This window comes from Cornus florida, unplaced genomic scaffold (assembly GCF_030987335.1).
Source record: "Cornus florida cultivar Cherokee Brave unplaced genomic scaffold, ASM3098733v1 CherokeeBrave_3.0.0_Hap2_Chr09, whole genome shotgun sequence".
Taxonomy (NCBI): Eukaryota; Viridiplantae; Streptophyta; class Magnoliopsida; order Cornales; family Cornaceae; genus Cornus; species Cornus florida.
In genome coordinates this window covers 29,420,721-29,492,809 of record NW_026775579.1, presented here as the reverse complement: position 1 = coordinate 29,492,809, position 72,089 = coordinate 29,420,721, and the positions used below count along the sequence as shown (strand labels likewise).

Genomic DNA, 72,089 nt, shown 5'->3' with positions numbered 1-72,089 from the left:
AAGTCCTGTGAACATGTAGGAGCCAAGAACCAGCCCTAACACGCACACACACGCTCCCACGCATGCCCACGTGCCACACACACCAATGCATGCACTTACACGCGCCAAAAGATAGTGGCAGCGCTGCCACGCGCCTGAAGAGTGCTGGCATGACCAATGCGTGGTCATCACGCACCTGGCAATTGGTGCGCATGGTGCGCACTGTATCTGCGTAGTACTGAATTCCTTCCAGCCTCTGATCACGATCTAAGGGATGCTAGATCCGGTTGCGCTGAGTTCTACTTCACTGCGTTGCACCGGATTGGCAGCCATCATTCCGACGCCATCCTCGCCGGCGGCGACGCTTCGGCCACCAGAAAACCGTAGGAAAAATCCAAAAAAAATTATAAAAATTCTCAGAAAATTAAATTAAGCCCAAAAAATTTCAGAAAAATTTCAAAAAAATTCTGGAAAAATTCCAGAAAATTCCGAAAGCCTAATTTAACCCTTTTGGACCTTCTTAAAGCTTTATAACATCATTTGATGAAGATTATATGGCTTTAATAAATATTTACAATTTGAAATATAATGGAAAAAATTAAATTACATCATTGAAATTTCAAACGGCTGAATCAAAGTTTTAATTACATTCGTCCAAAGATAAAATTACATTCAATTAATCTATAAGCTTTATCCATGGTCCAAACATACATCATCATTCATTTATAATTATACATACATCATCATATATGTATCGATATACATCAACATACATCAATAAATAAATAAATATATATATATATATATATATATATATATATATATATATATAACATTAAGGCCATAAAAAAGGATGCTAAGGGCCATACTTTATTAATTGAAAGTAGTTCTGCTGATGCTAATATTCAACTCAAGAAAACTATTGCTTGGAAAGATATTTCTTTACCAAATGAGTGGTTTCTTGAGAATGAAAATCATCCATTAAAATACAAAATGATATCTGCAGTCTTGATAGAGTCCAGGAATATATTGACGGAACAATTAGAATAAGTTTTGATGAACAACGCCTTCTGACCCGTTCTCGTCCTTCTACTTCCTCCAGACTAGATCATGACAAAGATAGTAACTCCGTCCCTCCTCTTGAAAGAAAAAATTCAAGACTTAATCCTCAGTTCAAAGATCTGAAGTTAAAAGGAATTCACATCGATGAACAAATTAGTCATTCCTATTATGAGCAGACTCCTCCAGCCAAGTCCCAATCTGCACCTAATTCATCTACCCCTTCAGATTTCATTGGTAATATCAACCCAGTTGATCATTCGTTAAACACCATTAGTAAACCTTTCCAATATAATCTTCCTAAGTTATATGATGAATATTCTTCTCAGCAAAACAAAGAAAAAAGAAAAACTTTTCGAAAAAATCACACTGAGAAGGAACAACAAAGAATCCTTCGTCATTGGCAGAAATTTGTGACAGAGCATTAACTAGAAATCAAAATTTTTGATTATCTAGAAAACTGTTATAATCAAGTCAATGTTCTCACTAAAGTCAAGTGGAAAAAACCAGATAAATCAGTAACTTCTTCCTCCCATCCTCCTCTAGATTCAGTAATTCTAGATCACATGGGAACAGAAATCCTTGCCTCTCCCTTAAAGGTCACCACCACCGTCACTGATAATGACACACGGAAAATAATTGAACAAAACAATTTTACCAATCAATATTTGCATACTATTGGGACTCAACTTGATAAGATTGAGCTTTCCCTCACTCAGTCTTCTATTCCTCCTGTTCCTTCTACCCCACTTGAGTCACCAATTATTTCTATGCTTACATAAAGAAAATGCCTTCCCAAAGCCCTTCCTGACCCTTCTGTCATTCTCCAAATTGAGACTCTTCTCAAAACCATGGAGAAAGGCAAAGCAGTTAAAGAAGATAAAAAACTCACTGTCATCAATAATACTGATGATTCTGATAGTCTTTCTTCTACCTCCAGTTACCCCTCTGATATTCAACAAATTAAACATGCTTTTTATAATCTAGAATTAAATCGATTAGTTAATAAACGTGTTAATCCAACTAGTCTTACCAAAAATTGGTACCCTAGACCGACACCTCCTGACCTTCAATATGAAGAAAGAAATATTCAAAATCAATTTTCTATTTCCTCTGATAAACTCTATGAATGGAATATTGATGGTTTATCAGAACAAGAAATTCTTAATAAACTCAGTCATATTTCCATGGTGGCTAATAATTATGTTACCACATATAATCTTAGTCAACCCGAAATAGTTGATCTTCTTGCTTCGAGATTCTCAGGGATGTTAAAATCTTGGTGGGAAAAACATCTAACTGAAGATTCTCGAACACAAATTAAAAATGCTATTCAAAAAGACAATGATGGTCTTCCCATTTTTGATGAAGCCCTAGGTCGTGCTATTCCTGATGGAGTCAATACCCTTGTTTACACTGTAGTACACCATTTTATAGGTACTCCTAGTAACATCACCTCTAGAATACATGACCAGCTTACCAATCTCTCTTGTCCAACCTTGAGTGATTTTAGATGGTATAAAGATGTATTCCTATCCAGATTTATGATGAGAGATAATAGTAACAAGCCATTTTGGAAAGAAAAATTCATTAATGGTCTACCCAACCTTTTTGCTCATAAGATTCGAGATACTCTTAGTAAAGCCACATGTAAAATTGATTATGATAACCTCACATATGGCAATATCATCAGCTTAATCCAGAAGGAAGGATTAAGTATGTGTATTGACATGAAAATTAGTAATCAGTTACAAGATGATAGGAAAAGAGCTAAATATGAGATGGGAACCTTTTGCGAATAATATGGTCTTCCACCTATAGCTCCCTCTAGACAAAACCACAAATCACCAAAGAAGAGTTACAAAGGTTACCGTAGGAATTACAAAAATAAGAAACCAGTCTTTCCAAAAAATGAATATTATTCGCAAAAGCCTAAAACTAAAAAGAAATTTAGGAAAAAGGATTTTAAGAAAAAGAATACCCTTGCCACAAATGATAAATGCCACAAATGTGGTTATCAAGGTCACTTTGCAAAAGATTGCTATGCAAAGACTAAGATCAATCAATTACAAATCCCTAGTGACATTACAGAATCCATTTACCAAATTCTCCAGTTAAAAGACACTAATGACAGCAGTAGTGATCCAGAAATTGGCTCCTCCTCACAGTCATCTAATGCTTCTCCTAGTTCACCCAATATTACACTAGGATGTAAAGATAGTTGTTGTAATCCTAATAAGTCACTTAATGTTCTCACAAAAAATGATGAACAAGAACATCTGCTTATTGATTTAATCAGTAAGGTAGATGACCCTGAGTTAAAAACCTTATACCTTAAAAAACTTAAAGTATTATTAGGTAACTCAGAACCAGAAGCCACGACAATTAGTAAACCTAATTTTAGTCTATATAAAACTCTAGAAAGATTTAATAACAAGCCAAAAGAAGTCAATATTCAAGACTTGCAAATAGAAATTAACATAGTAAAAACTGAGATTAAAAATCTCAAAACAGATCACCAAGTCATGAAAAATGATATACAAGAACTAAACAACATTCTACTTTTTCCTTTACAGGAAAAGACTCCTCTGAGTCCTCTGATGAAGAAACTTTTACTCATTCAGCAGAATCAAAACATTCAAATCCCTTTGGTTTTGAATCTTCTAACAAACTCCAAACTTTGAGTCACATTTCATTTCAAAAATGGTATACTAAAGTTACTCTTATCAACAACAAAGATTTCAAACTTGAAGTCGTTGCTTTGGTTGATACAGGAGCTGATCTTAATTGCATTCAAGAAGGTCTCATACTAACTACATACTATGAGAAAACCTCCGAAAGGCTAAGCTCATCTAATGGTAGTAAAATGGACATAAAATACAAGCTTTCTAAAGCTCATATTTGCCAGAACAATGTATGTTTTAAGACATCATTTGTCTTGGTCAAAAATATGATTGATAAGCTCATATTAGGTGTTCCATTCATTTACCTCCTCTACCCATTCACCACTGATAATGAAGGATTAGTCACTCGACCTTTCGGACACAAAGTTCAATTCAAATTCCTTAGTCCTCCTTCCAGGAACGAATTAAAATTAGTAATTGATTCTTCTGTGTCTAAATCAATCAACTTACTTCAAAGTAAAACTCAACAGTTGAGTTTTTTGAAGGAAGAAGTTAATTACAAGAGAATTGATGTTTAGTTAACTGAACCAGTTCTCCAAACAAAAATTGAAGATTTTGAACAACAAATTAAAAATACAGTTTGTTCTGATCTACATAAGAAGATTATTAAGAAAAGCAAGTCCCCTTGGTCATATCCAGCTTTTTATGTTCAGAAAAACTCTGAACTAGAAAGAGGTGTTCCTCGTCTAGTCATCAATTACAAACCTCTAAATAAGGTCTTAGAATGGATTAGGTATCCTATTCCCAAGAAAAAAGATCTTATTAGTCGCCTTAGTCAAGCAGTTATTTTTTCCAAATTTGATATGAAATCAGGATTTTGGCAGATTCGTCTCCGCAAAAAGGATAGATACAAAATTGCCTTCACTACTCCCTTTGGTTATTATGAATGGAAAGTAATGCCCTTTGGATTAAAAATGCTCCTAGTGAATTCCAAAATATCATGAATGATATTTTAAATCCTTATAGTCACTTTTCCATTGTTTATATTGATGATGTTCTTATCTATTCCAAGTCCATTGATGAACACTAGAAACATTTGAAATCGTTTCTAGCCACAATTCAAAAAAAATGGTCTTGTTGTTTCTGCTACAAAAATCAAGTTATTCCAAACCAACATCAGGTTTCTTGGTTACCATATCTATCAAGGCCAAATTCGTCCCATTGATAGGTCTCTTCAATTTGCTGATAGATTCCTAGATCAAATTGTAGAGAAGTCACAATTACAGCGGTTCTTAGGATCTCTAAATTACATTGCTGATTTTTACAAAGTTCTTCGCAAGCAATGTAAGCCCCTATTTGATCGACTTCAGAGTAACCCCCCTCCATGGACCTCTGTCCATACTGATATAGTCAAATCTATTAAGCATTATGTCAAGTCTTTGCCTTATCTTGGCATTCCAACTACTGATTCTTTTAAAATAATTGAAACCGATGCCTCTGACATTGGATATAGTGGCATCCTCAAGCAACAAGTCAGTCCAAATGCACCTGAACAATTAGTTCGATTCCATTCTGGTGTTTGGACAGAAGCACAAAGTAACTATCGTACTATTAAGAAAGAAATTTTATCTATTGTTTTATGTATTAGTAAATTTCAAGATGATATTTTGAATCAAAAGTTTTTACTCAGAGTTGATTGTCAAAGTGCAAAATATGTTTTAGAAAAAGATGTTAAAAATATTATTTCTAAACAGATTTTTGCCCGGTGGCAAGCTATATTAAGTATATTAGATTTTGATATAGAATATATCAAAGGAAGTAACAATTCTATTCCAGATTTTCTTACCAGAGAATTCTTGCAGAAAGCTGATGGCAGAAAGACAGCCTCCCTAGAGGCCCCGAGTTAAACTTTTTGATATTTGCTCCGGCAAATCCCCAGTAACCAGATTACAATCCCAGTCACAATCTTCTGCTCTAGCAGTCACTAATAGATTTCAACCGCTTACTTCTCAGTTACCAACTTTCAAATCTGCTCTAGTTGACCCTACACCGGATCCTTTCGAAGTAACTACTAGAAAACCTCCCCAGTCATATGAGCCAAAACCCCCTACCAAATCTCCAAGTAACTATATTGAAAAACCAGTTCAACCCTTATTCTACATTGAGCCATCTCTTAGTCACATACAGGACCCCATTGAATTGGCCCGGTCCTACTTTCCTCCTAATCTTCATTACCTCTCCAGTCAACCCTTCAAGTCACTCCAATTTTACAAAAATATTCTGTATTCCATAAAGTCCATCCGTATTAACAAAATTTTTAATAAACTTGATAAGACAAAGGTTCTCTACCATTCTCTCTATATCCAAAAAATCATGTCCTTAGAAGAATGGGATAGTCACCCTACTTTATGCAAACCATTACCTGATAATGATTATGTATTTAATTACCATGATTACATGAATGCCTAGTTCATTATCTTGCTTCACTAAAATGAGTCCTTCACTCATTTCTGGTTTCTCAATTTTGGTAACCAATTCAATTACAAAGCCCCCCTCCCTACCTGGTTCTTTAAATGGTGGTCTCAGTATGGCTCTATTCCAGAGATCCTGCCCCTAACTCTTGCCAACCAAATCAAGTACTTCCACACTGTTTACAAGGTTAATAAACATAACTCTCAGTTTCCTATTCTCTTCTTATTCTCCTGCAAGTACAAAGTTCCATGGATATTGAAATGGCAATTTGATATCCAAGGAAACCTAGTTATCCGTCATCACTAGGTTAAATGGTAGGACGCATTCCAAATTGACAGAGTCATTGGTTACATTGAGGGAGAATTTCCTCAGCAGTTACCAACACCAATCACAGCGGTTTCACAACCAATACCAGTCACAGCAGTTTCACAACCACAACCAGTAACTCAACATAAATAGTAAGTCCTAGATCCAAACAGTAAGTCCCAAGGGAGGGCCTGAGCGGTGCGGCATGAGCGGATGAGCGCAGGGCCAGGGTTAACGTTTGATCATTGTGCATACGAGTGCAGCAAATATGGAGTGCTATAACGACTTGGCAGTATCCTAGGAGAGAACCAGATAGCACCACGAGGTAGCCAGATAGATGAATGCTTCATCGATGTTGATGTCAGGTGTGACGGTTGCTCTTGTCAAAATCATCTTCATGATGACAGAGCAATAATGAAGGTGTCGATAAAAGTGAAAAGCATCTTTAGCTTTTGCTTTTTGCTGTCGGTGGAGAAAAAGGACAAACAGCTTTTACCCACATGGTGAAAGCTTTTTCTTGATGTGAGTTTTGTGTTTGTTCGTAAGACGCTTGCGCGTGGTAATATCTTGCCCCGCCCGTGAGTCTGGATCCAAACAGTAAGTCCTAGATCCAAACTGTAAGTCCCAAGGAAGGGCCTGAGCGGTACGGCATGAGCGGATGAGCGCAGGGCCAGGGTTAGCGTTTGATCATTGCGCATATGAGTGCAGCAACTACAGAGTGCTACAACGACTTGGCAGTATCCTAGGAGAGAACCAGATAGCACCACTAGGTAGCCAGATAGATGAATGCTTCATCGATGCTGATGTCAGGCGTGACGGTTGCTCTTGTCAAAATCATCTTCATGATGATAGAGCCAAGCAGCGATCAGTCAACGCCCATTTCGGCTGTGAAGATAATGAGTTTTATGGTTGCCGACAAAGGTGGAGTCATGCTATCCTCGAATTAGAGAATTCCTTGTCCAGTTTCGTGTTTGTTCGTAAGACGCTTGCGTGTGGTAATGTCTTGCCCCGCCCGTGAGTCCGGATCCAAACAGTAAGTCCTAGATCCAAACAGTAAGTCCCAAGGAAGGGCCTGAGCGGTGCGACATGAGCGGATGAGCGCAGGGCCAGGGTTAGCATTTGATCATTGCGCATACTAGTGCAGCAAATACGGAGTGCTACAACAACTTGGCAATATCCTAGGAGAGAACCAGATAGCACCACGAGGCAGCCAGATAGATGAATGCTTCATCGATGCTGATGTCAGGCGTGACGGTTGCTCTTGTCAAAAATTTCTGCCAATGACGAAGGATTCTTTGTTGTTCCTTCTCAGTATGATTATTTTGAAAAGTTTTTCTTTTTTCTTTGTTTTGCTGAGAAGAATATTCATCATGTAACTTAGGAAGATTATATTGGAAAGGTTTACTAATGGTGTTTAACGAAGGATCAACTGGGTTGATATTACCAATGAAATCTAAAGGGGTAGGTGAATTAGGTACAGATTGGGACTTGGCTAGAGGAGTCTGCTCATAACAAGGATGACTAATTTGTTCTTCGATGTGAATTCCTTTTAACTTAAGATCTTTGAACTGAGGATTAAGTCTTGAATTTTTTCTTTCAAGAGGAGGGATGGAGTTACTATCTTTATCATGATCTAGTCTGGAAGAAGTAAAAGGACGAGAACGGGTCAGAAGGCGTTGTTCATTAAAGCTTATTCTAACTGTTCCGTCAATATATTCCTGGACTCTATCAAGATTGCAGATATCATTTTTGTATTTTTAATGGATGATTTTCATTCTCAAGAAACCACTCATTTGGTAAAGAAATATCTTTCCAAGCAATAATTTTCTTGAGTTGAATATTAGCATCAACAGAACTACTTTCAATTAATAAAGTATGGTCCTTAGCATCCTTTTTTATGGCCTTAATGTTGAGATTTGTTCCTCTTATCTTATAATAAATTCGGTAGATAAGACCTAAAGGTTGTGAACCAGGGAGCATTTTGTAACCAGAAGTTTTAATATTAAGGGTTAAGGCTTTTAATAAATGAGGATCAATTAGACTGAGGGTCAGATCAGGGTAGCAATTAAAATGAACTGGACCATTACAGAGACTAGTTTTAACTATTCCTAGGAGACTATCATCATATTATAGGAATCTAGCATCACGAAGAGCTAAGAGTACTGAGGCATTGACACCAGTACCACCAAACGGATTGATGGCCACTTGGACTAATCCTATGTGAATGAAATTGGATCCACAATCTTTATGTTTTTTAATTGCTTTACTGGTTAGTAACTGGCATTTTTTATGTTCTTTAGACAAGGAGTAGATTTATTCTACTGTTTTTACTGTGTAGTCACTAAGAAAGGTTGACTTGAAGAAACTAGTTTTGTAGATTTCTCTGGTTGGAATACGAGGAATACTCCAATCACTAAAATCTAAACTAATATCTTCAACTTGGTATTCTTCTTCATTAACTATGTTTGGAATAGGGGGTAGACTAGTTCTGGATCTAAAACTCATTGAAGAGGAAGACCTGAATAACCTATTCATAGTTACTTATCTCAAACTATCTGTGGTTGGTTGACTGAATAAAACATACTATTGTCATGACTCTCTCAAAGTGGTATCTAATTCCTATCCACGCACTCATCCGCTCATGGCATCCCGCTCAGGCCTCTCTTGGGTCTTACTGTTTGGCTCGGGTTGTTTGGATCTGGACTTACAGGAAGGAGCAAGAGTACAACTATATGAGAATCAAGACAGGATGATTTAAACAGAACAAACAATCAAGTAAGTAGGAGAGAAGACACAGAATAGATTATACAAATATTCACCAATAAATGGCTCTGATAGCAAAAGGGGAAGCGCACAATAACTTAAAACAAGATAAACATTAAATTAGATAAGGCGGTGTATAACCGGCCAGGTATATATATATATCAGTGTAAATTAATTAAGGCGGTATATAACTGATCAAGATATATAACAAGGTGAGGCATCTGTGACTGTTCATGAATAGTAAGTTACTGTTCCTGTCGTTTGTGCCAACGGTTACTGTAGATGAATAGTTCTTTGTCAGGAGCACTGTTGAAATAGTGATTCTGCCGACAGTTACTGTAGAAATAGTGACTTTGAGCTGTTACTGTAGCAAGGTTGACTTTTCCTTAAAACCCTTAATAAGGATCATCATAGGGATTTTGACTACCTTGGAATACTGAGTCATCATATAAATGAACTGGGTGACTAGACTCAGCTTCAGAAGATGCATCATCAGATTCTTCCTCTTCTTGGGATAGCTTTTGGAGGCGATCAGTTAAGGAAGCAGCCATTTTCTTGAGCTTTTCAATCTCCGATTTTGGAGTTTTCTTGGATTTGGAGGTAGTTGCAGAAGAGGTCTGTTTGTGTTGAGTTACTGGTTGTGGTTGTGAAACCGCTGTGAATGGTGTTGGTTGTGAAACCGCTATGACTGGTGTTGGTAACTGCTGGGGAAATTCTCCCTCAATGTAACCATTGATTCTGTCAATTTGTAATGCGTCCCACCATTTAACATAGTGACGATGGATAACTAGGTTTCCTTGGATATCAAATTGCCATTTCAATATCCATGGAACTTTGTACTTGCAGGAGAATAGGAGGAGAATAGGAAACTGAGAGTTATGTTTATTAACCTTGTAAATAGTGTGGAAGTACTTGATTTGGTTGGCAAGAGTTAGGGGCAGGATCATTGGAACGGAGCCATACTGAGACCACTATTTAATGAACCAGGTAGGGAGGGGGGCTTTGTAATTGAATTGGTTATCAAAATTGAGAAACCAAGAATGAGTGAAGGACTCATTTTAGTGAAGCAGGATGATGAACCAGGCATTCATGTAATCATGGTAATTAAATACATAATCATTATCAGGTAATGGTTTACATAAAGCAGGGTGACTATCCCATTCTTCTAAGGACATGATTTTTTGGATATAGAGAGAATGGTAGAGAACCTTTGTTTTATCAAGTTTATCAAAAATTTTGTTAATACGGATGGACTTTGTGGAATACAGAATATATTTGTAAAATTGGAGTGACTTGAAGGGTTGACTGGAGAGGTAATGAAGATTAGGAGGAAAGTAGGAACGGGCCAATTCAATGGGGTCCTGTATGTGACTAAGAGAGGGCTCAATGTAGAATAAGGGTTGAACTGGTTTTTCAATGTAGTTACTTGGAGATTTGGTAGGGGGTTTTGGCTCATATGACTAGGGGGTTTTCTAGTAGTTACTTTGAAAGGATCAGGTGCAGGGTCAACTAGAGCAGATTTGAAAGTTGGTAACTGAGAAGTAAGCGGTTGAAATCTATTAGTGACTGCTAGAGCAGAAGATTGTGACTGGGATTGTAATCTGGTTACTGGGGATTTGCCGGAGCAAATATCAAAAGGTTTAACTTGGGGCCTCTGGGGAGGCTGTCTTTCTGCCATCAGCTTTCTGCAAGAATTCTCTGGTAAGAAAATCTGGAATAGAATTGTTACTTCCTTTGATATATTCTATATCAAAATCGAATATACTTAATATAGCTTGCCACCGGGCAAAAATCTGTTTAGAAACAATATTTTCAACATCTTTTTCTAAAACATATTTTGCACTTTGACAATCAACTCTGAGTAAAAACTTTTGATTCAAAATATCATCTTGAAATTTACTAATACATAAAACAATAGATAAAATTTCTTTCTTAATAGTATGATAGTTACTTTGTGCTTTTGTCCAAACACCAGAATGGAATCGAACTAATTGTTCAGGTGCATTTGGACTGGCTCGTTGCTTGAGGATGCCACCATATCTAATGTCAGAGGCATCGGTTTCAATTATTTTAAAAGAATCAGTAGTTGGAATGCCAAGACAAGGTAAAGACTTGACATAACGCTTAATAGATTTGACTATATCAGTATGGACAGAGGTCCATGGAGGGGGGTTACTCTGAAGTCGATCAAATAGGGGCTTACATTGCTTGCGAAGATCTTTGTAAAAATCAGCAATGTAATTTAGAGATCCTTAGAACCGCTGTAATTGTGACTTCTCTACAATTTGATCTGGGAATCTATCAGCAAATTGAAGAGACCTATCAATGGGACGAATTTGGCCTTGATAGATATAGTAACCAAGAAACCTGATGTTGGTTTGGAATAACTTGATTTTTGTAGCAGAAACAACAAGACCATTTTTTTGAATTGTGGCTAGAAACGATTTCAAATGTTTCTAGTGTTCATCAATGGACTTGGAATAGATAAGAACATCATCAATATAAATAATGGAAAAGTGACTATAAGGATTGAAAATATCATTCATGATATTTTGGAATTCACTAGGAGCATTTTTAATCTAAAGGGCATTACTTTCCATTCATAATGACCAAAGGGAGTAGTGAAGGCAGTTTTGTATCTATCCTTTTTGTGGAGACGAATCTGCTAAAATCCTGATTTCATATCAAATTTGGAAAAAATAACTGCTTGACTAGGGCGACTAATAAGATTTTTTTTATTGGGAATATGATACCTAATCCATCCTAAGACCTTATTTAGAGGTTTGTAATTGATGACTAGACGAGGAACACCTCTTTCTAGTTCAGAGTTTTTTTGAACATAAAAAGCTGGACATGACCAAGGGGACTTGCTTTTCTTAATAATCTTCTTATGTAGAAGATCATATTTTGAAGTAAGTTGATTGATTTAGACATAGAGGAATCAATTACTGATTTCAATTCATTCCTGGAAGGAGGACTAAGGAATTTGAATTGAACTTTGTGTCCGAAAAGTCGAGTGACTAATCCTTCATTATCAGTGATGAATGGGTAGAGGAGGTAAATGAATGGAACACCTAATATGAGCTTATCAGTCATATTTTTGACCAAGACAAATGATGTCTTAAAACATACATTGTTCTGGAAAATATGAGCTTTAGAAAGCTTGTATTTTATGTCCATTTTACTACCATTAGCTGAGCTTAGCCTTTCAGAGATTTTCTCATAGTATTTAGTTAGTATGAGACCTTCCTGAATGCAATTAAGATTAGCTCCTGTATCAACCAAAGCAACGACTTCAAGTTTGAAATCTTTGTTGATGATAAGAGTAACTTTAGTATACCATTTTTGAAATGAAATGTGACTCAAAGTTTGGAGTTTGTTAGAAGATTCAGAACCAAAGGGATTTGAATGTTTTGATTCTGCTGAATGAGTAGAAGTTTCTTCATCAGAGGACTCAAAAGAGTCTTTTCCTATAAAGGAAAAAGTAGAATGTTGTTTTAGTTCTTGTATATCATTTTTCATGACTTGGTGATCTGTTTTGAGATTTTTAATCTCAGTTTTTACTATGTTAATTTCTGTTTGCAAGTCTTGAATAGTGACTTCTTTTGGCTTGTTATTAAATCTTTCTAGAGTTTTATATAGACTAAAATTAGGTTTACTAATTGTCGGGGCTTCTGGTTCTGAGTTAGCTAATGATACTTTAAGTTTTTTAAGGTATAAGGTTTTTAACTCAGGGTCATCTACCTTACTGATTAAATCAATAAGCAGATGTTCTTGTTCATAATTTTTTGTGAGAACATTAAGTGACTTATTGGGATTACAACAACTATCTTTACATCCTAGTGTAATATTGGGTGAACTAGGAGAAGCATCAGATGACTGTGAGGAGGAGCCAATTTCTGGATCGCTACTGCTGTCATCAGTGTCTTTTAACTGGAGAATTTGGTAAATGGATTCTTTAATGTCACTAGGGATTTGTAACTGATTGATCTTAGTCTTTGCATAGCAATCTTTTGCAAAGTGACCTTGACGACCACACACATATATATATATATATATGCATATATAATTTGGATTCATGAATGATGATTTTGATAAAAACATGAACTTTAGTAATGAATCAAATCACGCGCTCTGATACCACTGTAGGGAAACGTGCAAGTTTTAAAAACTTTCTGAGAAATTTTTAAACATAGATTTTGATTCATCACATAAAGACAAGTTTTATGCAAAAATAAAATATGATGTATCATTCAATTAATAGATTAAATACTTACATCAAGGTTTGAGTAAATCTTAGATCTCTCATCTAAAGTGAATGTTCTCACTTATTGTAGAACCCTTTCCTAAATGCCTCCTACTTGGATCTCCATCTTCCTGGTAATGATTATGCCTTCAGGAATCACCAATATACCTCGATGAATGACCTTGTAGTCAAGACTTGTGGTAGCCTTCTTTAGAAGAGAAAGGAAACCTAAAAAACTAGAGAGATAAAATATATTATTTCTTTTCTTCCAAAAGTCTCTCCCAAAATATACATGGAACCATGTATATATAGGCAACATAAAGATAAGAAAAGGAAACAATAAATCCTTCTCAATCTTTACTTCACATATATCAATTCTAATAGGACTCCAATATTGTTGCATTTCAAAAGGATAAAATGGGAATTTAACTTGGATTTTGTTGCATTTTTATTTAATCATATGACTTTTTGTGTTTTGGTTTCTTAATTGATTTAATTGTGTTTAATGAAATTTATTGTTAAATTGTATTTGTGAAATTATTCTACTAAAGTGATTAATTGTCTTTACTTATTTGTTTACTTTAATTGTTTACGTGTGATTTAATTTAATTATTTGATTAGTGTGATTTAATTGACGTATATTGTTGGTTAGTCTATATAATTTATTTATCAATTGTTTATTTAATTTCTTTGCTTTATTTACAGTTATGCTTAGGTCTTATTTGGTTTATATTTTAAATGGTCGTGGCTATAGATTAGGGGATTTAAATAATGTTAAAACAATCTTTTAGGCATACTTGAGTTGTATTTAATCTCGATGTATTAAACTGGATTGTAAATTTTAAGAGTTCTATTAGTTGGGTTCCTACTGTAATTGCATTTAAGCTTTACTTATTTGGAATCATTGATGCATACGGATGCCCTATAATTAATTTGGGATATTAACTGGACATTAGAATTAGTACATGAAAGAATTACAGAGGTCTAGGGCGAACTGAAATTGCTATGCTGAATTAAACTATTTTGAAAGTTCTTAAACCATTTAATTACATCCTTCTGTATATGTTGTTAAACCTTGTGTAATTGAGTTTGTTGTTGCTTGTTGATGTCTTTAAAATAAACTGGGACACTGAATGAACATTAGAACAAGTGTTTAAAAGTCTACAGAGGGCTTGGGAATTGTCGGAGGCAGAAAGGATGAAGCAAAAACGCAGAAGGCTTCAGAGGGAAAGAGAGAAGGCTCTCGAAATAAGGGAGCCAGCTCCCTTTTAGTTGGAGCCGGCTCCAAGGAGTGTGGAGCCGGCTCCCCACTCCAAAGAGCCTGCTCTCCCATGTGGGAGGCGGCTTTTGATGTTTTTTGGAGCAGGCTCTCAATTTGTGAGAGCCTGCTCTCACCTGAAAACACACAGTTTGGTTGTTTAGGGACTGTTTGGGGCTGTGCAGAGTTTTCTGAAGTGATTTTAATGATATTATTTGATGTAATTAACTGCTAGGGACTTCTAAAATTATTGGGAAACTTTAGTACAATATGGTACTAAGGAATGGAGCAACATAAAGTTAAGAAAAAAACCTATATGTTGCACACTGTTTTGCTAATTAATTTCATTACCAAAACTTAGCAAAACTTTGATAATTGATTTAATTATATCTAATCATCTGTTCACAGTATTATTAAGTATAGTGGATTATCTGGAAATTTAACTATGCTTGATTTGAGGTAAAGTGATAATTAATTTGCAGGAAATTATATCAAATTATGGATGGTTTGGAGGATTTAAATGCGTAGTCTTTTTCTACCAGTTCAAAGGACTGGATCATGATTTCTAAATCTTATTAGATGCATAACTTGGTCATACACATGTTAGACGTGTTTATGCTAATTGTGGAGTAGGATTGGATGCCATGAAATTTACATATTAAGTGGCATGCTATTGGAGACGATGGAGGATTTAAATGCTAGTTTTTGTTTTACTTATTTAAATGGAATAGTATGACAGTTTTGTTTGGGAATTCTGGTATAACGTGCTTAGTTTATTATCCTGAATATCATTATACCATGCTAGGGATGTTAATTGATGAACTGTTCTAATTTCTGTTCGGTCAATTATGTGGATATGGATAGTTGGAATTGGTTAGTATTACTTAGCAATTTAAATGGAAGTTTTATGATTATAATCATATATTGGATGCATGATAGAATCTTAATAATATCTAACTTCTATTATGTTGGTTCTGGATATATTTGATGTTCCTTTGAGTGTGCATCATTTGTGGATCATATGCATTGTATGCACCGGTATGAGACGGTGGCATATCAGAGAAGGATTAGATCAAAAAGTTAAGTCCTACCTCTTCATACATACGAAATGGATTAACTAAAACAGTTAAATCCTACATGGATGCATGTCCTGTCAACTAAGACAGTTGAACAACATAACGGATGTTTGCTTTACTTTTCAGTATTAGGAAGGAATTTATATATATACTTATGGTACCGTGATACGAACTTGAGTCTCCTGATCACAGTTAGGGTGCGTATATCGCATGGATGGATAACTGGACCTAATGACGTTCCCTGGTAGGTCTGGGTGTGCATGATGACGCTACGGCGTTTTGCGTGTTACCTTTTACTCAGGTGTGATGACTATAGATTAGTGAGTATCCTATAGTGTGTGTGTGTATATATATATATATATATATATATATATATATATATATATAGACTATTATTAGATATTGCCGAGCTATTTAGGATATATCTGCGTATCGGGTTTATGTACGGATTGTAATAGATTTGAACTTGCATGTGGGCCTGACCCAACTCTTATTTTTCAGGTGTTCGTCAGTACCAGGTTTAGAGCTTGATCGTGTTGATGCAGATACAGACACTTACTCTTCTGACTATATAGGATTTTCTTTCTTATTTTAGTTTTGGATTTTAATTTTGTAAACGTTTTACCAGTTGGAATTATTAGGGGTCCACTAGATGGATTCCCGAGTTGTACGGATTTGAAGGATTTAAATGATATTAATTTATTATTTAAAGTTTGAGGATTTTTTTTATTTTAGATTTCTTTCAGCGTATTATTAATTTATTCTTAATTCAATTTTATTCCTGCTTGTTTACATATTGATTGTCTGATATCCCTCGGATCTGTGCTCGGACTTGATCACCCGTGGCTCTAGTATCGAAGGGTATCATAATATCAACTTGGGCTATGAGTGAGAATTCTTTGGGCTTACTATTTTCTTGGCTATTATAAATTAATAATTGGTCTGGTCCATTAAACCATGACCTAATTTGATTAATTCATAAATTAATTTATACATCACTAAAAGAAATTAATTGTACTCTAATTAAATAGTAAATAACCTCTAAGTCAATATTGCACTTTGACCCCTCTATGTATAATTAGTTATCGGATAAATAAAGCCATAAATTCGACTACTTAATTAATATATTTATTTTGATACCTTTGATTATTTTCGGCTTGATCACAATAAAACATTTGTTTGACAAAAATTATAATTTAAATAAATAAATATTTAATAAATCATTTTGTCTAAAACATACGAAGGCCTTCGAATTTAATTTGTGACTAACCATAATCAATATAAAATAAATACAAGTAGCACTGATGCAAATATTGAGAATATAACCCTCTAACTATTAATTAGATAACTACCCAAAGTGCCGATCTATTGATCCCGAAGTATCTGCCGAACAAATCAAAGTAATTATTAATTAATAAAATAGTCTATACTTCTCTCATACTTGAGAGTCAAATGCTATGACAGTGATAGGGAGCAATTACACACGACGCCTCTCGCAATATATCTCAACCTAACGTGGATCCAGTTCAAGTCTTAGTTAATAATGAGTCCATCCATAATTACCGACTATGAATTATTTATGATTACTATTTGTATTCATGTATTGGTCTCTTTTACATACATATATAAATATTTCTTGTAATCAAGTGGATACTATCAATTCCATAATAAATCGAAACATAATACATTGAATTCACCAATTGTATACAGCATAAATATTTCAGATATGTCAGGAACCTATCACTTTAATCTAAATAGGAATTCGCTATGTTATGGCATATGAATCCCAATAACATGTATGTTACATATATATATATATATATATATATATATATATAAAATCACCGGTCCTGTCCTACAACCACTGCATACATGCATACTTAGATGGAATAAAAAAATCATCAATTCTCACAGCAGAGTCCCTTAAAATGCTATAAATATAATTAATCAATAAATATGGCGTGTTTGTGTATGAGTGTTATGTATAAAGTCACATAAAGTGAGAGCGGAAACGAAAGCGAATTCGAGAACGGGAAGGGTAAGAGCGATAGAATTAATTAAGTCATAAGTAATGAGAATTTGAGTGAGAGCGTGTACGATGTGTAAAAGAAAGAACGCGTTCAGAACGTGAAAACGACACATATTAAAAAAGATTGTATAACTTAGATAATATATGACAATGTCAATATAAACTTTGCCTTTATTATCGTCATGTGCTATATTAGTCTTGAGTCACAGAGCATGTGGTCAACTTCACAAATTGATTTGTGTAGCGTAGTGGAATTTTGATTTGTCTCCTTCGGATCATTATATGTTTAAATGTTTTTTGATTTATTTATTGAACAATATTTTTACTACTTTTGTCTCTTTATCAAAAGCTTTTTGGTATTACCAAAATGTTTCATGCTTTAGTTCTGATACAATACACTGTCCCAAAAAAATAATAATAAAAAATAATAATAATAAAAAATTTCAACCACCACAAATATATGTTAACCAAAGACAGAAAAAAAATTATTTTCAAAGGTCCGAGGGGTTGCACCAACATTAATAATAAATAAATCATAGCAAAGAAGGTGGTGTGACATAAAAACAGTCAATATGAATTGGAGTAATGGACATTAAATAGTAAAGACCACACATAAATTATAGGGATAGGACTCTCCATCAAGAAGGGAGGTGCATTAAGGTTCGCAACTGCTAAATGAAGCCTAGTTTTAAAGGCTTTTGTGAACAAAGCATTCAATTTGCCTTTTATACGGGTAAACTTAATGTATCAAATATCAGTAGCAAGTATTCTTGAGAAATTTGGTCATGGAAACATAAAATCTTCACGTGTCGTGCTCATGATTTCATTCACGGTTCATATATACGTTAAAGAAATCACTTTATACAAAATAACTTAAAAAATTAAGTCTATCTTAAATTTATTTTTCGTAATTTTGTAAATAAGACATATCATGATTGTTTTGTTGGGTTGATTAGTTCTAATTAAAAGCATATTTTTCAGTTCAAGGTGAATGGCAATTTTTCTTCCTTGTACAAAACAGAAAATTGTGCCGGCAATATGTCTATCATTTGATAACTAACAACTACTCATTCAGGTTTTTCAATATTGTTTGGATCATTGAACACTTTTGGTAGTATTAGGAGGTAACAACTGCCTCACGATGTGTGTGTCAGAGAGAACCTTGAGCAATTAAGTACTAGTGATAATATGCTTCTATAATTTTAATATCTTGCAGCTATAATTCTTTTATTTTTCTTGTATTCAAGATCAAACATGAAATCCAGAGACTACAATGTAAGTTAACATTGTTGTAGCATAGTGATACAAGTACAAAATCTAAAAACAAGGGTGGGAAATTTTTTAATTTTTTTTATAAAAAAAAAAACTTAATCTATTCCACAAAAAATATATGATGAAGGGATTGTAAGAAAAACAAATTTGAAAGTGATACCTAATTTGATTTTTGATTAATCCCCCTCTTTTTCTTAGTAATAAATATAAATATATATACACATATATATCTTACAATTAGATGATGGCTGCAATATAGAGGTCGATGCTTTCTTATTAATGTCAGTGTGTGTATATTTATATATTTTTTGTTCGTTATTAGTGCATTAAAGGCACCAATCCCATGCAACTTAATATAACACTTAAGAATTATAAATGTCTGGTTTATGGAATAACACATTTTTAAACTCAAATTCATGATAACAATTATTAACTAAATAAAAATTTGAACCATTTTTAATTTTCAATTATCAATAAATAGGAAATTGTTTTGAGATTACTAAATAAATTAGGCCTGTCTTATTATGAGATTACAGAGTGTCAATTTGTGATTAGCCTGGACCATGTAGTCTCAAACTAAGTAAAAATTTCTCTTCGAAGAGGGAATGGCATGGCACATAATTGAAATGTAGAAACAGAATTGGTGAACATTTATTTTGCATTGTGAAAGCCCCAAAGTCATTGCCTCGTAATGAGTACACTTATTTGGTATGGATGGACCAGATGCTGTGTATATCTGTTATTTAGGGTAGGATTATGACTTCAAAATTGAACATCATATATACTCAGAACAATGAAACAAAAAATAGTGATCTACAATCATCTGCCCATAATTACAATACTAACCTCACACAACATGGACACACAAAGACTGATCAGATGGCCTTTCCAATGGTGAACCCTTGTCCTAACCAAATAGAGATGAGGTTAGGTTCAAGAAGACTACAGCATGTGGGGATAAAGATATATATCCAAAGTTTTTATGATACGTGGCAATCAATTTTGTCTAAAGTTCTGCTACTTTACTTGATTAGGGTTTGGGAAAGTAGAAAAGTTAAATTTGCCCAACTTTATTATAAAATCTGTGTGTATATTTATTAATTTGTACAACACAATTTGAAATCAATATATATATATATATATATATATATATACTGACATGATTGGGGGTAAATGTTGATAGCTGATAATTAATCGTATGAAACATATAAGTCCCACATGGTCCACTTCAATCAAATGAATGCATGGCAATCCCTAGCTTTAAGGTCACCCATTGGTACCATTTCTTAAATATTTAGGTGCTTGTGAACATTAGATTTTTTTTGTAACATTCATCAGAGATATATTAATTCACATGGACTGCATGAGACTCAAATATCCAAACAAGACCTAAGATTGTACCATATTATTGACTGGTAAATCGAATTGCTGTATGTTATTACAACTTGTCAAACACACATCTTCTGTGTAGTTATTCAAATTTTTTTTTTTTTTTTCCCATTTTATATTCTGTCTTGAAACACAAATGCTAACTAAGCAGCTTGTTAAAGAAGCTGCTTGGTGCCCATGTTTTGGAGGCTATAAATTGATACCATGTGTACACAATTGAGGTGTGAAAAATGAATAACATTATCAGCTCTTTCTCTCTCTCTCTCAGCACTCTCTCTCTCTCTAATCTCTACATCTCTCTCATCTTTCATATTTGTCATATACTTCAATACATATATTTATTACATGGATATCATTGTAAAACTCCCACCATCCAATAGTAAATGCTATCATGGCCATCACGCTCAAGAACCAATTGGTTAGGGTAATTGATCTCTAAAGCACTCTCTGCTATTTTGATCACTCCCAGTATCAAGTGCCTATCAAGTGCCCTGCATTTTTATCTGCCCCCTAGTGGTATCTCCTTCAAGCTACCAACCTCTCTACAGGGTTTGTGAGGTGAAAGCCTGAAAATCCTCATAGGCCTCTATTGTGAGTCCTGATTCTTGGTAGATTACATCCCTCTCATTTTTATTCTCGTTCATATAGGTCTCAATCAATACTAGTTACGTATTTATTCTAATCCAAATTTGTTGTTTTATAAGGAATGCAATTTATTGTTTAACCAAATCAAATATCAAATAAAATACAATTCTAAATCAGAGGCCTAATAAATTTAGGAATTTGAATAATTCCCTTATAATAGCAATTCTATTTAGTGTTTCCAAATTGAAATTCTTTGAATTTTTATTTTATTTTATTTTTAAGTTGAATTGGAAATGAAAATGAATGAGATCTAAGACTGTCCACGCGGAAACAAGATCTAAGAGACTGTCTGTGCTGTCGCATGCATTATATTTGTCAGTGTTGTTATAATTATTTTTCGATATTTTATTTTGTAACTTAAAAAAAAAAAAAAAAATTCCCCTGAAAATTAAAACAAAACCTGTTTTTCACTAATCTTGTCTCCCCCCTTACCTGTTTAAGATTTTATTTTATTTTATTTTTACGAAGGTTTATCAATTAACGGGGGTAGTCAGCGGTTTGTTCTTCAAGGGATATACCAAACTCAACAATGCCGAGAAAGTTGAATGGAACAACCGGTAATGTTCTTTCTTCATGCCGATTCCTTTTTTGTGCATGAATACTATTCTTCGTGGTTGATGCTGAGTTGTTTCAACAGATTAAATGATATTGCTTGCACTGTGCAGGGGTTTTTCTACATTCCAAGCATTCGTTGTGGCAGCTGCTTCTCTCTATCTGTTACCATTCTCGGGTCTCTTTGATGAGGGTTCTCATGATGAGTTGATAACTAATAGGAAGTCTACTTTATCAGACACAATATTGGGGGTATGTTGTTGCAGAAGGTGGTATACTGGTTTTAATATGAGAGAAGAAATTGCAATTAATGCTTGTGAGATTCGTACTTGCATGAGATGAAATTTGGACACAATTTAATATGAAACAAGACAGGGACGTGGTAAAATTTAAACGACTACTGCAATTTGAAGATTTAGGGTTAGTCCCTATTAAATTAGATGTGAACATATGAGGCACCTTTCAAACAAGTGGAAGTCTTCAAAAGATGAGCACGTCAATGAGTGCATGGGGGATAACCTAGCACTCTTTGTTGGAAAGTAAAGTTTGAAAATTGAGATGGTTTAAGCATGTGGTAAAGAGTACAACGAAGTTTCGTGGGTCATAATGAAGCCAGACATCTCCAAGTGGTTGTAAACTAGTTTTTGAAAGAAGAAAATTGAGACATATTGTTAGTAGTATATGGCTTGCGGACTTTGAAAAACTAAAGAGTTTTGGGCATGATCCTTTTGGTATGGTTAAGTAATATGTAAGGTTTTTAAAAATTTGTTAAAGAGTTCATAAATGAATTGAGAGTTTGTTAGGATATCACACTCAAAAAGGATGCAATTAGCTTAGGAGGTGGACGTCTACATTTCAAAGTAGTTAATTTCCTTGGTCAGAGGTAATATATCCTAATATATCATCCGGTGTTGCACGTGTGAATTCCTTAGCCAACTCTCTAGCGTTAAGTTCCTAAATCTCCTTATGTACAGCATTTCTCTCCAGTTCTGCTGATGATTACCATTTTCTACATTATTGGTAATAGAACAAAGAAACAGATAGCAATAGCTTGATAGGAGGGTGCACTTGAATAGTAAGGTACTTTTTTACTAATCTGAGCTAAGTTCATGATTTAATCCCATCAAAATAGGGAGGCCACTTTTATCAACAATAGTAGCTACACAAGTAGTAGGATAGGAGCTGGATTACCCATGGAGTGGCAATTTCTTTGATATGCACCCACATTTCCTTCCCTTGATGTTAAACCTAAGGAAATATATGGTCTTTCTCATTGTAAATGGATAATCAAACTCTCTGTTTGCTACATGTTGATACACCGTAATGTGACCTTATAAAGATACATGTTAAACCATTCCATCCAACTTACCATTAAAATAATGAATATAGACATGAATATATTACTGTATATGCCTTTGGATGTTCACTATGTGCTTATGTGTTGCAACGGAGGAGCTCAGTCGCAGGAAGATTTAGGTAGTAGCAGGATAGACGGTTTGGAACTAAAAGGTTTTAAGAGACATTTGTGGAGAAAAGTAAGGCATGGGCCGACTCTATAATGTTTTTACTATGGAGAAATTTGTGAATTATACAAATTCTAGTGTGTGGAGGGAAAAATCTCTCTCCAATGAGAACTGTACACGTCATCGCAATATAAATACCCATCACAAATGTCAGAGGCCCATCCTGCTCAAAGCCCAGTCCAAGCTCGTTGATAGCCCAAAATCATAAGACACAAGCCCAAGGTCACAGCTAATTGATCTCTGTAGCATTGCTCAAGCCCGAAACAAGAGATCTAGCCCGTTAGCAATGTCACATGGATCAGGTTACTTACAACCCAAATCCATTGAAAGGAAATTAGTCATATTAGAAGAAGGATACAACAAAGAAAGAAACTACTGCACAAGGAAAATTATACAAAGAAAGGAGCTCTATTTGTAAATAATTTCTGTAGGGAAAGAATTGGAGGACAAACAATGCGAGTCCTACTATAATTCAACCAATCTTTTGTGTATAAATAGAGGCCTAGACCTCCAATAAATAAATCAAGCAATTCTACGCCTTTCTATACGCTTTTCTTATTTATTCTTATTGTTTTTTGAGTGAGTTGTTTTATTTTTTTCAATCATTATTGGTTGAGCGAAATTTTGCACCTACACTTTGGCGCCGTCTGTGGGAAAGCGTATACAAATATATCCCCACTCTTGTTTTTGTTTCACAGGTGAATCTTGCAACTACCATCCAGAATGTCGAATGGAGGATTTTCAACGGATCAACAGACGGAGTTGATGTAGAAGATGCGTGAAGAGTTTCTACACCAATTTGACGTACTTCGTCAGGCAAACGAAGCAAGCGTGGCTCAGATTGCCTTGCTTCAACAGCAGAATAACACTCTGCAAATGGCGCTAGCTCAGTTGGCACCATCGCCACCAGTGGGTGACACAGCAGCACCCCCTAGTCAGAATATTCCTCCGATTACCGGACTTCCGCCTGATAGGGCTCCACCTAATGGGGCACGACCCAATGAGGCTCAGCCAAATGAGGTTCAGCAACAACGGAGGGCAAGATCCGAGGCTGTGGCTTCAGATAACGTCCTCATCGCACACAGGATGAGCAAGTCGAATCCAGCCATAAGCTTACGGTATAGTCCAATGGAATCCCAGATGGTGCAGGTGTTCAGTATGCCTTTGACGAGAAGAGACTCTTGAAGATTCAGACACCTGCCGAGATGGCTAGAGAACACAAAAATTCCTTGGTCAAAACTCCTTTCACTGACGATGTGTATCTGGTTGAGAGGCCCAAGAAATTTACCATGCCTTCTTTCACCCAGTTTGATGGAACGGGGGATCCTTCTCGGCACCTAGATCATTACGCTCAAAAGATGGCTTTGGATGATCGTAATGACCCTTGGATGTGCAGAGTTTTTCCTACCAGTTTGATAGGAGCAGCACTAGAGTGGTTCAGGAATAGACCGCATAAGTCCATCCTGGATTACGTAACTCTATGCACCATGTTCCTGGCACAGTATTGCGGAAATAAAAAGCAAAAGAAGAGCATTGCCAGCCTCTTCACCGTAAGGCAAAAAAGGGGGGAAACATTGCAAGATTTCTTGTCAAGATTCAACATGGAAGCCTCAAAAATAGCGGATTGTCATCCCGCAACTGCTATAGAGACATTTAAACTTGCGATGATTCAGGGGACGAAGTTTCACACTTCCTTAGTCAAGTATTCTCCTCCCGACATGCAGGCTCTCAATGCCAGGGCCTAGATCTACATTCGGCTTGAGGAAAATATAGTCTACCGAGCGCAGCACGCTACCCTCGTGACAATGAAAAATAAGCCTCGAGAAAGAATTCCAACTCCAAAGATTCAAAAAAGCCAACGTTCCTCAACGCCAATCACCCAGGCACCTGAAAAAAAGCAAAAGGTAGAGGAAGGATTTACACCTCTCCGAACTACCTTGGCTCGGCTCTTCCAAGAGAATAAGATGAAGTTCACAACTCCGCAGCCAATAAAGCAACCCCTGGAGCAAAGGGACAAAAGCAAGCATTGCGCTTATCATCGAGACTATGGGCATTCAACCAATGATTGCAGATCCCTCAGGCGACATGTGGAGAATATGATCGCCAGAGGTGAGTTGACGGATTACCTCATGACAAAGGAGTATGCAAAGCCCTGTAAGGTCTATCCCCGCAAGGTTGAAGGTACGCAAGTAAAAGTCATCCATACAATACATGGCAGGTTTGAAGATGATCAAGAGTCTGATGAGGTATACAGATCCAGACTGAGGGCAACCCACAAGCTCAGGAAGATATCCTTAGTCAATGCTATCGTTTCGGGTAGCATCAGTATTGGATTCGGAGATGGCGACCTATCCAGAGTTCAACTCCCCACGAGGATCCATTGGTCATCAGTCTTTTAGTGGCTAATTGTATGATCAGGAGGGTTTTGGTAGATCCAGGAAGTAGCGCCAACATAATCACAAAGATGGTCTTTGAGCAGCTAGAGATCCCGTCATCATCTATTCGACCTACCTCCAGCCCGTTGATGGGATTCAATTGCTCAAGAGTAGATCCCCTTGGAGTAATAGACTTGTCCGTAACCGCGGCAAAGAGGACTCTAAAGGAGAACTTTGATTTAACAGAGATCCATCCATCTTACAATCTCATCATGGGAAGAGGTTGGATACATCGGATGAGAGGAGTTCCGTCCACCCTTCACCAGGTGTTGCGATGCTTATCTCTGGATGGGAAAGAAGTAATTAATCTGTGGGGCGATCAAGTCGTAGCAAAGGAATGCTATATGTTGACACAAGTTGAAGCAAAGAGGGTTTCGACTCAATAGCAACCAGGTGTGGCTTCCAAAACTGGACCCAAATAGCAATTACAGAGCCCTCTGCCCAAGTATCTTAAGGTAGAGGAGGAAGAGGAAATTGCGAAGCCCACCGAGGAGACCCTTAAAGCCGTGGAAGTTTTCCTCGGCGACCCTCAGAAGGTTACTTATCTAGGCTCTTCCTCCGCGTCCGAAGAAAAGGAGGCGTTAATTGATGTTATCCGGAGCAATGCAGATGCTTTTGCGTGGGATCACTCGGACATAATAGGGATCGATCCCTTAGTTTCCTGCCATAGTCTGAAGGTGGATTCGGAGTTCAAACCGGTTAAGCAGAAACACCGAAGGTTTGCCCCCGAACGCAATCACATTATAGCTAAAGAAGTAAGCAAATTGTTGCAAGCAGGTTTCATTCGAGAAGTGCAATATCCCCAGTGGTTGTCAAACGTGGTAGTAGTACAAAAGAAGAATGGAAAGTGGAGGGTTTGTGTAAACTATACCAACCTTAACAAAGCCTGCCCTAAAGATAGCTTCCCTCTGCCCAAGATAAATCAGATGGTTGATGCTACCACTGGCTACGAGAGGCTGACATTCCTTGATATATACTCGGGATACAATCAAATTCCTATGAACCCCGAAGATGAAGAAAAAACGGCTTTCATTACAAAAAAGGGGACTTATTGTTACAGAGTCATGCCCTTCGGACTGAAGAATGCTGGAGCTACTTATTAACGTCTTGTCAACAAGATATTTGATAATCTATTGGGAAAGACAGTTGAAGCATATATAGATGACATGGTGGTTAAAAGTGTGAAGAAAGAAGATCATCTGAAGCATCTACAGGAAGTTTTCAATACCTTGAAAAAGTACAACATGAAGCTGAATCCATCCAAGTGCTCCTTCGCGGTATCATCAGGTCAATTCCTCAGCCACATAGTGAATAAAAGGGGGATAGAGGTAAGTCCGGCTCAGGCTAAGGCCCTTATCCAGAATCAGGAACCAAAAAATCGCAAGGAGGTGCAGGTTCTTATCGGTCGGATCGCAGCCCTCAGCCGGTTTATATCCCGATTGTCAGATAAGTGCAAACCATTCTTCGATGCTATACGATCTAAGAATAAAGATATATGGGGACTTCAGCAGTAGGAGGCCCTCAGTCGGCTGAAAGGTTACATGGCCGAACCACCAATTCTATCCGCTCCAAAACCCGGGGAGGTTCTTATTATGTATGTGGCAATTTCTAATATAGCGACAAGTGCAGCATTGATTAGAAAGGAAGGAAAGAGGCAATATCCAGTCTTTTACACAAGTAAGACCATGACAGATGCGGAGACACGATATAGTAAAGCAGAAAAAGTCATCTTAGCCTTGGTCTATACCAAGAGGAAGCTTCAGCATTATTTTGAATCTCATAGCATTGTAGTACTCACCAACTATCCTATACGGGGTATACTCTCTAAGCCCGATCTATCTGGGAGAATTACCAAGTGGGCTATCGAGCTTAGTTCCTTCGACATAACTTATGAGCCAAAGGTGTCGCACAAAGGGCAGGCCATAGCAGACTTTCTTCTTGAGTATGAAGACACTTCCGAAGAGCCGGTACACCCTGAACCACAGTGGGAACTTCGAGTCGATGGCTCCTCCAATCAAGCAAGTGCAGGGGTAGGAGTTGTAATGTCAACACCAGAAGGCACCAAGTTGCAGCAATCTATTTGTTTGAAGTTCCCGGCTACAAACAATGAGGTCGAGTACTAGGCGTTACTTGCTGGTCTTCGCTTGGCCAGCAACCTCCAAGTACGTTGTTTAAAGGTTTTTAGTGACTCACAACTTGTTATAAATCAAGTGACAGGTCAGTACCATCCCAAAGAGGAAAGAATGAAAGCATATAAAGAAACTGTAGAGAACACTACACGGAGATTCAATCAGATCGAATTCTATCAGGTACCTCGTGTTGAGAATGCCGAAGCAAATCAATTGGCCACATCAGCGTCATCCTCAAATGAAGATCTGACTCGGATTGTGCCAATTGACGTCCTGGACAAGCCCAGCACTAATCCTCCGCAGGAAGTAATGGTGATTCCAGTTTTTCCTCGAGAACTATGTTGGATTGATCCATTAGAAGCCTACCTCAAGCATGGAGTTCTTCCAAACCAGAAGTCCGAAGCACGGAAGCTCCGTCTCACCGCAGCTAAATATGCCCTCATTAACAATCAGTTATACCGAAAGTCATTTTCAGGTCCTTACCTGAAATGTTTAAGCCCTATTGAGGCTCTTGTGGTGTTGAAACAAATCCATGACGGAGACTGTGGCAACCATTCTGGGGGTAGATCCCTTGTGCATAAAGTTCTGACTCAAGGTTACTTCTGGCCGTACTTGGCCTGGAATGCAGAAGAGTATACTCGGAGGTGTGACAAATGTCAACGTCACGGTCCCATGAAGCATCAACCTGCCGAAGATTTGCATGCAATGGCAAATCCATGGCTATTCGCACAATGGGGGATTGATATGGTGGGCCCGTTACCCAAGAATGTGGAACAAAAGGAGTACATACTACTGGCTACAGATTATTTCACTAAATGGGTAGAAGTCGAGGCCTACTCAAGTGTGACCCATGAGCAGGTAAAAACTTTCCTTTGGAACAACATCATTTGCCGGTTAGGGGTCCCAAAAGTCATTATGATGGATAATGGTAAGAACCTCGACAATAGAAGTACAGGAAAATTCTTCGTTGAGCATGGAATTATACAAAAGTTAGCTGCAGTTAGTCATCCACAAGGGAATGTACAGGCTGAAATAACTAATCGAACCATTTTCAGTTGTTTAAAAAAGAAACTGGAGAAACTCAAAATGAAATGGTACGAAAATCTCCCTCAGGTGCTTTGGGCATACCGAACCACACCACGACGGCCCACGGGGGAGAGTCCCTTTGCCATGGCTTATGGATCCAAAATAGTGATTCCAACCGAAGCGGCGGTTCCAACCCTTCGGACATCCTTGTTGCTTGAAGGAGACAATAGTCAGCAGCTCGAACATAGTCTCGACCTCCTCGATGAAAAAAGGGATGCTACAACAATTAGGCTTGCTTCATATTAGCAGCAGCTATGCAACAGTTATAACAAACGTGTCAGATTCCGGAGCTTTGCGGTAGGCGATTGGGTTCTGAAGCAAGAGACAGCTCATGTAAAGAAATTGAAACCTAACTGGACCGGACCCTACAGGATTACCAAAGTAGTGGGGAAGGGAGCATATCGTTTGGTCGGAGCTGACGGATGTCCCATTGCGCGTCCTTGGAATGCAATATACCTCAAACGATATTTCTATTAGATAAGTTTGTCAATTTTATTAAGAATTCTTCACAAATAAAGCTGCGTAAGCACACAGTCAGCCATGCTTTTCTTTATTTTGCTTTTATTTGTTTCTTTCCATAAAAATGGGGGCCATACCACTATTCTATGATTATGCAATTTTTATGCAAAGAAAGCAATTTTTTATGCAAAGAAAGAAATTTGAAAATTTCAAATTTTATGCAAAGAAATTTTCATACTACACTATGATTATGCAATTTTTATGCTTTTATGCAAAGCAATGTTGGAAGCAAGTTACTAAAAAGCATGTGTTTTGACCTATGGTTAAAACTCTTTGTCCCACATCGGATAAACATAGAAAGGAAATGTGGTTAATATATGCGTAGTCCATTACATATGGTTGCCAAGAAGGGAGTATCAATGGAGGCAAGTCTCCAAAGTAAACAAATAGGAAACTTCCCAGCCATTGTTACTCGCTTTCTTGGCCTCCTATCATTTTTGAGTCCTCGGCAAGTTGTTTAAAAAAAAAAAAAAAAAACAAAGGATGAAGAGAAGAATATTTATATGGTTCATTTGCCTCGGACCCTAAGTGTCCGGCTCGGCAAAATCTCGCCTCGGACCCTAACTGTCCGGCTCGGGAAAATCTCGCCTCGGACCTTAACTATCCGGCTCAGCACAACCACCCTCAGGCTCAGCGCCGAGGAGTAATTCATTCGCCTCGGACCCTAAGTGTCCGGCTCGGCAAAATCTCGCCTCGGACCCTAAGTGTCCGACTCGGCACTACCACCCTCAGGCTCAGCGACGAGGAGTAATTCATTCGCCTGGGACCCTAAGTATCTAGCTCGGCAAAATCTCGCCTCGGACCCTAAGTGTCCGGCTCGGCAAAATCTCGCCTCGGACCCTAAGTGTTCGGCTCGGCAAAATCTCGCCTCGAACCCTAAGTGTCTGGCTTGGAAAACTCCCTCAGGCTCAGCACCAGGGAGTCCCTCAGGCCTAGCGCCAGGGAGTAATCCATTCGCCTTGGACACTGAGTGTCCCGCTCAGAAAACCTCTTATTTATTTTGCTTTGGTCCAAAACAAATAAGGAACCTTCAAGCAAAGTACCCTCCTTTAAAAATAATAATAATAATAATAATCTCTCAACAGAGCGTGTGCAATATTAGAAGCATACAAGCATACTCAATCGAAGCAGAATAAAAGAAACACAGCTTAAGAAACAAGGTTATATCATTCAAATTTATCATTCTCAAAATTGTTTCATTACAAGGGAAAAAAAGGGGAAAAAAATAAATTTGCTTGATCTTACTTCCTCTTCGGATCAAACGGGGCAGATTCGAAAGCGTCTACTACAGCTGGACTTGCAGGTGGAGGAATTGAAGGACCAAGAGTTACAAGAGTTGATGAGCTTAGAGGATCTTCCGGGTGAGCCTTCACCATTTCAGCAAAAAGCACCTCAGCCTCCTGAGCCTTCGGACCCTCATTATAAGGGAAGAACACCCCTATGTTCACATCAAAGGCATCAGGATCCATTGTTTTGGGGCCTGAGCCTTGATTGAAGCCGGACCGGTAGGCTTTTGCACTTGACAAGCGCACCAGACTGGAGTAACGACCTTGCATCTGCCTCCCGACAATGATACAGGTGCTAAGGGCATCATTCAAATGCTGGACTTCAGCCTCCAGCGACTCAACTTTTGTATCAGAAGTAGCTAGACGCTTCTTGTAAACATCCCGAGCCTCATATGCAATTTGTGCATTGGCAATGGCATGGGATGCCTTCTTCTCAGAGTTGCTGAGGTCTTTCTCCAACTTCTTAAGAGAAAGAGACTGAGCCTCAGCAATAGCACAGAGAGCTATAGTATGATACAAGCCCTGCGTCATGAGATAATAACAATGTAAGAAAATTTGTAAGATAATTATGACAATGAAAATGAAGGAAGGAGCAAACCTCTATGGCACGAACAGGGACAAATGGGAGTAGCTGTTCCAACCCTATTCTGCTGATAATTTCTTCATCCTTAGGGAGCCACATTCCCCGAGCAACAGCTAGTGCTGCAGATGGGTCAGTGATCATAGAATCACCAACATGGAGGATGGACTTGTCAGTCCTCGAGAAGGAAGGAGTCCAAGGTACCCCAGCCTCGGCAAGGACGTAGGTGCTAACCTCATCCTCAGGGTTAATCTCCTCGGCTCTCTTCCCTTTGCTTTTTGGGTTGGAAGCACCCTTGGGTTTCGTGGTTAAAGAAAGGTTTAGCCTTGCCCTTTTGTTCAAGGGGACTTCGTCAATCTCCTTCTCCTGCTCGTTTGTACGTAATATAGTCAGCGAGGCATTCTCTGCAGCTTTCCTCTTCAAGGCTTCAGCCCTCTGTTTTTCTTCCTCAGTCATGGGGAAGCTGTCGAATGATGGAAGTGAGAGGTCCATGAGATCAGCGGTTACAGCTCTGGAAGCAACTGCTTTAAGACTCGCAGAAGTGAGTAAGCTCTCGACCGAGGGAGGGTCGGTCCAAACCTGCCCTTCTAGGAAAGAAAGCCTCTTCTTGGCAGCCAAAGAAGGAAATGTCGCTGAAAAAACACCAAGAAACTCGTAAATATATCGAAAGAATAAGACTCGACATGGGAAACAGTCAGAACAATCTTCATGAAGAAAAGGGGGATGTTCTATACCTAACTTCCCGAACTTGCGAGGGATTGGGAGTTTGCTCGATTGGGGCACGGCCCATCTCCCTTTAACGATTATCATCCTCTCTTTCCACTTCTTCTCAGAAGTAGGAAGGTCTGTACATATCCTTTGGTGCAAGGGGGAAGTGAAAAAGAAACGACAAGGTTTGGTCACATGCTTAGAAATAGAATAAGTAATCAGCAAGTCAGCCAGAGTCAGGTCAAGACTCTCCTGCCACCAGCGAATGAGGAGTGCCAAGATTACTCGAAGGAAGTTAGGGTTTACTTGCAGGGGTGCAATCCCCAATTTGTTGAAGACTAAATGATAGAAAGGATGAAGGGGGAACCTAAGAGCGTTGAGATGCCCAACAGAGAGGAGCAACTCGTCTTCTCCGACGCCCTCGCCGGCGCAAAAATCAGCGCCTTTGGGGTATTCTGCAAATTCTACCCCCTCGGGAATTTCGAATTCTTCCATTACGGATTCAATGGAGAACGGGATGCGACGAATAGATAAAATTGCATTTCTTTCTTCCTTAGTGAGGATATTGTCTAGCCTAGAGATAGATGTTTCAGCCTGGATCGGGGAAGCACCCGGCTGATTAGCCGAGTTATTTACAGGTTTAGGAAAGTTCGAAACACTAGGTGGGTGAACCCTAATGAGATTAGGGGAAGATGAGGGAATGGACTGAGAATCTACGATCTCTATTGATAAGCGCCGAATATTGTATATTCAAGCGCCCTAAATTACATTAACAAAGTCCAGTTATTAATTATTTTATGTAGATTAACTCCATTTGCATGTTCTTATGCATTTTCAGGTTGAAGTGCAAAAAGGAAGCAAAAATGAGGCCTTGTGGAATTTTGAACAAAAAGGATGCCATTTCTGAATTTCTGGCAGCAGTGATCCTGACTTTTGTCGCCATTTTCGACCTAGCAAACTCAAGAACTAGACTTCCATCATAACATGAAAGATTTAGATCTCTGAATCAGCTTTCCAAATCTTCAAGTGGTTCATCATTCGGAGTTCGGAGCAGAGAGTTATGATCTTCATAACAGAGGTGCGCAGAACTGCCTGGCAGCACTGATGTACTGCCTTTCTCCCCATTTTCGACCAACCAGACTTGAGAATTGGGTCTTCATCAAAACATGAAGTTTTTAAAGCACTGAATCAGATCTCCAAATCTTCAAACATATCATCATTCGGAGTTCGGGGCACAAAGTTATAGCAGTTTTCCCAAAATAGGTCAGCACTGAGCAAGAGGAGCATGTTGCACATTGCACTAAGTTAGAGTGCTCGAGATCACCAAGCGAGTGCTCGAAAATCAGGCAGAATGCCCTTCGGAAATGGCTCATTTCAGCCCACTTGCACATTGGTTTCCTCAATGCCATCTTCCTTCTTTATGAAGTGGTTGGAGGTGTTCCTTGGAGGAGAGAGGGTGTTGTTGGAGCATAAAAAGCTACCCAAGGGCCACACATTAGGAATCTTTGATCTTTAGCAAGATAGAGGAGAGAGAAGAGAGCAAGAAGAAGAGGGTTCTTGGAGCAAAAGGAAGGGAGCTCGAAAATGGAGGAAATGGGCAAGCTTCTTCCTTCTCCTAGCTCACTCATGGGTAACGAAACCTCATCTAGGGAGGTGATGAAGCCTCCCCTTTTGTTCATGTTCTAGATTAGGTTCTATTTTGGGGATTATAATGTATAAACTTTGGTCTTTTCATAGTTTAAGAGCTTATTACTTCTTGTAATGAACATTCATGTTTAAATGATTGATGTGAGTTATTTAGCTTGTCTTGATGATTCTTACATTAGTCTTATTGCTTTTATTTTCATAGTGACAATGAAGATATTAACTATGAATGGTTTTCAAGGCATGTTAATTTTGAAACTTGATATTCCATTGCTTAGGTACCTCCTTTGATGGACTATGCTTGATTCTTACTTTCATGTGCTTCATCATTTGATTGAATGCTTGATGGTCTTTTGCTTAAGTTAATGTATTTGATACTACACCCTAGTCTAGGTAGTCCAAATGTGTTGTCTTTTGATAGACCATTCTTGTTTTAATCTCATGAACTTTTTATTGGTTATGAAGCAACTATGTGTTGCTACATAATTCTTGATCATTGCTTATATAGTGTTTATCCCCAATTTAGTCTTGATTTAGCATGTATTTAGGGCGTAGGTGGATTCACTTCTCTAGTTTCCCCTTTTATTATCTCTAACTCTCATTTACTAGCACTACTATTTTATGCATTCTAAGTTCTAAGTTTAAGTGACAAACAACCAAAACCCTCTATAAACCCATTATCATTCTAAGAACAATTCTAGACACTTAGGTTGCCATAGACTATCGCAGTCCCAGTGGTTCGACTTACCCGACCAATAGCCCTATTTTACAATGATTCGTGCTATTGCGAAGGTTGATGTTTAGTTGATCAACCGATCAATTTTTGGCGCCGTTGCCGGGGGCTGCAAACGGTTTAGCGACCAAAGTTCTAGGGTTAAACTTAGTGTGATTGTTAATATTGTGTTTTGTGCATATTTCTCGTGTGGTTTAACCATTTTTATGTTGTAAGATTCTAGGGACTTGACTCTCGCCGTGGGAACGCTAGCAAAGTGTAAGTCTAGAGGACCCTAGGTAAGCTTCTTGACCCTTTTAGTTTCGCATGGTTATATTTTGTGCATGTGTTAAGCTTAGAAGTAGTTAATTTATTTGCAAGCCCTTGTTGAGGCTATATTATTGTTTTAATTTTGTGTTCAAGTATCGGTCCTTGTCGTGGCTATTTATTTTCTGTCTTGATAATTGAGGAGAAAGGGAACATCGTATGTGGAGTTGATGATAAAGATTTGTTGTGATGCTGTTATTGTGAATTGTTGATGTTTGGCCGTAGGTCACTCTCTCTTCCCACACTTAACTCGCCTATTGATATAAATTCACTTGAAAGAACTCTTAGACGGAACCTTAGGGAACCCACTCTTACAAGGGACCTTGAAACTGAATTCAATATAATGGGGGATAACGTAGGAAATCCGGGGAATGAACGCGTTGAAATTCCTAATGTAGAACCAATGACTCTTAGAGATCATTTCATTCCTACCACCTATGCTTCTCCTTCTTGTATAGTGATGCCAAACATCGATGCAGCTCAATATGAGATCAAGTCTAGTACCATTCAAATGCTTCCATCATTTCATGGCTTTGATAATGAAGATCCATATAAGCATCTTGATGAGTTCCTTGAAATCTGTTCGACCATCCGGTTGAGAGGTTTTCCGGACAATGCACTTCATCTCCATCTTTTCCCATTCTCCCTAAAGGATAGGGCAAAATATTGGTTGAACTCCCTCACTCCCAACTCTATTACTTCTTGGGCTCAATTGCAACAAGAATTTCTTAAGAAGTACTATCCGGTGAGTAAAACCAACCAAATGAGGCGTTCCATTCTAAGCTTTTCTCAAGTTGATGGAGAACAACTCCACGAGACTTGGGAAAGGCTACAAGATCTTCTTCGAAAATGTCCTCATCATTTGATCCCAAAATGGCAATTAGTGCAAGCTTTCTATGCTGGCTTGACCGAAACCCATAGATTCATGGTTGATTCTTCTTGTGGTGGGATGTTCATGTCCAAGAATGCGGATGAGGCTTAGACCTTACTTGAGAATTTGAGTAAAAATTCACTTCAACACAATTCTCGTAGGGCTCCGACCGCAACCACTCCAAACAACACCAACCCTTGTCAACCAAAGTCAATACGGGAGGAATCATCTCAAGTGGATGCCATCGCTCATAAATTCTACCAATTGATGGCACCACATCTTCCTCCTTCATTGTCTCAAAATTCGGCAAGTTCAGTTTGTGCTTCCTGTACTAGTCCATTCCATCTCTCGGAAGATTGCCCCACACCGGAGCAATTTCCTAGTCCCAACCAAGAGCAAGCTAATGCCATGTTCTCGCGGCCCGGGAACAATCCATATTCCAACACCTACAATCCGGGTTGGCGAGATCATCTGAATTTCTTGTGGCGGCAACAAGCCCCACAGAATTCCCAATTCCAAAACCAAGGGCGGCAAAATCAGCCCTCTTCTCAATATCAAGGTAGACCTTTCCAAGCCTCTTCAAGCTACCGTCCTCCTTATAATCCAAATGTCTCCAATCAACCTCCTGTGTGTCCAACTGACGAGATAGTAGCTGCAAACAAGCAAATGATGGAATCATTAAATAAGCAAATAATGGATGCCAACAAGCAACTCTTGACATCCTTGCAGCCTACTCTCCAAATGGTTCACTCTCATACTCAATCCATAGCTAATCTCGAAAATCAAGTGGGCCAAATAGCTAACTCGGTGAATCAATTGCTTCAAAAGGACAAGGGCAAGCTTCCCTCTCAACCTTTTGAAAATCCTAGAGGAATGCATGTGATTGACGAAACACCTCCTCCGAGTGGGCCGACTCATGAACAAGTTCAAGCTATCACCACCCTTCGGAGTGGTAGAGTGGTTGACAACAAGGTCGATGGAGACAAAAGTGAGGAAGTTTCTCCGTTGAAAAATCCAAATTCAAGCTCTTCTAATCCAAATTCTTGTCCCAATACCATTCACGAAAATCCCACACATGTCTCCCCAAATGTGGAAACTACTTATGAGCCAAAAGCTCCGTTTCCTCAACGTCTTCAAGAGTCGACACATTTTGGGAACAAGAATTGTAAAATTCAAGACATGTGGGAAGTTTTCAAGCAAGTGAAGATTAACTTGCCCCTGTTGGATGCTATCAAGCAAATCCCTCCCTATGCAAAATTTCTCAAAGATTTGTGCACTCAAAAGCGCACTTCTAAAAATCATTTGCCAAAAAAAGTGAGGTTGACTGAAAATGTTAGTGCTATCATTCAGCACAGCACTCCCCCGAAGTATAAGGATCCGGGTACCCCCACAATCTCGTGCGTCATTGGTGACAGCAAAATCGAGAGGGCCCTCCTTGACTTAGGAGCTAGTGTGAATTTAATTCCATACTCGGTCTACCTACAACTTGGTTTGGGAGATCTTAAGCTGACTTCCGTGGTTTTGCAACTTGCCGATAGATCGGTCAAGCATCCACGAGGTATTCTTGAGGACGTTATCATCAAAGTGGACAAATTCTACTTCCCGGTAGATTTTGTGGTTCTTGATACGGAACCAGTCCATGACCCAAAAAAGCACATTCCCGTGATCCTTGGTAGGCCATTTTTAGACACGGCTAATGCACCAATTAATTGCCGAACCGGGGTGATGGACATTGCTTTTGGAAACATACAAGTCAAACTCCACATCTTTCATGCAACTCAACATCCCTCCAATGAGGATGATTGTTTTCTTGTGGATGTCATTGATGAAGTGGTCGAAGAATCTCTCCCCTTCATCCTAAGCAAAGATCCCCTTAAAACTTGCATGTCCCATTTTGACTTCTCAAACTTTGATGTTGATCAAGCCATTCAAGAAGTCAATTCCTTGCTTGATATTAATGCTATCATGGATGTACCTCCTTGGAAAATTCCAAAAGAACCACTTCCCCAACTTTCCACCACTCCTCCGGTCCCATCATTGTTATCTCCGCCACAACTTGAGCTTAAGCCGCTCCCGGCCCATCTCAAGTATGTGTTCCTTGGTCCAAAGCAAACCCTTCCGGTCATTATTGCCTCGGACCTTCAAAAAGACCAAGAGACCAACCTTTGAGCGGTGCTCCAAGAGCATAAAGAAGCTATTGGTTGGACAGTGGCGGATTTGAAAGGAATTGACCCCTCCATTTGTATGCACCGCATTCATATGGAGGATGACGCAAAGCCTACTAGAGAGGTCCAGCGCCGGTTAAATCCAAACATGAAGGAAGTGGTCATGAAAGAGGTGATCAAATTGCTAGATGCGGGAATCATCTATCCTATCTCTGATAGCAAGTGGGTGAGCCCCACACAAGTTGTCCCCAAGAAATCCGGGCTCACCGTTGTTGAAAATTCAGCGGGCGAGCTCGTGCCACAACGAACCACCACCGGGTGGCGTGTGTGCATTGACTATCGTAAACTCAACTCATCAACTAGGAAGGATCATTTCCCACTCCCATTTATTGATCAAATCCTAGAAAGGTTAGCCGGCCAAAGTTTCTATTTTTTTCTTGATGGTTATTCCGGCTATAACCAAGTGGCCATCGCCCCCCAAGATCAAGAGAAAACAACATTCACATGTCCCTTTGGTACTTTTGCCTATCGACGCATGCCTTTTGGTCTATGCAATGCACCGGCAATGTTCCAAAGGTGCATGATGTCCATATTCTCCGATATGGTTGAAAGGTTCTTGGAAGTTTTCATGGATGATTTTTCCGTATTTGGCTCCTCCTTTGACTCGTGTCTCAAAAATTTATCTCTTGTGCTCCAAATATGCAAAGAGACGAATCTCATTCTAAGTTGGGAGAAAAGCCACTTTATGGTCCAAGAAGGCATTGTTTTAGGACATGTCATTTCTAAGCGGGGAATCGAGGTAGACAAGGCCAAAGTTGAGTTAATCTCTAATCTTCCTCCTCCGAATTCCGTCCGTCAAATCCGTTCTTTTCTTGGCCATGCCGGATTCTATCGTCGCTTCATCAAAGATTTTAGCAAAATCTCACGGCCCTTGTGTAATCTCTTAGCCAAGGATGTTCCGTTCAATTTTGATGACGCTTGCATGGAAGCTTTCATCAAACTTCGCATTCTCCTCTCCTCTGCGCCGATCATGAAACCCCCTAATTGGTCTCTTCCCTTTGAGATCATGTGTGATGCATCCGACTATGCATTAGGGGCGGTTTTGGGCCAACGTGTGGATAAACTTCCGCATGTCATTTATTATGCTAGCAAAACTCTCTGCGATGCCCAATTGAACTACACCACCACTGAAAAAGAATTGCTAGCTGTGGTGTACGCCTTGGATAAATTTCGCTCCTATCTTCTTGGCTCCAAGATCATCGTCTTTTCAGATCATGCCGCTCTTAGGCATTTGTTAGCGAAAAAAGAGACAAAACCCCGCTTAATTCGATGGATCCTCTTACTTCAAGAGTTTGACATTGACATCCGGGACAAAAAAGGGACCGACAATGTTGTCGCCGATCATCTCTCTCGCTTACTTATTGAGAAATCTTCAGAATTTGCAGCCATCCGTGATTCCTTTCCGGATGAGCAACTTCTTCAAGTTTCACATTCTACTCTTCCATGGTTTGCGGATATTGTCAATTATCTTGCGGTTGGCAAAATTCCAGCTCATTGGTCCAAACAAGAGAGGGACCGGTTTTTCTCCCAAGTCAAGCATTTCTTTTGGGAAGATCCGGAACTATTCAAGTATTGCCCGGACCAAATCATCCGGCGATGTATTCCTGAAACCGAGGCCACAAGCATTTTAAATTTTTGCCATACTCTTGCTTGTGGAGGCCATTTCAGTGCCAAAAAGACCGCTAACAAAATCCTTCAAAGCGGATTCTTTTGGCCTACCTTGTTCCGGGATGCATACAATTTTTGCAAATCGTGTGAACGATGTCAAAAACTTGGATCCATGTCCCGAAGAGACATGATGCCCCTCACCAACATTTTAATTGTTGAAATTTTTGATGTGTGGGGGATTGACTTCATGGGACCATTTCCATCTTCTTATGGCTATGAGTACATCCTTGTAGCGGTGGATTATGTGTCTAAATGGGTTGAAGCCGCGGCTACCAAAACCGATGATCATATAGTCGTGATCCATTTCATTCAATCTCACATCTTTAGTCGTTTTGGTACGCCCCGAGCAATCATTAGTGATGGCGGATCTCATTTCCGAAATCGTTATCTCAAATCCGTCCTTGCTAAGTATTCAGTCATTCATAAGGTTGCTACACCTTACCACCCTCAAACGAGTGGTCAAGTAGAGATTTCTAACCGGGAGATTAAGCACATTTTAGAAAAAACGGTTAGACTGGACCGCAAAGATTGGTCATTAAGGCTAAACGATGCACTTTGGGCTTACCGGACAGCTTATAAGACACCCATTGGCATGTCACCATATCGACTTGTCTTTGGCAAAGCATGTCATCTCCCGGTAGAATTAGAGCACCGTGCTTATTGGGCCATAAAAAGGTTCAATTTTGATCTCAAACAAGCCGGCTCTAATCGTGCGTTGCAATTAAATGAACTTGAGGAATTGCGTAATGACGCGTATGAAAACGCAAAAATTTACAAGGCAAAGACTAAAGCTTTTCATGACAAACACATCGTCAAAAAGTCTTTTGCCCCGGGACAAAAGGGTTGGCTTTTCAATTCCCGCTTGAAACTCTTTCCCGGTAAACTCCGGTCAAGATGGGATGGTCCATACATTGTCACTACCGTCTTTCCTCATGGAGCAATCGAACTTCATGATCCTGCAAGTGGATCACTCTTCAAGGTAAATGGCCAAAGGCTTAAGCCTTGCATTGACGGCACAATTCTAACCCGAAAAGTTGAGGAAGTCCTCTTGACGGATCTAATTTATGAGGATTAGTGCCTGCTCTAGCTTGGTCTAGCTATCGACATTAAATTTAGCAAAGCAAGGGAATAAATTCTTTCGATGTTCCAAGCTTCCTTCTCTTTGAAATTGCTCGTGCCTTAAAAAAAAAAATTTTTCTGGGAAACGGTTTAGAAAAGCCAAAAGTTTGATTTTTCTTAGACCTTCTCAACTCTAATTTTCATTCCCGGAAGTCTCCATCGCTTTCTAGCAATTTCATTTGATTTTTCAAATGCGACTCATGTGCATATTTTCTCATTTTTCCTAAAAAGTTTGAAAATTTTCTCAAAATTCTTCATGCATTTGAGATGTTTAAAAAGTTGAAAAATTGCAAGGTTTCAAAACAAAACTTTCACAATTTCCCATGCATTGGAATGGAATGAATTTGCAAGTTTAAAAATTTTTCTCCAGAAATTTCATTCATGCATTGTGTGATGTTGCAAAGGTTTGAAAATTTTCTTACATCCACCCATGCTTTGTGCGATGTTCTGAAAGTTGGCATTTTTTTTTTTCCATGCATTAGATATTGCAAAGTTTTTTTTAAAAAAAAAAAATAAAAAATAAAAAATAATTTCCATGCATTTAAGATGATATGCAATTTCAATTTTTCCCTCCTTGCATTAGAATGGATTGAAGTTCAAAAGTTTGAGAATTTCCCATGCATTGGAAAGAAGTTGAAAAGTTTTCAAAATTTTTCTAAAAATCCATCCATGCATTGGATTGGAATAATGTGCAAAGTTTCAAATTTTCCATGCATGGCTTGAATTTAGGACTGACATACAAATTTTCAAAAATTCTCTATGCATGAAAATTTCATTTTTGCAAATTCCATCCAATTTGAATAATGTTGCTATGTTGCATATTGTTCCTCACTTTACAACTTCCATCTCAATGTTGCATAAGTCCATTTCAATGCGTCAATAGCCTGCTCACTGCCTCCAGTTTGAGAGCTCTAGCACCCATTTAGAGTGCTCGAAAGTTCTAGCACCCATTCCGAGTGCTCAACATTTCATCCCACAATCCTCCTCATTTCCCCGAGCTTACTGATCCAATTTCGAGCACTCGAATTGGCATTTCGAGTGCTCGACATTCCTACCACATCTTGGCCAATCTCACTGCCCAGAGCTCAAGCACTCCAGCTCCCATTTAGAGTGCTCGAGCCTAACCAACTTCTCACCAAACCAACCCTCACCTTCTCTCTCCAGCAACTTCACCACCCCACCCAACTTTCTCGGCCTCTCTCTCATCAACCCATAAACCCACAATCATCCACCCTCACCATCTCTCAGTTTCTCACATCCCACATCTCCCCCTCTCGGTTCTCTCTCTGTCAACCCAACAACCGACATGCACCCACAACCCACCAACACTATCACCACCCTGCATGCCTACCCACAACTTCATCCCCAAGCAACCTTCCCACTCTCAGTCACATTCAACCAACCCAAACTCACCTCAAACTCCTCACAGCAACCAACTCCACAACCTGCATCACTTTCTCTCTCAACCTCACTATCACCCCACTCCATGCATGCATACACACCCCATGCATGCATGCCACCACACACCATGCACCTTCACTCTCCATCGGCACCATCCCAAAAAAAAAAAAAACCAACCTTCAACCTCATCTTAAACCCACTTCACCACCATACCTCACAAACCTCTCACCCCATGCAACCATGCACACCTCTCACTCTCGGCATCCGCCTATAAACCATGTAAACCCATGCACATCCATGCAACCCCAACCCTTCCTTCTCTCTCTCTCATCCCACACTCATGCCCACCTCTCTGTTTGTTTTTCGAGCACTCGAAGCCAAGCTTCGAGTGCTCGCAACTGCATTCCACCTTCAGCCCAAACCACCCGAGCCTACTGCCTCCACTTCGAGTGCTCGAAGTGAAGCTTCGAGCACTCGACCAAACACCAACTTCCTCTCTCTTTTAAAACCCCCTCTATCACTCGAAGCTCACTCCCTCTCTTTCTTTTAAACCCACCAACCCATCTCCCACCTCACAACCAACTCCCTCTCTCTCGGCTCATCACCTTCCCCAAACCAACCAACCAACCTCCCCACTCCATCTCCCTCTCAACCCAAAAATACACCACACCCTCACACCATCACACCACCTTTCTCTCGGCACCCTCCAACCAACCCATCCATGAACCACATGCATGCAACCCACTTTCTCTCTCTACCCAAAACAACCAATCCAACTCTCATCCACCACCAGCCCACCAACATTGCCACCACCCCTGCATATCTGCATTTCCCATTTCCCATTCTTTATCAAGGTATGTGAGCTTCCTATTATTCTCATTTCCTTGTCTTTATTTCATCATAAGGAGGATGGGATTGCATGTCGGTGATTTTGTTGATGCTTGTGTTGCTTGTTGTTGATGTTGCTCTATGCTAGAGCCTTGTTTGTGCACAAAATTTTTGGGTTTTGCTTCTCCATCCCACTCACTTTCACCTTCTCCTTTTTGTGGTGCACGCCAGGTGTTCGCTGAAATTCCTGAACCAAGTCCGCCTCTCTAAATGTCTCGTGCCTGTCATTCTCGCCCTCCTAGACCCTCTGCGGGTGCCCGTGCTGTCAATCGTGAGCGACCACGTGATCCTTGGGTTGGCAAACAACTCAACTACGAGCTTTCTTTTCCGCTTACGGATGCCTTTGACATTCTACCCACTACTTCGTGGGCTGTCGCCGAATTGACTAACCGGTGTCTGCAGCACATTTGTGCGCCCCTTGCCAGGGTTGCCTACCCCCGTGTAGTGTGCCTCTTCTACCAGAATCTCCAATGCCCAGAAGAGCCACCCATTTCTCTCACTACATCCATTAATGGCACCGCCTATGCTTTCACTATGAGCGACATCATTCAGGTTTCTGGTTGCCCCATTGAGTGCCCCGATGACATTGTCAATCGTGAGAATCTCCCTTTATATGAGGAGCCGGATACATTAACTGTGGCGCAGATTGCCGCTGCCATTTGCACTATTGACGATCCTACTCGGCCCCGGTCTTTTATCCGCAAAACCAATCTTCCGGAACGCCTATGGTTCATTGACACTGTCTTCAAGCACAATGTCTGCCCTTTGGTGCATAGCACCGAGCGTCGGGGCCTCCTTCTGCAAGCCTTATATGCCATGGACCAAGGCCAATGGTTCTCCATCCCAGAGCTCATTTGGTCCACATTTATGAAGTTTTGGCATGATGCTCATAATACACGGGCTCCGCGAGTTGAAAATCAGAAATTGCCTTTGCCGTTTTTCATCACTCGGCTCCTTCAGCACAAGGGTTTCGTTGTTCCTCCCCATGAACCAAAAGGCGACAAAATTAAAATTTTTACCCAGCGCCAGTGGATCAATGTTCTGAGCCATTCTAGTACCCCTCCGCCTCCTGCCCCCCTGTTCATCCACGCTCCACCTCCTCCTCCTTCTGAGGCGGTTTCCACCGCCGCAGCCGCTGCAAGGGTAGAGCCTCCGGTCGACTCTCACCAGGACCAGGCTTTCATCCGGGCTTCCATTGCCGGTATTCATGAGCGACTAGATCGTTTTGAGAATTCTTTGTCCGCGTGCACTCAGACTCTGTGTGAGACTTCTTCACGTGCTGAAGAAGATCGTCGTCTTGCTGCTGAAGACCGCCGTGTCGCTGCTGAGGACCGTCGTTTGGCTTCCGCTGAACGGCGTAAGACTCAATCTCTCCTCCATTCCATCCTCGCCCGTTTACCTTCTGGACAGTAGCTTGTTGCGAGTGTGGACCTTCTCTTTTTGTTTCATCTGTAACTATTTCTCTTGTATCTTTTGTTTTCCTTTTAAACTGTAAGAATTTGCTATGTATAGGTTGCTCTGGTCGACATGATCCCTGTACAGCTCTTTTTGTCATCATGTAAACTCTTTTTGCAATGCAAATTCTTTATGTTCTGTTAACTTTCGCTACATTCTTTTTCTGTATTTATGCTTGTGCTATTAATGCTGTTTGTGGTTGTTTCTTTTTGTTCTTCATGTTGCTCTCCAGGTTGCGCAGTCCAATTCAAGTTTGGGGGTTTTTGTCTCAAAATGCCGTTCCCTCCCCCTGGGTATTGTTGTTCCTTTTATACTCTTTGTCCTTTTTGTCTCTAACTTACATCCATGTCCCACATTGAGGACACTGTGTAGCTTAAGTTTGGGGGTGCATCAAAGCATTCTTGGCATATTTTTGGTTCCATAATTTTTGCTAAGCAATGATAGTATAACTTGACACTTGTCGGAGATGAAACATATGTTTAATACCTTGTGTATAGAAGCAATTGAAATTTTTGAAAATAAAGAAAAATTTGAGTTGAAATGATCATGTAGATTCAAACTAGTCTGTATAAATGTTTCAATTAGATTCTTGCTGGATTTACACTCTTATAAGCTTCACAATGCACAGATGCACATTGGAAACTTAACTGTGAGGCATGCAGCTGATTAACCTTGACCTTGGCCTAGTTAATCTGATTTGATGGACTTGATAGATGAATATCTTTGGCATGATTTAAGTCATTAAAAAAAAATAATAATAAAAATAAAAATAAAAATAAAAAATAAAAAATGACCAGTTGACGTTCGTAGCCTTTCCAACTCGAGCTATTAAGCCCTTTGGAGTGTCTCTACACTTAACACCCTAAAGCCGTCTGGTTTGGGAGTTATTGGCCTAACACTTGCTACAAGGGTTGGTTAGAAAGCTTAAAGGACTTAAACATTGCACGGTCATTCAAAAAAAAATTGTAATAAACATGGTTAGCTGAAGTTCGTAGCCTTTCCAACTTGAGCTATTAAGTCCTTTGGAGTGTCTCTACACTTAATACCCTAAAGCCGTCTGGTTTGGGAGTTGTTGGCCTAACGCTTGCTACATAGGTTGGTTAGAAAGCTTAAGGGACTTTAGCATTGCACAACCATTCTATGTTTCGCTTATGTGTTGAAATAAATTGTTAACAAGCAACAAAAGTTGTCTTGAAAATAAAATCATGCCTTAGGGACTTCATGTAAAAGGGAATTCATTGATTTGAAAACTTGTGCCTTGGAATTGGACAAGAAAGTAAAAGCCGCATGTTGAGAATCCAATTCACTTTCACTGGAGTTTGAGTTATTTCCATTTAAGAGATGACAATTGAATTATTTATATGGACTATGATGTTGATGCATGCATGTTGAAATGGTTTTTCCCATTTTTTGTATCAATGCTTCATATATGCAAGGTAGTTTTCCCAATGACCCCATCTCCAGTTTTTGTCTGTTTCAAGTTGTATTTGAGCTATGTATCTATCTCATTTTACCATGGATGATATTTTTGTAGTAGCATGCCCATGGTTGTCTTTTCAGTATGTTTTTCATTGTAGTTTTGCTAAGGGACTAGCAAAATGTAAGTTTGGGAGTGTGATAAGCGTCGAATATTGTATATTCAAGCGCCCTAAATTACATTAACAAAGTCCAGTTATTAATTATTTTATATAGATTAACTCCATTTGCATGTTCTTATGCATTTTCAGGTTGAAGTGCAAATAGGAAGCAAAAATGAGGCCTTGTGGAATTTTGAACAAAAAGGATGCCATTTCTGAATTTCTGGCAGCAGTGATCCTGACTTTTGTCGCCATTTTCGACCTAGCAAACTCAAGAACTAGACTTCCATCATAACATGAAAGATTTAGATCTCTGAATCAGCTTTCCAAATCTTCAAGTGGTTCATCATTCGGAGTTCGGAGCAGAGAGTTATGATCTTCATAACAGAGGTGCGCAGAACTGCCTGGCAGCACTGATGTACTGCCTTTCTCCCCATTTTCGACCAACCAGACTTGAGAATTGGGTCTTCATCAAAACATGAAGTTTTTAAAGCACTGAATCAGCTCTCCAAATCTTCAAACATATCATCATTCGGAGTTCGGGGCACAAAGTTATAGCAGTTTTCCCAAAATAGGTCAGCACTGAGCAATAGGAGCATGTTGCACATTGCACTAAGTTAGAGTGCTCGAGATCACCAAGCGAGTGCTCGAAAATCAGGCAGAATGCCCTTCGGAAATGGCTCATTTCAGCCCACTTGCACATTGGTTTCCTCAATGCCATCTTCCTTCTTTATGAAGTGGTTGGAGGTGTTCCTTGGAGGAGAGAGGGTGTTGTTGGAGCATAAAAAGCTACCCAAGGGCCACACATTAGGAATCTTTGATCTTTAGCAAGATAGAGGAGAGAGAAGAGAGCAAGAAGAAGAGGGTTCTTGGAGCAAAAGGAAGGGAGCTCGAAAATGGAGGAAATGGGCAAGCTTCTTCCTTCTCCTAGCTCACTCATGGGTAACGAAACCTTATCTAGGGAGGTGATGAAGCCTCCCCTTTTGTTCATGTTCTAGATTAGGTTCTATTTTGGGGATTATAATGTATAAACTTTGGTCTTTTCATAGTTTAAGAGCTTATTACTTCTTGTAATGAACATTCATGTTTAAATGATTGATGTGAGTTATTTAGCTTGTCTTGATGATTCTTACATTAGTCTTATTGCTTTTATTTTCATAGTGACAATGAAGATATTAACTATGAATGGTTTTCAAGGCATGTTAATTTTGAAACTTGATATTCCATTGCTTAGGTACCTCCTTTGATGGACTATGCTTGATTCTTACTTTCATGTGCTTCATCATTTGATTGAATGCTTGATGGTCTTTTGCTTAAGTTAATGTATTTGATACTACACCCTAGTCTAGGTAGTCCAAATGTGTTGTCTTTTGATAGACCATTCTTGTTTTAATCTCATGAACTTTTTATTGGTTATGAAGCAACTATGTGTTGCTACATAATTCTTGATCATTGCTTATATAGTGTTTATCCCCAATTTAGTCTTGATTTAGCATGTATTTAGGGCGTAGGTGGATTCACTTCTCTAGTTTCCCCTTTTATTATCTCTAACTCTCATTTACTAGCACTACTATTTTATGCATTCTAAGTTCTAAGTTTAAGTGACAAACAACCAAAACCCTCTATAAACCCATTATCATTCTAAGAACAATTCTAGACACTTAGGTTGCCATAGACTATCGCAGTCCCAGTGGTTCGACTTACCCGACCAATAGCCCTATTTTACAATGATTCGTGCTATTGCGAAGGTTGATGTTTAGTTGATCAACCGATCATCTATACGCTCAGGAGTAGTCAAAGTACTCATAATGCAAGATCGAAGAGAAAAAGATGAAAAACTAACCTGATAAGATGACGGAATGAAGAACGCAAGAAACGTAGTGAGAGCAAAAGTAACCCTTATGGAATCTCTTAAGGCAGAATGGCAATGGGCAATCTTCGAACCGTCTTTTTGCAAAATAGATAACCGTGCAACTTCAATTCTCTTTTTAATAGAAGCCGTAATCCAATTAAAAAGGGAATTGGGGGCAAAGTGTGGAGGGGAAAATCTCCCTCTAATGAGAACTGTACACGTCATCGCAATATAAATACCCATCACAAATGTTAGAGGCCCATCCTGCTCAAAGCCTAGTCCAAGCTCGTTGACAGCCCAAAATCATAAGACACAAGCCTAAGGTCATAGCTAATTGATCTCTGTAGCATTGCTCAAGCCCGAAACAAGAGATCCAGCCCATTAGCAATGTCACATGGATCAGGTTACTTACAGCCCAAATCCATTGAAAGGAAATTAGTCCTATTAGAAGAAGGATACAACAAAGAAAGAAACTACTGCACAAGGAAAATTATACAAAGGAAGGAGCTCTATTTGTAAAGAATTTCTGTAGGGAAAGAATTAGAGAACAAGCAATGCGAGTCCTACCATAATTCAACCAATCTTTTGTATATAAATAGAGGCCCAGACCTCCAATAAATAAATCAATCAATTCTGCGCTTCTCTATACAATGTTCTTATTTATTCTTATTATTTTTTGAGTGAGTTGTTTTATTTTTCTCAATCATTATTGGTTGAGCGAAATTTTGCACCTACATAGTGAAATAAGATGGAAGGCCTGCTTATGGCCACCATTATTAGATCACAGTTTTCCCATAATGAGGAGTGAGTATTATCATTTAAGAACCTTCAGATTTTGATAAGATGTCATTTGTTAGTTTTCACTTTTTAGACGTTACTTTTAAATAGCATAAAAGAATTATCCACACTACTACTGATTTTTATCAAACGAGGACAAAGTACAAGATGGAATCCACATTTGAAAATAATAAAAATTGTGACTAATTGATAGTTTTCAAACGAGGATAAAGTACAAGATGGAATCCAGATTTTGAAAATAACATAAAACTTTAAAAAGCTATATATGTAATTTACATTTTGAATATGACAGAAAATTGTAAAAGGCTATATGTAATTAAGGAATAGAATAGAATGCAAGTGGGAATGGAATGAAATGAGAATGGGAATGGAATGAGAATGGTCATTCTCATTCTATTGTTTGGTTGTAAATTTGAAATGTGTAGGAATGGAATGATAATAACCATTTAAAATAAAATAAATTTCTAATTGAATTCTCCAAAATATCCCTCTTCATAACAAATAAATTAAATTAAATTAACAAAATGATATTCTTTAATAATTTTTAAAAATAAAATGGTGACAGTGGTGGTGGTGGATGGTGGAAAGCGGTAGTAGTGTAGGTGGTGGTGTTAGAAGGCGGGGGCGATGGAGATGGTGGAAATTGGTGGCAGCAATGGTGATGGAAGATGGTAGTGGTGTTGGTGGAAGGCGGTGGCAGTAGTGTGGTGGAAGGAAATAGTGGTGTGACTATGGTGGTGGTGGAAGGCAGTGGAAGTGGCGGTGGCGGCGGTGGTGGTGGTGGTGGTGGAAGGTGGTGGCGATGGTGGTGGTGGTGGAAGGCGGCGGCGGTAGCGGTGGTGAAAGGTGGCGGTGGTGGTTGGGGCAAATAGTGGCAGTAACGGTGGTGAAAGGCGGTGGCAGTAGCGGTAGCGGTGGTGGTGGTGAAAGGTGGTGGTGGTGGTAGTGAAAGGCGGTGGCAGTAGCAGTGGTGGTGGTGGCAGTGGTGAAAGGCACTGGTGGTGGTGGTGATGGAAAGTGGTAGGTGATGTGAAAGTCGGTGGTGATGGAAGGCAGTGGTAGTGATGGTGGTGGTGAAAGGCGGAGATGATTGTGGTGAAAGGTAATTGTAACGACCCGGATTTCTCAACCCGGTGCGTTAGTGATGAACCGGAAGTTGACCCAATAACGGACCCGAAATGCGGAAGCAAAAGAAGCCAAATAACATCAAGAGATGTACGTCATCCCTAAGGCCCCAAAATGACTCTCTATGAAGCCACGGAACTCAAATGAGCTAAGCAAATGAAGCAAGAATGCCTAACCTGAAAAGAGATGAACTAAGGGTAAAATGGTCATTTCTCACTGAAAAGGGTGCCACCGTGCACACCATTGGAAGGACAACGAAAAATAAACAAAATTAGACTCAAGAATCGTCTGATTCTGAGTCCAGGCAGAAAAGATATGAAATTCCAACACCCGATGCAAAAGTTATGAAGTAATGACTTAACATTTTCCAATATTTTCATAATAAACTTTGAAAACAAAAGTGCATAGAAAACGAGATACATGTCATTGGCCTCCGGCCTCATCTCATACATGTTAAATACATTGAAAAGAGTGCACTTACGTACACTTTACATATAAGAATCAACGAATACAAGTTTAAACAAATAGGGCTACAAAGAGGCATCTTATGCTAACACTTGCATAAAATAGAAACTTATAAACTGTAAGCCATCCAAGGGGCAATAGAATCTTCAAATCCTGAGTCTTGTACCTAAAATATGCCCCAGTATCGTAGGGGTGAGTAACATAAAGCTACTCGTAGGAGATGAGCATGCATCGACCTAATATTTTACAATTTTATCACCTTATGGTGAAACATGTTAAAGGGGCTCATGCCACCTAACGTCTATGTCAAGATGAGACCCAAGGGAGCATCCTAAGCTATCTAGATCATTTCTATCATAATCACATTGTTCATGCAATTCAAACAACATGGAAACATGTTATACAAGGCAACAAGATATAGATTTTCAAAGTCTTCAACTTGAAATCCAAAATACGAAAACAACAAGTGTGGGTCATGCCACCTAACGTCTATGTTCAAAATGAATCTATAAGGTCATTCCTATACTACATTTGAACATCAAAACACAAATTATGATATCGATACAATTTAACCAACAATGGAACTTCCAATACAACGCATGAAGCATACTTTCACAAAGCCACATCTTAAGCTCAAAATAGGAAATCAAATAAGGAACAACAAGTTACGATATCATCTAGTTATCAACTTGAAATGAAATACGAAATCAAACAAAGTGGATACTCGGACGTCACGCTGGATCAGACCGACAACATAGTTACTTTAGGGTTAATAGCCCATGGGTAACCTCCCTATGTGCGCACTAGACTATATAGAGGGACAATCCCCCGTACTAGAACCAAGTCCTAGCCGTAACCAAACAACGACATCCCCAAGTTTCTAAAATCAACAAATTGTGCAACAACGTATATATATCAACATGTATATACAAGATATCAACTATTTACCAAGCACAATCCAAATTTTGAAAACTTATACAATACATGCTCAAAATTCACAACTACTATGGCATGTAAGATGCCAAATACAAAGTGTGCAATTCCTTACACAAAGCAACAACATATTCAATAAGGAAAAACATATTCTCATGAATATAAAAGTAACAACTATGTTATTCAATACTCAAAAGTAATCAAGTGAACATATATCGAATCCAAATCCATAATTTAAATATAGAAACAATTTCCAAAATGCAATTAAATCCATCGAGTAATAAAGTAGAATTTAATTAAACATAAATAGTTAAATTCTCTAAATTCCAAGTTAATCCAAATAATCTCAATTTAATATATATTGAAAGACATGTCATGGTCATCATATATATAACATCAAATGACAAGTTAAGTGATTAAAACACTTAAAACAAAATTAATCAAGCTAATTAATTAATTTCCTCTAGATTTTTAAACAATTCCAAATGCCCTCAATTTAATCTATATTTGAGAACATACCAAGGCCTATTTAAATACCACATTACAACTTGATTTAATGCTTGATACAACCATGTGAATTAAACTTTCACTAAAGATAAATATTAAATAAAAGTTGTAATTCTTAATCAAATGATCCAAATTTAATATATGTTAACCAACATATCTAAGCATAATTTCCTAGCATGTTACAATTCAAATCAAAGTTATACATTATCATAAATTTTAAATCTTATACAAAGAAATAAAAATTACTAACTTTCTAGATTTGATACAAGACATACATATATGTTGTATAATCATGGCAAACACACAATACAATACACAAATAATCCTAAAACATTCCCTACCTCAATTGGAATGAAAATCCCAATTACCACCGAAATGAAATCGCCCCAAATTTTCCGCCCACAAAACAAATTTTCAGCTTGCTACCTTCAACTTGTAAAATTCATAAAAAATTCAATTCTAACCCAAATTAAATAAATCCAAAGCCCAACGAAAGCTTAAATACTGTAATTTGATAATATCAATTTAGTTTAACAAAATAGTTTCCCAATTGAAACAGTTTTGCCACACAACTTTGAAACAAATTCTGCCTAGAAAACACATTTTCAGCCTGTTGCTTCCAACTTTAAAAATTCATGAAAAATTCATTTGACATCCAAATTGGGCAAACCAAATTTATTTTGGAAGTAAACATATGAGAGTGTAAAACTGAAAATTTAAGTCATGATCCAATGTCAAAAGGTTAGTGAAATAAATCATCTAAAAATATGTTTTCTAGCTGCAATAAAAACATGGACAGCAGATAGTTTCAGATTTTTAAAAAAATTTAGAAATGCTCTAAAATTGTAAAAAAATTCTGAGTAATGTTAAACGCATTGGGGAAGTTCCAATAAAAATTTTAAGGCAATTGAAGGACCACAGCTCCATATAAAAATTCATTTCTGGACCAAAAAGGAAAATCTTCAAATTTCCAGCAACTAGCTTGCAACTTCAAAAATTCATAACTAATTCATTTTAAATCTAAATTACATGAAACCAAAACTAAATGAAAGCTAATTGAGTATATTTTCATATTCTATATTTAATTTGACAAGATTAGTTTCAAGTTAAAACAGTTTAAGAGCAAAATACAAGTTCTTCTCTTCCATGCATGTAAAACACTCAATAATGACATAAAAATACTTCAAAATAATAGATCAATACCTCACTAGAGAATTGAATCTCTAGATACCAAAGCAAAACTAGGAGTTAGGCTAGATCCTTCAAGGGTTTTGAAGAGGAGGATGAGGGAAACAAAAAGTATTCCACACTTTATGGTCTAAAGTAAGTGGAAGGGCCTCAAAGATCAAGGTCAATGCCTAAGGCTTCAAGCTCCATCCATGGAGGCTAGGGTTTTCTTGTAAGGAAGAGAATGAAATAATGTGGTTAAGTGTGAGTGGAGGAAATAGAAATCCTCCACTCACTATGTGCTCTTACACCATGGTCAACACACACATTTATGGTCAATTGCACAAAAACCCTCCTTTAAAACCATAATCCCAAAGTGGCCCAAAGATATTTGTAAGACTAAATTGTGAACCTACACTTGTCACCAATCCATGGCTCCTTCCTAGGTTTAATCCCACAACTACACTTGTCAACCATCCAAGCCAACAAGTGCACCAATCCTAGGCCAACAAGTGGGTGAATCCTCACCCTCCAAATGTCATCATCCAATGCATTAAAGTGTTTTCACACAAATGTCAACAAGTGGACCAATGAGAGTGTGACACTTGTCACACTTTTCAAAAATTACAAAAAGGTCCTTTTTGAAAATATCTTCCAAATTTAATTACACAATGGTCCCCAAGATGAAAAATAATTACTTTATTTAATTACACTAAAACCCCACAAGTTAAGAATAATTACACTAAAGTATGCATTAATGCCCCTTTATGAAAGAAGTAAGTAATCAACATGCTTTTCTGGAAAAGTAAAAATACCACTATCATGGAAATCAAATATCATGAATGCATGCAAAACCGGAATCAAATCCGAGTACAAAAAGTGAGGTTGTGTAAGGAAAAAGGATAAACGAGAAAAAGACAAAATGTGAATAGTGTTCGGAAAAATAAAATATGGAAATGACACAATCCCCAAAGGAAGTTGTCAATCCAAGGAAAAGAGTCTCGGAAATCATTCCAGAGCACTCGAGACGACATCAAGTGATGAAAAACCGAACCTAAAAAGGAAAAGACAATGGAAAAAAAATATCCGTTAAAATCTTAAAAAAAGAAAAGGAAGAAAAATGACCGAGTCATTACAGTAATGGTGGTTTTTGGACTTGGAATATAAGGATGTTTTGAGAAGTCGATTTTTTAAAATAAATTACTTGGGAATGGAATGGCCTTTCCATAGATTTAGTTGTGGAATGGATTTTCATTCCAATGGAATGGCTATTCCCACTTTAAGTTGTATACTAAACAAAGGAATAGTTAGAATGGTCATTTCATTCCATTCCATTCCTCCATACCAAACGTAACATAAGTAAAACAAGTAACCAGAACAAACATCCAAAACAAAAAAATATAAAATAAAACAAAGACAAGAAAAGAAAAAATTACATTAAAAACATTGCTCAAGAGATATATATCTATAAAAGGCTATATATATAGAGAGAGAGAGACACAGAGATTTAAGATTTGTGAGGATAGAGGCGAATTGGGAGGCCCTTGGCTGGGATGGGCATGGAATCAACCACAATCTTCTCATCTGGAATGATTTTCTCCCACCTAAACCTCTTCACTTGGTGGTGCATGAAAACAAGTATTTCAGCGCGGGCATATTCTTTTCCCAAGCACATCCTAGGTCCTCCACCAAATGGAACAAATGTGTAAGGAGCTGGTCCACTTCCCCCAAATCTTGAAGGATTGAATTTTAGAGACTCTGAAAAGATTTCAGGATTTCTATGTGTTGAATTCGCACTCCAATATATATGTACCAAGAAAAAAAGTTTGGATATTGAGTGAATTACGCTTTCAGATGAATTTTTTTTAAAAAAAATAAATTAAAATAGTATATATAAGCCTCTTCTCGCATGTAGAGATAAGATTCTTTATATTCAGACTCTAGAATAGTAGGAAACACAAGGTTGCCATTTATATATATGTGTGTGTGTGTGTATAGATGCGTAATTGATGAGTAAATTTGAGTTAATTACCTTCTAGCCCTTTGGAATGGAGAAACCATTGAACTTGAAATCATTGAGGGCTTCTCTGAAGGCTCCTTGAAGGGGAGGAGCAAGTCTAAGCACTTCACAATGGACATTCCAGGAGTACCCATCTTTTGAATATCATCCTAGTTCAACAACTCACCTGGACCTTTTAACTTTGCTATCTCCATTTGATCTGTTTAAAAAAAGTCAAAACTAATTAATTAAAATGTTAATCATGGATTGGGTTTACAATATATATGGTGTGTTTTTGTATTTGTGTTATGTATCACACAATGTCTATGTAAACTTTGTCTTATTGTCGTCATGTGGTATATTAGTCTTAAATCAAAGAGCATGTGGTCAACTTCACAAATTGATTTGTGTAGAATATTGGAGTTTTGATTTGTCTCCTTCAGATCATTACCACAAGGTACAAAGGCCTCAATATATATATATATATAGACCAACCCAATCAACCCAATCTTTAGCCCAAATGTGAGGCAAATGGAGTTTTCGACGGGTACAAGTATTTCTTATTTTAATTTATTTTATTTTTTTTCCCTCACAACCAAAATATCATTACATAACAAAATTATTTAAATCTTCTTTAGCTACTTTAAGAATAAAAACATACAAATATTCAACAAACAGAACATACATGAGGTCAATCCTTAAATTTACTCAACAACATATATAATTGAAAACAAATCAAGATGAGGCCAAGATATTACAGCACTAGTGATGCTCTCAGAAGCTCCAAATACATCCCCTTCTTCTCGAGTCAAGTTTTGCACTAAACCACCAATATCCACTTGGCCTTTCACCAAACTTGAGTTATTGCAAGCTGTGAAAATCCGCCAGCAAGCTGAGCACATTGGTATTTCTTATGTTGATGTTGCCTGAATCTGTAAATGGGGTTGAACACAAATTGGTGAAAGATATATTGAAAGAGGTTGAAAATGAAAAGAGCTTGACTGCTTACTGTGAGAGTGAGATTAACAATTTGGAAATGTTTGTAACAATTCAAAAGGTCAAAACTGAGATTATACATCTACTTTATATCACGTATTGGTTAAAAGTGAAAATAAAAAAAGTGAAGTAAAGTAAAGAAAAAATTAAGATTTTTTGTAAATTTGATTAGCATGAAAATTTTATAAATATATATATATATATATATATAAATTATCATTTTATAATTTAAATAGGTAATTATGGAAAGTGATTTTTTCTCAAAATTTTCATTTTTCTTTTCTAACCAAACTTTTAAAATGTTCTGAAAATTTTCATCTCTCTCCAAATATTCTATATGGGTAAAACTATGAACATTGAACTATGATATATATATATATATATATATATATATATATATTTCCCTATGTTATAATTTACTTAATTTTGTCACAAATAAATAGAGGTCTGAAAGTATTAGTACGTGAATCCAGATTCCAATACAAGATCCTTCATGTCTGCCAAAGTGACTGCATCTTTTATGGAGATTTCCATTGTTTATGAGTGTGCCTCTCACTTCACTACTTCAGTGCCTGTTGTCTGCATTAAAAATGGACAACGAAAGTTTTACTGTTCGGGAAAATGAAAGTTTATAAATCAAACAAAGACGTCAATTCAAATATTAGTACGTGAATCCAGATTCCAATACAAGATCCTTCATGTCTGCCAAAGTGACTGCATCTTTTATGGAGATTTCCATTGTTTGTGAGTGTGCCTCTCAGTTCACTACTTCAGTGCCTGTTGTCTGCATTAAAAATGGACAACGAAAGTTTTAACTGTTCGGGAAAATGAAAGTTTATATATCAAACAAAGATGTCAATTCATATTCTATACATGTATATATAAACTCTAGATATATATATATGCAAGTACACACAAATAACAACCTTTTATTGTGCATTATTGCACACTAACTGGGGTCGTTTCAGTTAGGTGGTATATATATATATATGTATATTTTTTTTTTTTTCAAAGAGGAGCTGATCAAAAAATTGGCAGAATACATGTTTCAACCGGTCACATTATCACAAATTGTCACGTAATTAAAAAATTGAATAACATTAATTGACATATTTAATTAAATGACAGCTTTATTTTATTTTATTTTATTTTTATTTATTTTTATTTATTTAGGAAAGTAAAGCAACTGAATATATATATGAATAGAATAATTACAAAAGACGGCCTTTGCCCAGAGACTAGCCCCAATGAAAGGGAAAACAAGCCCAAAAAAGCAAGCCCAATCAAGAGAACTGATAAGCCTAACCTAGCCCAACTCAAACAGATACAACAACAAGCATTAACGGATCAGACTGTTAATGGTGGTTCCAGTGAAGCAATTCTGGTGAAGCAAGGATGATGAGTTGCCGATAAGCGCCGAATATTGTATATTCAAGCGCCCTAAATTGCATTAGTTAAGTCCGTTGTTTATTTAATTAAGTAGATTATCTTCATTTGTGTGTATGTATATATTTTCAGGTCCATTGGCCAAAATGGAACAAGAATAAGGCCTTGTGGAATCTTGAGCAACAAAAGGTGCCAATGCTGAATTCTGGCAGCAGTAGAACCTGGACTTTGCTTGCCATTTTGACCTTCCAAACTTGAGAACTGGACTTCCCTCATAACATAAAAGATTTAGAGCTCTGAATTATATTTCTAAATCTTCAAACGGTTTGTCATTCGGAGCTCGGAGCAGAGAGTTATGGCCTTGTTACCAGAGGTGCGCAGAACTGCCTGGCAGTAATGAAATTCTGCCTTGATCTTCATTTTCGACCAACCATCCTTGAGAATTGGATCTCTACTAAAACATGAAATATTTAGAGCTCTGAATTAGCTTTCTAAATCTTCAAACGGTTCATCATTCGGAGTTTGGAGCGCAAAGTTATGGCTGTTTAACCAAAGTAGGTCTGGGCGGAGCAAGTGAAGCATGGGCATTTTTACACTAAATTCGAGTGCTCGAGGCCTTGCTTAGAGTGCTCGAATTTTGGGCAGAATGCCCTTCGGAAATGGCTCATTTCAGCCCACTTGCACCTTGGTTTCTTCATTTTGCTTTCCTCTTTAATGAAGTGGTTGGAGATGTTGGTTGGTGGCCTTTTGGTGGTAGATAAGAGGGATATGAGCCACACAATAAAAAAAGTTTCATTCTACAAGATTAGAGGAGAGAGAAGAGAGCAAAAGAAGAGAGTTCTCCAAGCTTGAAGAAGGGAGCACGAAAATGGAGGAGGTCTTCAAGCTTCTTCTTCATTCTAAGGCTCCAATGGGTAACTAACTCTTCTTCTAGGGAGGTGATGAAGTCCCTCCCTTGTAAGCATGTTCTAGTGTAGATTTTATTTTGGGATTTCAATGTATAACCTATGGTCTTTTCATGGTCTAGAGCTTTTTGCTTCTTGTAATGGATCTTCATGTATTTTAATGATTGTTGTTGAATTAATTATCTATCTTAGATGGTTTATTCTTTTAATCTTAGTGCTTGCACTCTCATGGTGACAATGGTAGTGAGATCATGGAATAGTTTTAATGGCATGAAGTTAGAGAAATTTGATAGTCCATTGCTTAGGTTCCCCCTTTGATGGTCTATTCTTGATTCCTAACTTTATGTGCTTTTATCATTCAATTAAGGGCTTGATAATCTTTGGCTTAGGGAGCATGTTGAAGACTACACCCTAGTTTAGGTAGTTTAAGCATGTATTTCTTTGATGGATTATTCTTGTTTTTGATTCAATGACCCTCTTGAGGATATTATAGCAACCAAGGGTTGTTATGTATCATGACCATCGTTTATGTTGATTTCCCGAATTTAAATTTAGCCTAACATGTGTATAGGGATGGAGACGGATTCACTTCCTTAGTTTTTCTTACTCGTTTCTTATCTCGCTTCAATTATTGTAAGTTTCTATTTCATGCACTTCACATATTCAATTTAGTGACAAACAAACAACTCCTTATTTCCCCTTCATCATTCTAAGAACGATTCTAGACATTTAGGTTGCCTTAGACTAGCGCAGTCCCAGTGGTTCGACTTACCCGACCAATAGCCCTATTTTATAATGATTCGTGCTATTGCGAAGGTTGATGTATGATTGACCAACCGATCAATTTTTGGCGCCGTTGCCGGGGACTGCAAACGGTTTAGCAACCAAAGTTTAGGGTTAATTTTAGTTTGATTGTGAATATTGTGTCTTGTGAATATTCCTTGTGTGTTTTGACTATCTTTGTGTTTTAAGTGTTGTAAGATTCTAGGGACTCGAAGCTCGCCGTGGGAATGCTAGCAAATTGTAAGTTTAGAGGACCCAGGTAAGTCTCGTGACTTCTAGTTTCGAGTTGTGAATATTGTGCATGTGTTAAATTTAGTTTTAGTTTAGTTGTGAAGCCCTTGTTGAGGCTCTTATCCTGTTTAAATTTCGTGTTCAAGCATCGGTCCTTATCGTGGCCAATTTAATTTTTGTCTTGATAATTGAGGAGAAAGGGAATATCATATGTGGAGGTTATGGTGATGAAGTGTTGTATTGATTGCTTTGTGTGTTGTTGAATTACTCCTAGATGGAGGATAATTATCTCCCAACTCAATTCTACACACCACATGCGTTTTGTGCTTTTTGCTCTAGTAATTCACATCATACAAGAGATTTTCTTCCAACGAGACAATTCTCGGATTTTTATCTAGAGCAACCAAATGAAAATTTCTTTGAACCGGGTAGTAATCCATACTTCAATGGTTACAACTCGGGTTGGGGAGACCAACAAAACTTCTTGTGGCATGACATAGGAAATTCAACCCCACAATCTCATATGCAACCTTTTCAACCCAATGATCATTCTTTCCCGCCCTCTTCTCCTTTTCCACCGTCTCCATTGGATGAGCTAATTGTTGCTAACAAACAAATGATGGAGTCTATGCACACGCAAATGATGGACTCTAACAATCAACTATTGGCTTCCCTTGCTAGCATGCAATCCACAGTAGAGTCTATCAATCAAGTGGTACCATATCACCAGTCCCAAGTTAGTGCAATGATAGATGACCAAATATCTCAAATTCAACAAAGGATTAATGCTAAAAATCATGAAGAGGAGGAAACATTTTCATTTGAATTTATTGCCAATCCAAAAGAAAATTCTATGAATGATGAGATTACTCCTAGTAACTTTCATCATGAGAATGATCAAGTGGTTATTACATGTGAAAATGATGAAATGGTGGTTGAAGATCAAATTGTTGCCCCACATCAAAATGAAGCAATTGTGGCTCAAAATGGGAAAAATAATGATGTAGAGATTGTCTACCCTACTCCAAAACAGCCCCTACATAATCCCTTGCTTGATGCACCTCCTTTAATGGAGGATCCTCTAAAAACATGCTTAGCTCATTTTAATTATGAGGATTTTGATGTTGCCAATTCTGTTTGCGAGGTCAATTCTTTGCTTGATATTCCTCCTATTCATTCTCTTCCTTTGTCAACATCAAATGTATCTCTTTCTTGGGAGCTTGCATCTCATCCCATTCCCTCACTTGAGTTATGTCAAACTGTTGAGCCCGAACCACCGGATAAGTGTGGGGAGGATGTTGAAATTCTGAAGGATAACTTGTTGAGCATTCCCGTGCTCAATATGACCCTTCATAAGTCATTGCTTGGTGCACCCTCACCTAATCCATCTTCCTATAATCCAAATCATCCCCATAGTCCAAAGTTCTTTATTGAGAAAGAAGAGTGGGTTGAGGTCTTTCCGTTACCTCTTTTCCACTTTTGTCTTCAAAGTCTTCCTCCTCCACTTTTAAAAGAATTATCCTATTTGGGGACCTATGACTCTCTAGAGAGACATGGTATAGGGTAAGGAGGACTAACCTGATCTCGGTGCGTCTAGCTATCGACGTTAAATTTAGCACCCACGGGGAGCAATTCTTTCGACTTCAATGCCTCCCTAATGTTCAATTGCCTGAGCCATGAAATTTTATGGGAAATGGTTAAGAAATGCCAAAATTTAACTTTCTCTGGAACTATCTTAAGTTGTGTTCCACATTTTTAGACTGACTTCTTAGACCTTCTCAACTCTTGTTTTCATTCCCGGAAGTTTCTGGCTCTATCAGGCAATTTTCTCGGACTTTCGACATGGCACTCACATGCATAGCCTCTCATCTTCAATGCATTGTTGGATCATGGTTTCTCAAAATCATCCATGCGTTGGAAAGGTGCTACATTTTGAAAAAATTTCCAAATTGTCCATGCATTAGAAAGAAGTTGAAAAGTTTTCAAAATTTTCCATCCATGCATTACATTAGAATGAAAGTGCAAAGTTTAAATTTTTCTATGCATTGAATTAAAATGGAGTTGCAAAGTTTTAAAAATATATATATATATATATATATATATATATATTTCCATGCATTTGAGATGATTGCAAAGTTTGAAAAAAAATTGCAAAGTTTAAAAACAAAATTTTCAAAATTTTCCATGGAATGGAATGAAGTTCATTGGAGGAAAATTGCACAATCTGAAAAATTTTCACAATTTTCCTTGCATTGCAATGAAGTGTAGAGTTTGACAATTATCCATCCATGCATTGGATTGTATTAATATGCAAAGTTTCATTATTTTCCATGCATGCAAGGTGAAAATAATACATCCATGCATTGATTTGGAAGCATGTTGCAAGGTTTTATCAATTCTTCAGCTCTTAGTTGATCATGTATACATTCACAATGCATAAGAATGAGGCACCTAATGGAATGACATGCAAAGTTCATCTCTCAACCTCACTGCATAATGTTACAATGCATGCAAAAAAAATTCATCTCTCAACCTCAATGCTACTACCTTCATTTCGAGCACTCTATTTCCTCTTTGGAGTGCTCGAAAGCTCTATGAAGCTTGCACAAAACCATTCCGAGGCTACTGCTTGTATTTCGAGCGCTCTAAGTCCATTTTCGAGTGCTCGAAATGTGAACCAATCTCATCCCAAGCTCACTGCCCTCCCTTCGAGCTCTCTAGCTTTCATTTCGAGTGCTCGCCAATCCCACACAACCATGCAACCATTCTCCTCTCTGCCTGTATTTCGAGCACTCGAAGCAGGCATTTCGAGTGCTCGAAACCTGCTCGACTAACCAAACCAACCTCTCTGCAACACTTAACTACCATGCAAACCCAACCACCATCAACCCAGAAACCACACAACCACCTCAACTCCAACCCACAAACCTTTCCCCATGCATGCAATCATGCCACCATCCCCACAACCCAACTCTCGGCATCTCCCTTTCCTTCCGCAGCCACTGCCAGTTTTTCGAGCACTCGAAGTCCAACTTCGAGTGCTCGAACCCCCTCTCAACCTCACCCAAGCTCTCTCACTCAACAGCCGAGCCCTCTGCCAAAATTTCGAGCACCCCAAGCTCTTATTTGGAGTGCTCGAGATTGCTCAACCTCACCACCAAACTCCCTCTCTCTCGGCAACATACCACACCACCCCTCTCGGCAAATCATCAACCCAACCTCACTTCTATCCATGCACCAACCCACAAACAAACCCCTCGGCATCACTTTCCACCTCCAAACCACCATGCCGAGTGCTCGCACCAACTTCCCTCTCCACCATGCAGTCCTTAGGCAACCCAAGCAACCCACACCTCATTTCCCTCAACTTCCACCACCTCAACCCACAAACTAACCTCTCAGCAACCCCTCATCATCCTCAACCATGCATGTCTTCCACGGCCACCCTCCCAACACAATCCCAACCATTCACATCAACACCATGCACACACCAACCAAACCGACCACCACCCCAACCTTCACCCTTCTCTCATTCACCAACCAACCCTCACACCAGCCTTCTCTCTCTCGGCACCTTCACTCCCTAACCACCCACCACCCTTCACACTCAATCAACCCCATCCTCAATTCCTCCACAACACCCTCATGCATGCCATTCAAAAAAAAAAAAATAAAAAATAAAAAAATAAAAAATAAAAAAATTGGCACACTTTTGGCATTCTTTTGCTATCCATTTTACACTTGTGGCTAATGTCTGCATTTGTGTTTTGTTTGGATTTTTATCTTGCACTACAATTCAGGTTAGTGTTTTTAATTCTGTTTTAATTTTTCTTAAGAGCCTATGCTTTTACATGTGTATATTAGTTGTGTTTTGCTAGGTCTTCATGTCCAAGTTTGGGGGAAGCACTTGCATATTCACATAGATGGAAACCTTTGCCTTCCTCACTCCGCTTGGTATTATTGTTCTTTAACCCTCTCTGTTCTTATTTTCATTTACTTGTCTTCTCACATTGAGGACACTGTGACATTCAAGTTTGGGGGTACATTTATGTATTTTTGGTTTTACATTTTTGCTAAGCAATGATAATGGAATTTGAAACCTGTTGGAGATGAAAGCATATGTTTAAAACTTTGTGCATAGAAGCAGCTGATATTTTTGAAAATAAAAAAAATTTTGAGTTGAAATGATCATGTAGATTCAAATTAGTCTGTATAAATATCTCAATTAAATTCTCGCTGGATTTGACACTCTTTTAAGCTTCACAATGCACAGATGCACATTGGAAACTTAACTGTGAGGCATGCAACTTGATTGACCTTGACCTTGGCCTAGTTAATCTGATTTGATGGACCTGATAGATGAATATCTTTGGCATGATTTAAGTCATTAAAAAAAAAAAAAAAAAAAAAAAAAAAAAAAAAAAAATGACCAGTTGACGTTCGTAGCCTTTCCAACTCGAGCTATTAAACCCTTTGGAGTGTCTCTACACTTAACACCCTAAAGCCGTCTGGTTTGGGAGTTGTTGGCCTAACGCTTGCTACAAGGGTTGGTTAGAAAGCTTAAAGGACTTAAACATTGCACGGTCATTCAAAAAAAAAATTGTAATAAACATGGTTAGCTGAAGTTCGTAGCCTTTCCAACTTGAGCTATTAAGTCCTTTGGAGTGTCTCTACACTTAACACCCTAAAGCCGTCTGGTTTGGGAGTTGTTGGCCTAACGCTTGCTACATAGGTTGGTTAGAAAGCTTAAGGGACTTTAGCATTGCACAACCATTCTATGTTTCGCTTATGTGTTGCAATAAATTGTCAATAAGCAACAAAAGTTGTCTTGTAAATAAAATCATGCCTTAGGGACCTCATTTAAAGGGGAATTCAATGATTTGAAAACTTGTGCTTTGGAATTGGAAAAGAAAGTAAAAGCCGCATGTTGAGAATCCAATTCACTTTCACTGAAGCTAGAGTTGAATTCCATTCAAGAGGTGATAATTGAGTTATTTATATAGACTTTGATGTTGATGCATGTATGTGGAAATGTATTTAGCCAATTTTTGTATCAATGCTTCATATATGCAAGGCAGTCTTCCCAATGACCCCATCTCCAGCTCTTTTTCTATGTCAAGTATTTTTGAGCAATGTATATATCTTATTTTACCATGGATGATATTTTTGTAGTAGCAAGCCCATGGTTGTCTTTTCATTAAGTTTTTCATTGTAGTTTTGCTAAGGGACTAGCAAAATGTAAGTTTGGGGGTGTGATGAGCGCCGAATATTGTATATTCAAGCGCCCTAAATTGCATTAGTTAAGTCCGTTATTTATTTAATTAAGTAGATTATCTTCATTTGTGTGTATGTATATATTTTCAGGTCCATTGGCCAAAATGGAACAAGAATAAGGCCTTGTGGAATCTTGAGCAACAAAAGGTGCCAATGCTGAATTCTGGCAGCAGTAGAACCTGGACTTTGCTTGCCATTTTGACCTTCCAAACTCGAGAACTGGACTTCGCTCATAACATGAAAGATTTAGACCTCTCAATTATCTTTCTAAATCTTCAAACGGTTTGTCATTCGGAGCTCGGAGCAGAGAGTTATGGCCTTGTTACCAGAGGTGCGCAGAACTGCCTGGCAGCAATGAAATTCTGCCTTGATCTTCATTTTCGACCAACTATCCTTGAGAATTGGATCTCCACTAAAACATGAAATATTTATAGCTCTGAATTAGCTTTCTAAATCTTCAAACAGTTCATCATTCGGAGTTCGGAGCGCAAAGTTATGGCTGTTAAACCAAAGTAGGTCTGGGCGGAGCAAGTGAAGCATGGGCATTTTTACACTAAATTCGAGTGCTCGAGGCCTTGCTTAGAGTGCTCGAATTTTGGGTAGAATGCCCTTCAAAAATGGCTCATTTCAGCCTACTTGCACCTTGGTTTCTTCATTTTGCTTTCCTCTTTAATGAAGTGGTTGGAGATGTTGGTTGGTGGCCTTTTGGTGGTAGATAAGAGGGATATGAGCCACACAATAAAAAAGTTTCATTCTACAATATTAGAGGAGAGAGAAGAGAGCAAAAGAAGAGAGTTCTCCAAGCTTGAAGAAGGGAGCACGAAAATGGAGGAGGTCTTCAAGCTTCTTCTTCATTCTAAGGCTCCAATGGGTAACTAACTCTTCTTCTAGGGAGGTGATGAAGTCCCTCCCTTGTAAGCATGTTCTAGTGTAGATTTTATTTTGGGATTTCAATGTATAACCTATGGTCTTTTCATGGTCTAGAGCATTTTGCTTCTTGTAATGGATCTTCATGTATTTTAATGATTGTTATTGAATTAATTATCTATCTTAGATGGTTTATTCTTTTAATCATAGTGCTTGCACTCTCATGGTGACAATGGTAGTGAGATCATGGAATAGTTTTAATGGCATGAAGTTAGAGAAATTTGATAGTCCATTGCTTAGGTTCCCCCTTTGATGGTCTATTCTTGATTCCTAACTTTATGTGCTTTTATCATTCAATTAAGGGCTTGATAATCTTTGGCTTAGGGAGCATGTTGAAGACTACACCCTAGTTTAGGTAGTTTAAGCATGTATTTCTTTGATGGATTATTCTTGTTTTTGATTCAATGACCCTCTTGAGGATATTATAGCAACCAAGGGTTGTTATGTATCATGACCATCGTTTATGTTGATTTCCCGAATTTAAATTTAGCCTAGCATGTGTATAGGGATGGAGACGGATTCACTTCCTTAGTTTTTTTTACTCGTTTCTTATCTCGCTTCAATTATTGTAAGTTTCTATTTCATGCACTTCACATATTCAATTTAGTGACAAACAAACAACTCCTTATTTCCCCTTCATCATTCTAAGAACGATTCTAGACATTTAGGTTGCCTTAGACTAGCGCAGTCCCAGTGGTTCGACTTACCCGACCAATAGCCCTATTTTACAATGATTCGTGCTATTGCGAAGGTTGATGTATGATTGACCAACCGATCAGTTGCATCTGCAACTCAAGAAGCAATATCAGCAGGACGAGGTGGCGGACGGCAACAAGAAGGAGATAGGTTCCACTCACAGAGGATTTTCCGAGAGCTTGAACAATCATGTAGGATTCCCAACTTCAGAATCGATTTTATGGTGAAACAAATTTTGTTTGAGACCACTCTGGTGGAAGACTTTTTTCTGTTGAAGATTCTTTCATTCCTCTCTTCCCATGTGTGGTAGATCAAAGCTGAGAGACATACCTTCCGGAGAAGGTTTAGTACTGAATTCCTCTTCCACTGTGAGGAGAGCCATCTAATTAGGTTTTCCCAATTCACATTCGGTGTAATTAAATTTCATCTGTCGCGGATGAATCGCTAGATAGGGGAAACAAAATGACACTTGAAGAAAAGATGATCATGAGATTCTTGGCTGCTGTTGCATAGAACACACAAATTGTGATGAAGAGCCATAGCTTTGGAATCCAGGGTAGGTAATCTTGATTGCACACCCAACCACATATTGAATTTCATGCGAGGAATTATAAGAGCCTTCCATACCAACTTGAACCAATGGATCGCTGGGGATTGACCTGCAAGAAATAAGGTTGTTTCCTTCAAGTTGTACTCACCCGAATTAGAAGCTACCCAGGAGAGCTTGTCATTTCTTGTGGAGCATGGTGGAGGCAGTGAAAGTAGCTCAGGGATTACAGTTGATAGATATTCAGGAAAGGACCAAGTAGAATTGACAATGAAGATATTGACTTTGATCTTGACATTAAATCCAGCCTCTGTGAGTGTGGATAGTGGAAATCTTATGCATAGTTGTGATACCCTCGATTCTAGATCCACGGTGATCAAGTCCGAGCACAGATCCGAGGGATAACAAACAATCAATATGTAAACAAGCAGGAATAAAACTGAATTAAGAATAAATTAATAATACACTGAAAGAAAACTAAAATCAGAATCCTCAAACCTGAAATAATAAATTAATATAATTTAAAACCGTATAACTCGGGAATCCACCTAGTGGACCCCTAATCCCAAATCCTTGAATAAATTTACAGTATTAAAATCCAAAACCAAAATAGAAAGGAAATCCTATGTAACCGGAAGAGTGAGTGTCTGTATCTACATCAACACGATCAATCTCTAAGCTTGGTACTGGCGAATACCTGAAAAATAGGAGTGGGTCAGGCCCACATGCAAGTTCCAATCTACTACAATCCGTACATAAACCTGATATGCAGATACATCCTAGATAGCTCGGCAATATCTACAATAGTCCATATATATATATATACACACTATAGGATGCTCACTAGCCTATAACATAGTTCAACCTGGGTAGAAGGTGACATATAAAACACGTTTTTCAGCGGCCAAGTACCTAAACCTACCAAGGAACATTAGCTATATCTAGCTACTCAACCTTTACAATATACGCACCCTAACCATGATCAGGAGATTCAAGCTCGTACCACGGTACCATAAATATATATAAATTCCTTCCTAATACTGAAAAGTAAAGCAACCATCCGTTATGTCGTTCAACTGTTTTAGTTGACAGGACATGCATCTATTTAGGATTTAATTGTTTTAGTTAATCCATTTCTTATGTATAAATGGGTAGGGATTAGTGTTGTGACCTAATTCGTTCCTCCATATGCCACCGTCCCATACCGGTGCATAAATGCAAATGATCCATAAATGATGCAACATTTTATCAGCACATCAAATAAATCCACATAATCCAAGTAGTTGATAACACAAAATTTAAACAGTTCATCAACTAATAATCCAGAATCCCTCCATGTAATTAACGAGACAAAGTTTAATAGTTCATCAATTAAAATAACAACCTCCATTTAATTAATGAAACCTAATTTATTAGTTCCTTAATTAAAATCCAACCTATGCACAAATAAGGTCTAACAGACACATGACCCTATTCTGTACCCAACATAGTTTTCAAAACCATCCTCCAGTCACCTAAGTTGCTAAATTAAGTTTACACAACTAGATACTTTATAATCGCCAACAATGTGCGTCATTACTTAAAACTCCCACATTGTGATAACCTTTAGCATATTAGAATAAATTATGCATTGTGAGTCATAATATAGCATAATATCATGTTTAGACACCATGCAACAGTCCGTTAAATTTTTAAAACAAGACTTAGCGAATTAGTCCTTCCTATCCGTCAGTAGCGTACAAAGTCGCATATTTTTACCCTGTACCGTTGTATACTTCCCTACAGTTAATTCCATGAGTACTAAGATATTAATTTATTAGAAGTGGCCCTAATACAGCATGGTTTAATGTTTGAAACCTATGTTCCAACTCTTTTAATTGCTAGACATAGTTTGAGCAATTAAACCTTTACCATCCGTTATGTCCGTAAACAGTCTACGACTTGTCTTAGATTTTCCCACCGTTTAATACCTTAGCATATAAATAAATTAATGCATCCTAGGGCTCTAATATTTCATGAATTAATATATAACTTCATCTGCCTAGCCTAAACACAGCTTAGAAAAATCACTAACGAGCCAAACAACGCACAAACCACTCTAGTAAGTATATAGAATCACAGAGCCTGCTCTTAGAAACATAGAGCAGGCTCTAACCTGCATAGAGCTGGCTCCCATAACCCTTGGAGTTGGCTCTAATAGAGGGGGAGCCAGCTCTTTGCTTCCTAGAGCCGGCTCTCTCTCTTTGAGAGCCTCCTCTGCTTCAACTGCTTCATTCTGCTTCGTCCGGTTGTCGTCTGTGATTCTAGCGAAGTCCAGTTTCCTATTCCAGACCTTTTTAAGATTATTAGGGTTCCATTAAAGCTTTTAAACCCCTAAAGACTCCTCCTATTCCAGTGTGAACCAATTGACAAAAACTTAAACTACACACAACAGCTTATGCAAGAATAAGTTTAAACTTTAAAAAAACACAGAACAAATTACCGAAATCATCTAGCATGCATAAAGTCCATTTTTAAACGTTTAATTAAGTTCCTGGAGTCTATAAAAGATGCACAGAATACAAGTTTACAGGAGAGGAATAAACTGAAACTTACCTTTAGGTTTCGGTTTGAAACTTTTCAACACCGTTGCTAAATTCTCCAATGAACTGTAGACTACCTGCAACTCTCCTACGGTTCCAGTTCTATCTCACCCTCAACCTCTTCCTTCCTCTGTGGTACACCCTCAGTCCATAGTTGAAAGCTTAATTGATTCGCCCAGTTTTCCCTCTGTGTTTTCCCTTCCAACCCTCTCTGTTTTTCCTCTCAATACACTTTTACATGAAAAAGGATTTGTCCCCAACCCTAGCAGACTTATAAGAACATATATATATAGCCGTCCCAGGTTTAATTAAAACCTAATCTAAGTTGGCGTCCAAACCATATAAAAATAAAAACCTAATCCTATATCAAATACAAGACCAAATAAAACAATTAATGTAGACAACTAACCAAATAAGTCATACAAAATGCACGTCATTTATCATCAAATAATTAAATTAAAACAAACTCAATTCAACAATTAAATTAAATACACACAAATAGTAATAAATCAATTAGGCAAATAAAACAATTAAGCTAAACAAATAACAAATAACAAATAAGTCCAATTATTAAATAATAATAAAAAAATGAAATACCAATCAAAATTGAAAATTAAATTCCCATTTTATCCTTTTGAAAACTAGGGGTATTACAATAGTGGACCACTAATGCTCCAGTTATCCCACTAAAAGAGTGTGTCATTGCCAGTACCAACTCTGTACTTGATCAGCTGCCTTGCATAGGGCCTTAGCTGCAGTATTTTCCTCCAATTCCAAGAACATGATTATGGGATATCGGTGGACCAAATATTGCTAGACTTAATTAAATGTGTGTTGCACCATGATATCTAAAGCCTGTCCTTGTCTCTAATTTTTAAATCCCAAATGTGGTGCAGAATGCCAGCTTTGTTAGCCAATTCAAGGTTAGGGATGCCCAGACCACCACTTTCCTTTGGTGTGCAAACTTTATCCCAAGAAACCTTAGCTCCAGATGACTTCATTTCAGGCCTTGACCATAAAAATGATCTAAGTATCTTGTTTAATTCATTGATATCTGCCTTTTGGAGAAGGAAGATGCTGGACCAGTAAATTTGGGATGATACGAGGACAGATTTGATGAGTTCCAACCTCCCAGCATAAGAAAGGCTTCTAGAAGTCCAGTGGGATACTCTACTTGTTAACTTTTCAATGAGTAAGCTACAATGGACAGACTTTAAGTTTGTAGATATCAAAGGGACCCCAAGATACTTCACTGGAAGAGCCCCAACTCCAATACCAAGTAGCTCAGAAATTGCAGCTTCTGTGTGACAGTCCACACCAGAGCAAAAGAGGTTGCTTTTTGAAAGATTGATTTGCAGACCTGACATAGTGCAAAAATGGTCAAGGGCACACTTCAAAACTGAAACAGAAGAGATTTTTCCATGGCAAAGCAGCAACAAATCATTAGCATAAGAAAGATGAGTGATCTTAAGGGTATCACATCTCCAATGATATTTAAAGGTACAGACCCTTGCCACATACTCTTTGATTATGGATGATAAAACATTAATTGCAATGATAAATAGGAAGGGTGAGATGGTGTCTCCTTGTCTCAACCCTCTCCTCCCTTTGAAGTAACCTTAAAATTCCCTATTGAGGTCAATTGTGAATAAAGGAGTAGAAATACATGCCTGAATTAGGTTAATAAATTTTTCTAGAAAATTGAACAGCTTGAGGCTATTCAGGATGAAATCCCATTTAACAAAGTCAAAAGCTTTCTTCAAATTAATTTTGATGGCACACCTTGCAGGTTTTGAATCCTTATGGTAACCCCTTAGTAACTCATGTGCTAGAAGAGGCTAAGGAGCTAGTTAGTAGCTTGTTTTTCTCCTTGATTTCTGCAAGCTCAGCTCTCAGCTCGGAAATGATCCCCTTTAGGTTGTTGTACATCTCCATAGATCTCCCCAGGTTTTCATCTTTCCACTCTAGCTGTTCTTGTAATATGTCAATTTGGTTTGCTGGGGAGGAGTAAAACACAAGGTTGAAATTTCTTGGCAAGTTGAAGTTAACTGGAGAACCAGTGGGGGGAAAATGGCATGGAGATGAGTTAGGAGCAGATGAATTGCATAAAGGAAGTCTTATTAGATTGACTGTTGATGGAGGGAAATGTAAATGAGGTTGTCTTGAGATTGAGGATAGGATAGGTGGGTGATAAACTTGTGTATGGAGTGTGGTGGTTGTTGGCTTTTTAAGGATAGTTTTCAGGTTTTTCTGTTTGGGTTGAGTTTTCTTTAGTGAAGGGTGAGACTGACTAGACTGTAATGTGTGGGTTTTATTATGGTGAGAGTGAACTGTGTTGAGAGGAATATTGTTTGGGGATGATATAAACTGTGGAGGGATGGTGGAGGGATGATTCTGTGGAAGGAATGGAGGTTTAAGGTGGTTGGATTTGGTCTACAATGGAGGTTTGGGTTTGAAGAGAGGTTTTTTCATGGTGGTTTTTCAATCTCCCCAACCCTTGATGCGGTAGATTTCATTATGTTGTAGAGAGAGACATTATGTTGTAGAGAGAGAGATTATGTTTTAATTGAATGACAACTTGTAAATGAACAATATCACATTACCACATAATTTTCAAACTCTAATAATTTCTCAAACAATAGAGTTCGAATTCTAAATGAGCCAAAAATTAATGTATGAATGAGTTATTTCTCTAGCTGTTGAAAACTTAAAAACGATGTAACATCGTATTGACTAGTGCATATATATATCGAACAGTAACATTAATCTACAGAAGAACATCAATGACTGTTCTTGCAATTAAGAGAATTGAATTCCAAATTTACAGAAGAATACCAATCAATGACTGTTTTTGTAAGAGATTTTTTTTTTAACAGTTTGCAAGAGTAATCTCATCAAAATGCTTGTTACAGTTCGTAAGATAAATTTTAAATTATTATTTGGGTGTTGGAGTAAAAAATGCTTATATTTGCATTAATTTATTAGTGCATATAGTTACACACACATTAAATATAAGTTGTCACATTTACTTCGCATTGGTCCAATGGAGGGGTATGAAATTTATTGGTGCAAATAATTACACACGCATTGGTA

The 72,089-nt window shown here is 38.1% G+C and overlaps 1 long non-coding RNA gene across 1 annotated transcript; it reads left to right on the top strand.

Annotated features, from left to right (window-relative positions):
• Nucleotides 1-20,455: 20,455 nt before the first annotated feature.
• On the top strand, nucleotides 20,456-23,620 carry LOC132273640 (uncharacterized). The gene is made up of 3 exons (XR_009470198.1): nucleotides 20,456-21,064; nucleotides 21,587-21,675; nucleotides 21,784-23,620. It is a non-coding gene; the product is annotated as an uncharacterized LOC132273640 (long non-coding RNA).
• Nucleotides 23,621-72,089: the final 48,469 nt, after the last annotated feature.